The sequence below is a fragment of the Onychomys torridus genome, chromosome 3 (genome assembly GCF_903995425.1).
Source record: "Onychomys torridus chromosome 3, mOncTor1.1, whole genome shotgun sequence".
NCBI lineage: Eukaryota > Metazoa > Chordata > Mammalia > Rodentia > Cricetidae > Onychomys > Onychomys torridus.
This window is the reverse complement of record NC_050445.1, coordinates 63532948-63605036: the sequence shown is the minus strand read 5'-3', so window position 1 is coordinate 63605036 and position 72089 is coordinate 63532948. Positions and strand designations below refer to the sequence as shown.

The 72089-nt window shown below is 40.3% G+C and overlaps 1 protein-coding gene across 1 annotated transcript; it reads left to right on the top strand.

Annotated features, from left to right (window-relative positions):
* The first annotated feature begins 21653 nt into the window (after window positions 1-21653).
* On the top strand, window positions 21654-56709 carry Col1a2 (collagen type I alpha 2 chain). Its single transcript, XM_036182353.1, has 51 exons — window positions 21654-22018; window positions 24385-24395; window positions 25671-25706; window positions 26785-26895; window positions 28042-28095; window positions 30958-31002; window positions 31164-31217; window positions 31315-31368; window positions 31652-31705; window positions 32052-32105; window positions 32567-32620; window positions 34142-34186; window positions 34454-34507; window positions 34661-34705; window positions 34993-35046; window positions 35511-35609; window positions 35748-35792; window positions 35902-36000; window positions 36363-36416; window positions 36536-36643; window positions 36980-37033; window positions 37144-37242; window positions 38181-38234; window positions 38696-38794; window positions 39285-39338; window positions 39806-39859; window positions 40253-40306; window positions 40564-40617; window positions 41579-41623; window positions 42739-42837; window positions 43892-43999; window positions 44629-44682; window positions 45952-46005; window positions 46750-46803; window positions 46900-46953; window positions 47035-47142; window positions 47496-47549; window positions 48273-48326; window positions 49263-49424; window positions 50256-50363; window positions 51028-51135; window positions 51494-51547; window positions 51635-51742; window positions 51869-51922; window positions 52271-52378; window positions 52877-52930; window positions 53053-53160; window positions 53485-53743; window positions 54383-54567; window positions 55233-55475; window positions 56240-56709. Exons 1-51 carry the CDS (start codon window positions 21949-21951, stop codon window positions 56384-56386), a joined length of 4104 nt encoding a protein of 1367 aa, XP_036038246.1. The 5' UTR covers window positions 21654-21948; the 3' UTR covers window positions 56387-56709.
* Window positions 56710-72089: the final 15380 nt, after the last annotated feature.

Here is a 72089-nt window from a genome sequence, read left to right as displayed (position 1 = left end):
TTTCAAGGGCAGAAACTGATCAGCAACTCTTCTCTTTTTCTGCAGGTGTGCACTGAAGACAAGAAGCTGTCTAAACCTGTGTTCTTTTCCTTTGACAACCTGAGTGAAATGGATGCCTTTTGACCAGGACTAACCCAGAAGTTCAATCTCCATTTCTGTGTTGCCAATTACAAGAGTCCAATCAATGGGATGTTAGAGTAATACTGTAAAGAAAATACAGCCCTGCATCATACATGTATATATACGGCCGAAAGAAACTTTAAATAATTTGAAATCACTAGCAATGCATAGTGACCTGGTTGTCTTGGGTGGCAAGGTTATTGGCCCCTTCAGCAGGCAATAATAAGGCTTACAGTTCTCAGAAGAATGGATGACACTTCCACACGACACGGGAACCTGAAATGGCTGAGAGTTTCTGAAGAAGGAGTTAGTCCCGGAAGTCAGTCCATCACCTCTAAAAGATATGGCTTACTAAACAGCTCTGGGTTGAAAGTGAAGTCTCTTCAGGTTGTTGGTTTTGCTGAAGTTCCTAGTAGAGGTGGGCCCTTTTGCCAAAATGGTGTCTTCAGCCAAAGGAATCTAGCATCTTTGTTTCTAGAATTACAGTAAAGCCCAGAATTGAATCCCAGATAAAAGGGTTTTTTAGTGTCCTGAATGTCACCCATTCCACTCTCCATGCTATTTTGGGGGATCATCTGAGGAGAATGTGAGCCCATGTTGAACCCTCATACTCAGTACTTCAAAGTTTAATCTTACTTGAAGGTAGGGTTTCCAAAGACCTCATAAATTTCACATTGGGTGATTTGGATGGGCAATAATAGTGTCTTTGTAAAACAAGGAAGCTTGTGTACAGACTGATGTGAGTGGGGGCTGTGAAGATAATGGGGGACACAGAAGATGGATGCCCTGTCCAGTTTGAGAGCCCAAGAATAGCCCTACCCTCCCCCACCAACCCCCAGTAGACTGCCCAGGGAAAGAATAGCTGTACTTAGAAGTACAGTAAGAACACCTGGAACTTAGAAGTCCACCCTCTACAAGGGTGGGACCATGCATTTGTCTTGTTTAAGCCTCCAGATCTATGATACTTGGTTAGGGCAGCCCTAGCAAGCTGACATACTCCATAAGTTAGTTTCAAGGAAGATGGGGTAGGTGGTGGCCTGGATGAGCTTTATCTATACCAAATACTACAAAGCAGGGGATTGAATCCTGGATTCACTGCATCTCTAAATACAAAGCCCAGGCTGTATGCTTCTACTCTGTGATTCCTCTGCCCAAGTCTCCCAAAGCAGCATACAGCATATTTTAACTATAGACAAATAGGAACATTTTATGAAGAAAACTTAAGTCTTGCTTGTCCATGTTTCTCTGGTACCCCTCTTCCCCCAGTATATTCTTCTCTGTGGCTGTGCATACTAGCTGCACCCCTTTTAGGTAGAATAGCTATCCATATGGATGAGGTCAGCCGCGGGGGGGGGGGGGGGGGTGTTCTGAGACATTGTGGAGAAGAAACGACATGGTGAATGGTGCTCAATATAAATTGTTAGTAGCAATCCAAAACAGGATGAGAAGAAGGGAAAGGGGGAAGTTGAGAGGTGACAATTACTGTAACAACTGAATCAAGTGAAATGACCTAGTAGCCAGTGGGATTACTGGCCCAGAGCTTCATAAGCATGAGTTAGAATCAGAACCCACTGGAAGATGTGAAAACACAGGTCATTGAGGCTAACCCTGAAATCTCATTTTGATGTTTCTTAGATAAGGTTCAGAATGTGTAAGAATACCACCTTGATGATAAACAACCACACAAAGTTCTGTCTTATTGGGGGATTTTTATTAACCAGAAATTGAGGCCTCAGATCCAAACCCCAAGGCAAAGACCATGAACCAGTGTCCTCATATATGGCTACCATCTTTACTTCAAAGTCTAAGTGACATCTGTCTTGTTCCTCCTATTGAGAAGCACCAATTTATAATTTGCAAAGCCTCTCAACTTGATTTTTAAAAGCATTGACAAATTCACAAATGATGTTTCTGCTTGTCACTCTGTATGTAGGCTGAATAAACATTACTCCTAATCCACAGATGATGCAGGCAGTGCTAAGAGGGGGTCTTACCCTTCTCTCAGATCTGTTCTTGCCAGGATTTTAGTAATTTACCAAAAGATTAATAACCTAGCAGCAGAAGCTACCACTTAACTCACAGAATAGGAGAAATCCGACACTGATCGTTACATTCACACAACCAGTTTAAAGCAAGGCACCACACAGAGTCAGTTAAACACAGCTGATCAACACTAACAGACTGTTCTCCATGATAAATGATGGGTTCTTTTTGAATATCTATCTGATGGGAGTGATCAAACATGCTTCTTTTCCTGTGTTCTTCGAATTCTCCTTATACACAGTAGCCTCACACCACACACTTAGCAAATAGTTCCTTACAAAATGAGAGGAAAAGACGTTTCTCTTTTCTGATTTCCTTCAAGTTCATGGCAAGAAAAGTCCTAAGAACTGGAGTTTCTATTAAATTGAGAAGACAGATGTGTCATGGGGAAAGAATTCTGTTCAACAATAGCAGCAGTGCCACATAGCTGAGCAGCTGGAACCCTGCCTGGCCAGAGCTCCTCAGACCTTCCTTTCAAAAAGAAGCCAGCGTGGCTCAGAAGGCTCCTCCCAGGGGAAGCTGGTGCTCAGCCTCCAGCCCAGGACATTTCTTGCATGTGTCTGAAAACTTTATGATCTCCCTTCATCCCCTCCCTGCCTTCGTCCCCAACTCCTCTTCCTGTATCTCCTCCTTCCCTCCTTCTCCCCCGCTTCACCAGAGAAGCAAGTCGGCTCCACTCATGTTATCCATGGCCATTTAATTATGTTACTCAAATGATACTCTTACACTATCTTCAGGAGGCAGGGGAGGAGATGGAGAAGGGAGGAGGTGAGGAGAGCAGGAGGTGCAGTGAGGGGCAGAGGAGAAAGGGGAGAGCAGGGGAGGGGAGAGCAGGGGAGGGCAGAGCAGGAGAGGGGGAGCAGAAGAGGGGGAGCAGGAGAGGGGGAGCAGGAGAGGGGAGAGCAGGGGAGGGGAAAGTAGAGGAGAGCAGGGGAGGGGGAGAAGGAGAGGGGAGAGCAGGGGAGGGGGAGAAGGAGAGGGAAGAGCAGGGGAGGGGGAGAAGGAGAGGGGGGAGCAGGGGAGGGGGAGAAGGAGAGGGGAGAGCAGGGGAGGGGAAAGTAGAGGAGAGCAGAGCAGGGGAGGGGAAGCAGGGGAGGGGGAGAAGGAGAGGGGAGAGCAGGGGAGGGGGAGAAGGAGAGGGGAGAGCAGGGGAGGGGGAGAGGAGAGGGAAGAGCAAGCAGGATTCGCCATTCTAGCCTCTCTCCCACAGTACTATTTAAAGCACTGTTTCCGACCTGGAGAAATGTCATCTATAGTTGCTCAGTGTGTTTAGTTAAGGACCTCGTGAATCTTGTGGATTTCTCCACAACCTAAGTGGTTATTATGCTGACCCCAGGGTGTGCCGTTTGCTGAACACTTCATCTTTGTGTTCCTGTTTATTTGTAGCAAGCAAGTTCAGTTCTGTAAGACACTGATTAGAGGGGCAATGGAAGCTGTTATCTACTGTGAGTTGTGTACAGCAAAAGGCTGCCCAGTACTGTTCACACAATGGAATGTGTGGACCTTCCCAGCTTGCAGGTGATTTTTGGTCTCGGGTCTTCAGTTCTACCTCAGTCTCTTTGTAAGGCCACCACTACTCACCTTACATACTTCCTTTCAGAAAACAACACACAAATGGCTCTTCTGCAAGACTGCAAAGGAGCTGCTGCTGCTCTTCTTAACTCCTATGTTTAGCTATCCCAAAGCTGCTGCCTTTGTTTACACCAGATTTCAACTTTGCAAGGAATCTTAGTAAGCGGAGGGAGGCAGCGGGGGATGGGGATGGGGGTGAGTTACTTTGTACAACTCCGAGCTGAGTGTGAGGGAGATGCTGTACTTTCTTACAGCTGTTACAAATCTAGAGACAGTCTTGTGTAACTCTTTCTTGTCCGGCACCTTCCAGATAAAAGCTAGGCACTCACTTGGTTCTGTAAAGATTTTCTCATGAAAACATACACGCAGCATAATTCTGTGCAAATAATGTGTGAAAGTGATTAGTACAGTGTGTCATTGTCTGTGTATGTGTCTTGGCTTATCACAATTAAGTGTGAGAACACAGAAGCAACATTACTGTAGTTGGCCCTCACCATCTACATGACCGCACTACCTGCTTCCTTGGAGAGAACGCAACCATCTTCTCAAGAACTGTAAGGAAAGAAAACAAGATTCTAAAAAGCAGAAAGAAGTAGCCTAGGTTTGGACCTGCTTTGGCCAAAGCCTAGACTCTTTTTAAAAGCCCTTCCCTGAAGGGTTAAGTGTGGAGCACCTTCCAGGAAATGACAAATGGCCCCTCAGCCAAAGTTCTATCCACTCCCCTGCCCCCATTCCCAGTCTTTCAGACATCAAATACTTAGAAATTGTTTGGTTTGAAATGATTCCTGAGATACAGACTCACAGACCACATTCTTTTTACCCTCCTCCCCCAGCCTAGAACAGAGGGGGTGGGGGAAGAGGGAGAGGGGGGTGGGGGTGGGGACTAGCTTGAAATTCTAAAGATAGAGTCTCACAAAATTGTCCACGATGCTTGCCGTTGCTTGCCGGAGAGAGGTGGGTAGGGAGAGAACAGAGCAGTGGTAGTGAGAGAGGCAACGGAGAAAAAGGGGGGGAGAGAGAGAAGACAAAGCTGTATCAAGCAATGGCTCAAAACAGTCTGTTTCAATTAGAGATAGTTGTCTCTTTGTTTCTTTGCATCTTGAATTCTTGCTAAAGCTTTCATTTAATGATTTTCTACTCCAACAATTAGTTTCATTTTATCCCCACAGAGTTTTGTGAAGTGTGGTCCTTAGGTATCCATAAATCAGGAAGTCGATCCGGAAGCCCTTTTCATCCTGCACATGCTTGGAGCCCACCCTTAAAAATCCTCATTGTGGGAGCCAAGAGATAGGGCTCAGAACTTAAGAGCACTTGCTGCTCTTACGAAGACCCAGGTTCAGTTCCCAGAATCCACACAATGGAACATGGACATCCAGAACTCCAGTTTCAGAGGGTCTGACACACTCTTTTTAGCCTTGTGGACACCATGAACACACATGTTACACAAACATACCTGCAAAACAGCCCTCCTACACATGAAATAAAATAAATAAACATATTCCCCAAAAATAATGCATTCTTTAAGTCTATTTTGGAGTCATGGGAAGTAACAGGAAGTAATATCCCTCTAGTAAGGTTAATGCAGAGCTGGATTTTGCACTTTATAAACACATACCCACACACATCCCTACCCTTAATGACATCATCAGAGAAGAACATTTAATCCTGAGAGTTCTGCTTATAGGCCTTAGAGAGGTAGCTCAATGGTAGAAGACTTGCTTAGCATGGAAGATGCCCTGACTTCAATCTCTGGCACAAGAAATATCAAAGAAACAAATAAGCAAGTAGTTGGTTTGTAAGTCTATTGTAGAGATGTTCTAGTTTTACTTTTATTGCTAAACTTGTGGAAACAATGATCCTAGTGCTCCTGCTTCCGGAGCCCACAGGCTATCACAGAAGATGTAATCTGGCTTCCTTCGAATGACCCCCCTTCTCTCAATAGTCAATAAGTCAATGACATCCTAATGTTTGTAATCTCAAGTTCTTTGTTCTGCTTCAGCATATAACGCTGACGCTCTTTTCTATCTTGAAACCTCCTCCTTTGGATCATGGAAACCTACTATCCCTATCCCTGTTCCTCTCTCTCTCTCTTCTCAAAAATCCCCATCTACCTTCTGTTACAAAAATCCTCCTCAAATTTATCTTTAACTAATTTTAAATTCATCTTCACAAAGTCTGTTCTAGACTATTCAATTCCACAGCTTCAAAGAGAATTTCCTCCCTAGCAATCTCCAGGCCTCTATCTCTCTCCTCCCACCTCCTTTCCAGATCCCATCCCTCTTCCTTTACTACTTGCAAGATTCCTTAGGTGTCTTCCCACACCTCCAGAGCAGCATGTCCTAAGGGAATTTGGTCTTCCCTACAATCACACTGCTCCTTTGATGTTTCCTAATCCTAAGAATGGTGGCCATGGAGAGCCAAGTGACCATGTCATCTCTGGTTCATACTGCTGGCCTTCACTATGATACCCGAAGATGAGAATGCTTCCATACAAATACCAGTCTTTATCTTTCTATTCCAACTGCCAGATTAAAAAATGGTACTATCTCTCAAAAATGAGGGAAATGGTTTTTGAAAACTAGAGAATCCACTGAGGGATTTAAAATGTGCGGTGTGAACCTTGACTAATCCTTGAGTGTTAGGATGTCATCTGGTGGAAAGGTACAAACAGCTGCAGCTCGAGATGAAGTACGGGTGAACATGATGAAAATTCATCTGAGTACAGTCAAGTGTGTTTATTCATCATCAAAGGGCACTCCTTAATGAAACATGCCTCCAGGCAATCGCACCATATTACCTGTCTTTTCCAGTATGGGTGTCCTTATCACAGGATGAAATGGAAGGGATGGTATCTAACTTCCCCGATAGGACATAAGTCTTGCCATATTCACTTTCCCCTCTTAAAGATTATCTCTGCATGCTAAAGGTGGGGGAGCTCACATTTGTCTCGGAGCCAAACACAGGCATTTCAGTCAACAGCTGAACCTGGCCTTCTAGTTAGCCTTTGCATTAGACCTGTAAACATGGCATCTTGGAGACTTCCTCCCAGACCAGCTGCCAGATGATCCCCAGTGACCATAGTCAATGCAGGGTAAAGCAAAATAATGGTCCATCTAAGCCCTACTTGAATTCCAGGGCCATAAACCAAAAGATATAATGATGCTGCTTTTGAAAGCCCCATTATTTCCTCCACAGCAATAAACAATACAAAGCACTTTGTTTAGTAGAAAATAAGGTTAGATACATATGCCGGTTCTAATTTTTACAGATACTCTCTACAATGTCAAGCAAAGGGACTCTTCTTGCTGGTGGAAGTTTTTGAGCAAAAGAATTATAACTATAACATAGTTTGGCAGAAATGCATAAAGTGGATAGATGAATGATGAGGCCATGGTAATTTGATTTGGAAGACATAGGGCATCAAGTTGGCTCCTTGCTGTTATTGACAAAATTGTCAAGGATATCCCAGAGGAACATTGTCATCACTAAATGGATAATGTATAGGACATGCTTTGAAAGATCATTCTAAACACTATGTAAAGTAAATTCTTGTCAAACATCAAAGCAATAATAGAAATGGCGAGAGTAGCTAGGATGTTGGAGTGCCAGTTTTTGTGTGGTGCAGTGCATTCCTACCACGGAGTGCCAGTCTGCTCCAGATGGAGCCTTATTTTCTGCAACTTTCCATAACACAGTTTCTACTCTAGCTATGGTAACTGTGGATGAAGGCTTTGTTGCCATGCAGGGCCTTTGCCTCTTTCTGCCTCTTCCTCCTCATTCTTCTCTGCCATCCCCTTCCTAGTCATCATTAATACTTAGCTGGAGTTTTGCTTTTCTTGTAAACTTTCCCTTGACTTTTGTGACTTCAATTGGTTGATCTTTCATTAGGACAGCCACTGTACATTTCAGTTTCTTGTTTGTCCTTTTGGTAACCCTTTACTCTGATCACTTTTGAATACCTGATACATTATAATGTCTTAATAATTTTTTTCTTTCCTATTTAGTAACAATAGAGCCAGCAACATAACAAGGGTGAAACAAGAATTCATAAATGGAAACAAAATGACTTTATAATTGGAACTAAGACTGTAGAAGAGCTAGAAGTGAGGTTTCACATGTGTACATCTAGAAAAAGATTAATGCATTACAAGACCCAGAAAAAATAACAAGGACTATGAACATTATGAAAGAATTTTGGAAAGTTAAGGTGTGAATATGTCAAATCAAGAAAGTGGTATAAAGCCCAAACAATAGTATACAGAGATAATTATATATATAAGGCCAACACTGATGACCTGCATTCCAGCCATGGGAAATTACACGCAAGCATTTCAAACAAAATACAACCAACAGACAAGATAACTCATTAGTTTTTTCAAACTCCCATATTTTCTTTTCCACTAGGATTCTTTATTTCAAAAATGTTACTACAAGGCAGAAACCCAGAAGTCAATTGTAATCCATTCTCTGTTCTGATTCTCACATCCCAAGGCTCGCCAATTTTCTTCATCAGTTCCCACTCTGCAAGCCAGGAAGAGGACCTTCACTATGGACCAACTCCGCTGGCACTTTGATCTTACATTTCTCAGAAACAACAATAGAAAAAAGTATCTGTTGTTTTAAGCTACCTGGTGTGTGGTCTATTGTTTTAGCAGGCTAACTGAGATGCCACCAAGTTTGTCCTTTCCTTATAGACCCTCTTGGTGTGCCATGCCTGTGTCACATGTCCCATGCTGCCCTGCATGCTTGCTGAAAGACAGTTCATCAGCATTTACTGCCCAGGCTGCTTAATGTCTGTCTGCTGTTTATTTGATTGTTTGTTTGATAGACTTATAAGATCGTGAGGGCAGGAACCTTCTGACTAGATTCTCAGTGCTTGCCACAACATCTGAGACATAGAAAGCATAAAAGGCACACTTAATGAAGAAATGAAGAAATAACGTGATTGTACCATATTACTGTGCTTGTTAATTTTCTTGCTTATTTCCTGGAATGCAAACCCAGCAGATTCTGGCCTATCAAGACTTGGCCTCATCCCTTGGGGAATGACCTTAATATTCTCTGGCCAAGTTAGACATCTCATTTCTGTTTTCCCATGCAAAGATCTTTAATACTAATCTCTACCCATTGTTTATTTGTTACATTGTCACACTTAACTATGAACAACTCTAAGGCAGTTCACATCAACATATCCCCTGTTCTACTGGTGCCTATATTTAGATACATGCTTTGCTAGGGAGGAGAAAGAATGATTCATTGGAACACTAGGTACATATCTATTCTTCTTCTAATGAAGCTATCCTGACTATTCAGCACTTCTAGGTTTTTGTTACCATATCCAATAGGTTTATAAACATATAAAAATCAACATTTTTGTTTTTAAAAGAACAGAAAATAAAAGTATAAATATCATCTTTTGCATTGGGGATTTGTTTTTAATGAGTTGTGGCAACCACTCTGCCCCTTCCTTACTATTCCCTCCATAAACTTGTTGCCCATTCTTTTATTTATTTATTTATTTACTATGTGTGCTGCGGATCTGAGTTCAGGTTACACTACACTTTACCAATGGAGCTATTTCCAGAGCCTCCTCCTATTCCTTTTTTTAAAAAAACGAGTTAGATATTTGAGAATTCTTAATATTCTTCAAGAAACCATCTGAAACATTAAATAAAATTTAAGTGATATTGCACTATTTGATTTTAAACAAATTTTTGAATTCTGTAATCCTACTTATTACTGGCATCATTTGCCTTTACTTTATGACAATATCTTGGGAATGAAGGCTATAAAAGGAAAAAGATTCAAGTTCCAAGACCTGGCGAACCTGCCTATTTCAGACCTCTGCCGCTGGCTGGTCACATGACATTGGCAGAACCACTTAAGTCTCAAGAATAACTCAAGAATATGCCTCACATAAAGTGTAGCAATCGCGACCATAAAAATAGAGAAAATGGTTTCTTAACTCACTTCACTCTCTCTGGCTCCTGCCATAGGCCTCCATTGTTGCTGGGGCTTTATCCAGATACTTTCTCAGTTTGAAGAACACTGTATACTACCAGAGGGAATCATAGAGTGTCCTCCTTGACTCAGTGTGCTTTCACTTGTCTTTCTCATAGGCCTGAGTGCTTCCTATAATAATAAAAGGAGAGATGCGTTCAACTGAAACTCCAAAATGATTTTTGTTATGTGAATTAACTATCTTAAAGTATAGTTAACTCCTTTAATATGTAAAATTCTGTGTCCTCTAATACATTCACAGTGCTGCACTACCATAACCACCACCTAGAGCCAGAATATTTTATCGTCCTCAAAAGAGGTCTCATGTGCATTAAGCAATCATTCCCCATTGTCCTCCTTCCCCTGGTTCCTGTCCACCATTAATGGTTTCTATCTCTGTGGATTTATTTATTCTGTATATTTCATGTAAGTATGTCATTAGCTACCTTACCTTTGTAACTAATTTTCATCATTTGCCATATTTTCAAAAGTTTGGTTCATTGTATAGTATGTATTTATTTCATTCTTTCCAAGGATTCCATAAGACTCTCTTTTATGAATACACTACATTTAGTTTATCCACCTATCAATAAACAGAAGTTCTTCCCATCTTTGTCTATTGTGACTAGACTATGGACATGGCAACATTTTAAAAATTAGGATTATTTATGTTGATATCCTCAAAGCTTAGGTAATGGATTAATCAAACGTCTATTAAAAGTGGGGATCTAAATTAATGCTTTGACAAATGTTCAAAGACAAACTCATAAATAGAAATATACAAACCCTGATTCTCTTCCTGTCTTTTTTATCCTATGTAATAATACCAACACCCAAGTCAAAAACCTCATCCTATCACCCCTACTCAACCAATCACCAAGTCCTATCAATTCTAACTCCTTAGCATGTGTCCCATTTGTCCTCTTTTCTCTATCTCCTCTGCTGAGCTTTAGGCTAGTTTCCCACTATTTCCAGTGTCCTTGTTAGCATTAACTGTCAGCTTGCCATAGCCCAAATCTTCTGAAAAAGGAATCTGAACTGAGTAGCTGTATTTATCAGGTTGGTATGTGGTCATGTCTGTGAGGGATTGTTTTGCTTGTTAATTGGTGTAGACAGACCCAATTTACTGTAGGAAGTACCATCTCTAAGTAGGTGATTCTAAACTATATAAGAGAGTAAATTTGAGGGACCCAGAAAATGATTCAGCATGCAACCATAATTTCTGCCTCAAGATTCGGCTTTGGGTTCTTGCTTTGATTACCTTCATTGTTAAACTGACCTGGAAGCATAACCCAAATACACCCTTTCCTCCCAAAGTTGTTTTTGGTCACAGCAAAAGAAAAGTAACAAGACTGGACAATGGTTACACAGCCTTTGATCCCAGGACTTGGGAGACAGAAGCAGGTGGATCTCTGAGTTAAGAGGCCAGCCTGGTCTACAGAGCTAGTTCCAGGACAAGGAGGGCTACATAGAGAGATGCTGTCTCAAAAAAACAAAAAAGGGGGGCTGGAGAGATGGCTCAGCAGTTAAGAACATTGGCTGCTCTTTCCTAGGACCTAAGTTCAATTCCCGGCACCCACATGGCAGCACAACTGTCTATAACTCCTGTTTCAGGGAATCCAACACCCTCACACACCCATACATACACCAGAATACCAATGTACAGAAATACAAATAAATAAATTATAAGAGAGGGAGGGGGAGGGAAGAGAGATAACTAGACTACCTGGCCTGCAAGATGATAGTTCCTTACTAAGTAAATGCTTCCTTCCCATAGAAGAAAACCACCTTAAGCAGAGGGCCACTGTTCTCATGGGAGATCATTGTAACAGTAGTACTAAGAAAAGAGCAGTGGGCTCTTCCCACTGCATCTTTGTTCCTTAAAAAAACACAAATCAGATAGTAGCAGTCTCCTGCATAAAATCCTCCAGTGGTCTTCCAGGGACTCGACACTGAAGGAGGATTCCTGAATAGGCCACAAGATGCCCTTCCTGATTTCTCTCTATCCCACTGACCGCCTGATTTTCCAAATGCTCTTTAATTAGGCCTCAGTTTCTAATTCTAAATATCTATTGTCTCTGATCTCTCAAAAAAAAAAAAAAATGTCACATGAGTGTCAACGATGACTCCAAACCTGCTAGATCATACAGACATGGTGGAGAATGAAACAGGAAAGGTCTCAGCCCTCAGGAGTCTTGATGGACTTCATTGTATCGATGCTGACACGGATGGAGAGAACTCTTTGTGTGGCGGCCATCCTATGTATTGAAGGATGATGAGCAGTGACCCGGCTTTTACCCTAAATGCCAGGAGTACACACTCCTACTCTTGGTTATGACCATCAAAAATGTCTCCAAAGATTGCCAAAAGCTTCCCGTGGAACAAGATCACCGTAAGCTGAGAGCCACTGTTCTAGAGGGAGATCTTTACAACAGTGGTTATTAAGTGAGCCTTACGGTAGACAGCATCTCCTTCCACACACATTGTATCATCTCCCTAGAAAGGTTTTCCTTCTGCCCCTGGAAGTCTTCCAACACTCACTTCCAATATTTCCTCTTCCTAGCAGTTTCCTCAACATCCCCAACACCATCAGTTACTTCTCACTCTCTTTTCCTCCTTATGAATGCCTTTGAGCCTGATGATACATTGCTCACTGGATAAATACAAAGTCTCTGTGTTTTAAAAGAGGAATGCATTGCTTTCTTGGCTTAGGTAAATTAATCCGTCCCCATTAGTGAATTACCTTCACTTTAGATTTTAGGGAACAAGGGATTTCAGTAAATGCAAATTTAGTTTTTGTGTGCTTTCTCCAAGCCACAAGAAATTTCACTCCAGTATATAAGAATTATGAGTCACTCCTGTTGGGGATAATTAGGAAAAAGGAAATTGGGTGTTGGGAATAAAAACACAGAGTAAAGCAGATGGCACTGTAGGAGGAAGGGGGTTTGGCCTCCAGGCTTTAGGAAATAAGGGAATCAGAGGAGACGGAGACCAGGACCTTAAAATGGCACTCCCACAGCTGCGAGGAAGGAGGGAAGTGGTATTTGTGTAAGAAGGACCTGATGGCGTGAGCTTTGGGGACTTATCTGTGGGACCGAGTGTGCAGGAGTTAACAATTCCGAATCAAGCAATCAGAAATACATTGCACACTTGGGGAAGAGGGGGGTAGATCCTGCCAAGATGTTTTCACATGGATACGGTCTTCAGCACAACAAAGCAAATGTATGGGCATTTGGTTGAAATGGCGGGGAAGAAAGACCCAGAGAAATATGTATTGAGTGAGAAATGGTAACTGGGAAGCACATGCCCCACAACCATTGTTAGTAATTAAAGACGTGAAGGATGGCAGTGATGCTTTCTTTGGTGTGCTGTCTGTCCTGAACATTCTATCTCAGAGAGAAAACAAGAAAAAATTATAAGGGTTTGCATTTAATCTCTTCCTAATTTTATGTGCCTCCTAAAATCTTAAGTACCTTGATCTGAAAAAAGATTTTCCTTATCCTCGAAATTGGAGAAAATCTATTGTGCTAGTGACATTCTCCTGAGATTGGAAATTCTATCTTATCCCTCTGTCTCCACATCCACACCTGCCACACAATAAGACCTCCACGGTTATTTGTTGAACATACAGTTCAAACAAGATGGGGGGGTGGGGGGACAGGGAGATTCTGAGAGAAGAGTGGAGATTGGGATCAGGGACAACAGAAACCACCAGCTGCAGCTAGCTGCTGCAGTTAGAAGCAGGGAACGAACGCATAGAGACAATACACCAGGACTGTCATCACAGGGGTCCTGCAAGGAGAGCTGCAGGTGTTAGAACATGTGCTGGAGCAGAGAACCCTGGGGAGGTGCTGTAGGTGACCCAGGCAGGGACATCCACAACAGCCAGGGCCACAAACATGCAGTCATGACATCGAAGCCTGAGGGACAGGTTGGCAGAGTTGCCAAGAGCATGTGTCAGGCCCAGTATTACAGACTGTGTCTTTCACAGACTATAATAACATGGTTGAAAGAACAGACAAAAGAAGGGAGTGATTGGTTTTATCAGACATAGAGGAACCAGGCACATCACCAAAAACAAAAAAAGACCCCCCCAACACACACACACACACACACACACACACACACACACACACACACACACACCTTTTTCAAGGTTCTGAAGTGCTAGTTTTATTCAAGTATTGAAACATGGCATAGAAATAACAGATTAAAGTCATATGTCTGTGATATATCACCTGAGCCCCTGAGGGCATCTTGTAGAGTAATGAATGGGTGAGTTTGTAGTTAATCAGGAGTCTTCCTTACCTTTTCAGATCTCCTTAAGGAGTTCTGATATCCAGGGTCCGTGGTGGGCTGTAATGTGAGGTACTGTACCAGGAGTAAGACAAAAGGTATGTGGAATTGCTGAGGCAATAGCACCAGCTTCAGTTTTTGTTCCCATCAGTCAGCCTGCTTGAAGAGAGGAAGTATGTCTTTAGGCATCCATTTTCCCATGTAAGCCTTGTTATCCAAATGATAACATGAATTGACGGAAAGTGTCTTCTTTTGACATTACAAAAACTGCCAGTAAGGAACAACCAGTAACATTTCCAGATATTCCGCTTATAATCAATATAACCAAAGAAAATCAAGAATAGAATCAAGAGGTGGGAGAGGAGTGGAGAAGAAAAAAACATTATCCAAGAGCAGAGAGTTTCAACTAAGATGCATCAGCATGGTGGCTGTAATTATGTATTTATTTATATTTTATAGTGTGCTATATATTTCAGCATGCCTGAAAGAGAAGACTTGAAATGTTTTACATGTGAGTGCATAGTGTCTATGTACTAATGTGTGTGTGCAGATGTATGTGTGTGTAAAACCATGGTGAGAGCAGAGAACAACCTGTTCTTTAGGTACCAAACAACATTTTTTTTTTGGAGACAGGGTCTCTCATTGACCTGGAACTGGCCAAGTAGACTAAGTTGGCTGGCCAGTGAGCTTCAGGGAGGTACCTCTCTGCCACCCAGCACGGGGATTACAAACTTGTGACACCATCCCCTGAGTTTTGTATGTGAGTTCTAGAGATCAAATTCTTTCTTCATTTTTGCAAGGCAAACACTATATAGACCGAACCATCACCTCAGTCTCTTATATGTTTTTATCATTAAGAAATGCTACAAATGAGTTGATGGCTATGTTAACTAACCTGCTTTGATCATTTCATGGTAAACACATATATTGAAACATACTGTAAACATCACATGTCGTTATTACATACAGTGTGGGGCATGCTGGGAAACCTAGGACCTCAGACATACTTAGCACATATATTTAGATTTTCAATTTTTTTTGAAGTTTTAGAAACAATTTTTTTAAACAAGCATGAAGTAAATCAATAAATTTAAAAAAATGAGAACAACTAGGTGTGGAGGGGATTAGGGGAGTTATAGGAACAGAGAAAAGTTACCGCCCTCTTTACTGGCCACCTCCATTCTTTCTTGGACTGTTCAGATCTACTCTCCACGATGCTATCGAAGTGATTTGTCTTGATCCAAGTATAAATGTAAAGTCATTCTTCAGTACTAGCAGTTCACAACATGTTGTCTGATCATAATCACCTGCTGGCTTTGTTAGAGCATAGATTACTGATGACCCAGAGTTCCTCATTTGCTGGGTCTGACACGGCCATGGACATTCGTGTTTTAACAAATTCTAAGGTGATGTCAGTAACACTGGTCCAGGGACCACACTTGAAGAATCATAGTAGTAGAGAGAGGCTTTATCTTTCACAGGACTCATTTTTCTCCTTACAAAAGAATAGATATTCTTCAGGTGGTTGCGGGGGTTGAATATTTCAAAACATCCTATGCAAATGTTCAGTGCTATTTTAGTTTAAAGGAAAGGGCCAAAGACTGAGTGCGATAAGAGGTCAGCCGTTTGGTTAACACGTCTACCATGCACTGGCTAGTCTCTTGCCCTCTCCTGATTTTTCATTTATAAAATGTATCAATTTGTGTAGTCACCACTATTGAATGACCTCTGCATTTACAGACCCTTGTTAGAAACATAACAGGAACAAGTCTTAGCTATATATCCTCTATCTACAGTGATCCGGAAGATGTTGGAGTTACCCTCCAACCTTCAAGCATCTATTCTTCATACATTTGTCTTAATAAAATAAAAGGTAAATAGCATGTTAGGAAATAATTAGATGCTACTTTTTAGAACTAGCTTGACTGGATATATATATATATATATATATATATATATATATATATATATATATGTGTGTGTGTGTGTGTATACACATATATAGTGTGTGAGTTAAATACTAAAAACATCACTGACAGAAAACAGCTAGTATTTATATTTAACTCTATATTCTCCAGTTGTGCCCTGTCAAGTCATTTTTTATTATTGGATAAATGTTAGTTGAATATTTTTAACATAGAGGACATTTTGCTAGATCTAAGAATCAGTGAGTGAATTAAATGGGCAATTTTGTATAATAAAAGAAGCCAAGCAATGAATAATTTATCCTTTCAATTAATCAGTCCAGCAGGCTTGTGGTGGAGAATAGGTACTACCTATTAGAAGCATGAAGAACCTGAGGTGTGCAGTGCTGCGGGGAGCTGGCCCGTCCTGGTCTATCAAGGAAGCTTGAGTCTCAGCACTTTTCCTCCTAAAATTGGAAATAACAAAACATACTCCACCAAGATTTAGATCATGATTGTTGATGGTTTCAGATCATTTAAATTTCCTACCACCGCACAGCACTTAGCATACAACATAATAGGCAGTTGTGTTGTTCATTATTAACTGGAATTTTAGATTTTAACAAGCTCATTGGTACTATCGTTTAATTTGCTAGTTATTTTCAATAAAATGTGATTATAAGAATACTAAATGTGTGATAGCACATGAAATGAAATCCTTATAACTCTTTTCCTATATATAATATATTAACCACAGAATATATATCTTCACTCATTCATGATTGAATCAATCAATTATTAACATTTAGACTCTTTCTTGCAACTGCAATAAAAGTCTCATTTTTCCCCAGACACTTGAAAAGAATTTTAAAATTAAGAGTCTGGAAATCAAGCCAACCAAAGTTCTTGTAAGTCAGAGAGGACATCCAGAATGCATCAGCATTCTGGGACTCTTCAATTGAAGAATGGCCCAGGAACTGGCTGAAGAAAGACAATCAGTATCTTCTCAAAAAAGAGGTGGGCCTAATTGAAAATTAAAATTTGTGAGTCCCAGTGCATCCTTCTGAGTTATGAGGCTGAGTATAGTCAATAACAAGACACTGCAAAACAATAATTTCCATATCATCTGTAGACAAGCACACTCAGACATCAGCGTAAATAAAGAAGTAGTGTCTACTCCATATTTCTAAGCTTGAAAAATGAGGCACTGCAAATGAAACTGGAATCTATAAGAGGTGAGATAAATTTTCTGTCTACTTATTTGAAAGAGATTTCATGAGAAACACTTGATTATTCATTCAGTACCAACTTGGAAAAAAATCTATATGCACTTAAATGTCTCATGCCTCAACACCAGAAAGCAAATGAGATTGTGCAAAGAAGCTGAAGGTTTCCCTGGAAGACTTTAAAGTGGGGTTTAGCATCAGAATTACACAGCTACTCCCGGTGATCTTATTCTACATGAGGATGATCCCCTTGCATTTTAACCCAACATTACCCTTAGACTACACCTGGCCCCCTCCAGCCACTGATGTAACTAAAATTCTATAGCATGTGGCTTATTGCCTCACTTCTCTCTCACTCCCTTTCTCCACCCTAAATTCCATTCCAGGAAAGCTCCTTCACCAATATCCTACAAGATGATGGTTTATATATTTTCGTAACCTTGATCTGGCCTCTCAGACAAATAGGAAACTTTTTCTCTTTTCCACCCCACCAATCTGTACCCTGTAACCTCTGTGACAGCAACATCCTGGGTTTCCTCCACCCAATGCAGTGCAGGCACGTCTTCCTCTTTATTCCTTTCCTTCAGTGTTGGAGCTTGGCATCTTTTTCCCCACTATTCTCCAATTTCCATATGCAAATACAATCTACAGGATTTCCTACCATGATGTCAGGAAGCTGATGACTCCTTGACCTATAAATCAAGACCAACATGAAATGTGTACTTCAGACATATCTGTAAGACCTAGCCATTTGCATAGTCCATAGCTGGATGAGTCTGTATATGAACTGACCTGTTTGTCCTCTTTTCCCTCACCCTAATCATCCTCTTCTCAAATGTTCCCAATTAAATGGACCCTCACTTCAGCACTTTCCATAGCCAGAAACCTGCTGGTGGTTCTTGCATCTGCCTCCCTCCACCTCCATTTCCACAATCAAACGTCAGAGCAGTTTGTCCTTCCACCTTTCAAGTATTCCTGTAGTTCAATATCTACTCTCAATTCTAACAGCACTACCAAGTCCAGGCTCCTCCAATTTCCTTCAAATTACTCCTCACTGGTTTCCCATCTCTACTTCGTTCTCTTAATCATCCCTCCAGCATGCAGCCAAAGTCCTTGCTTTTAAAACATTCTTTGATGGCATACTTTCTCCACTCAAAATCATCCATCCGTATGCTCTCACAAGACTTAGGAAAACATGGCAACCAAACAGCTTGAAGGTCCATTTTAACATGGCAGCTGTGAAATCTGCCATCCTTAGTCCTAACTCCTTCCTCTCCTCTCACTTTCAGCCCTCACAGCCTCATCATGCAGAATAAAATGCCTCAGACGGCCAACATCTGCAGAGCCTCTGTAGCCTCTCCTTTTGTTTTCAGGCAGGACCTTGCTATGTATCCCAGACTGGCCTTGAATGTGTGACCCTCTTACCTTCGCCTTCAAGTCCTAAGATCATAGGGGTTAACTTCCATGCTGGTTCTCTATCCTCCTTATAAAATGTCTTTATATGGAGGCTTGATAAGATATTACAGCCCCAGAGAAGCCTAACTTGATTCTACCACCCAGATCTGGAGCTCCCATAAACTCAGAACTATTATTCCCTGCATGTTTTCTGTCCTCCAGCAGACCCATAAGCCCTCTGAGGGCAGTGTCTGGCCATTCCTTTTCTAGTGCTTCCAACTTGTCCAGTGTCTAGCACAATCCTAGGCACTGCTTGAGTAAATGCACCTCCAGTTCTACTTAGATATTCAATGAAAAGTGAACATACTTGACATGATATACACCAGGAATCTCCAGGCCTTCCAAATAAATGTAACAGCAGGAGGAAGGCAGCCATTAGGCCTACTCAGCTCCCACCAGTTGCTGAAAGCTTGGGACAGCTTTTCTCTCCTCTGAAAATGATACAGGGATATGAATACAGGTATCAGTGGTCTAGCAGCAAAGTCATGGAAGACTCTGATGATGCCCTGCTCCTTTCCCCACGTACTCCTTCTTGCTTTCTTCCCTCTCCCTACATACTATCTGGACCTGGACAGTCAGTTCAGTTCAGCTGTTTGCCTCAGCTCTTCCAGTGCCCTCAGCCCCACCCCCAACTGCCAACTATAACAACAAAGAACTGACTTAAAAGATTTGTTATTTTAATGCACAAAATATTTAGACAATATCTAAAGGCAAGCATTAGAGAATGTTAGATAGAGTACCTCCTTTTAGACAAAGACTTCATGAACTATAATCTGTCCCCAAAAGATGATCACTAAGAGGAAGACCATCCAAATTATCCACAAAATGGCTGGAATTCTAGCCTGTCACACACACACATGAGAGAGAGAAAGAGAGACAGAGACAAAGACAGACAGAGACAAACAGAGACACAGACGGGTGGGGGCTGGAGAGGTGGAGGGAGAGACAGACTGCTTTTTCCTCACTCTGGCTGCTCTGTCTAGGGCTTTCCACCAAGTGCTGACACGGCCTGCCACATCAGCAGGGAGGGAGCCCTGCAGCATTTGGTATTTGCATCAGTTTCCAGGAATGCTTTACAAGTTATCAGCTCACTCTCCGGCCCTGGGTGGAGGTATTTATATACTTGTGTTTGAAACTTGGTTTCTCTAATTCTCAAAAATCCACCTAAGACCTTTTTCTTTCTTTCCTTTATTTTTTTTCTAAAAAGGAAAATATAATCAAACTTTCAAAGGATCTACTCTTGAGACTATTTTGACAATCACAGAAAACCACAGAGCAAAATGGAGTGTTTAAGGTCTTCGGTAGCTATTGGAAAGCAAGCAATTCGGCCAAGAATTACTTTGGGGTCCCAAAGAAAGTTACCCAATAACCTCCTTGAAGGACATTTAAGGAGTTTCCTTCATAAACCTATTTTCTTACCTGAGTCTTTTGTTCAGAATTAGTATCTGACTTTTAGGAACAGAAGACAGAGACACAAGTGACGGCATGTAGAAACAAGCCAACACACTGGCAAAGATGATAACTTGTGCTTCTGATTAATGCAGAAAAAATCAGATGTGGGGTTTGGAAGTCTTCTTTCCTTGGTATCCTTTCAGAAATCTTTCACTCCACATTATTTCAGAAATGCATCCCAACTTGTCTCTCAAATCAGTGTTTTTAATTGGATTAAAATAACTTTATTGAAATTTTTAATTCTTCTTTTCTTCTATTTCTAACATCTTTTTTTTTTTTTTTTTTAATTTAGAAAGAGAAGCCCGTTAGCTTTGCCCAGCCCCTCTGGTTTATAGCAGCTGCTGGAGGAGTCAACCTACTTAGGCAGAAATTCTTCCTCACCAGGAAGCAGAAAAGGAGTGGGTAGAGGAGAAAGGAGAAGGTTTCCGAGGAGCCCACCCATTTCTGCTTCATGGAGATAAATTTGGCCTAAAGATGCTGTTTAGGGCATGACTTCTGGGACAGAATGAGACTCTGAACAGGTCTCTGCTGCCTCATGAGGGATGCTTGACAGGCCAAACGCAGTCGGTGGGCCCCAGGAGCTTGGAAGACATTCTAAGAGGCTTGAGGAAGGAACACTGAGCTTGTCAGAGCCCCCATCCTGGACACCCAAGGTTCCCTACTCCAGTGCTTCAGGATCAAAGTCTCATCCCAGTGTGGAGGAGTAGAGCTCATGTATAAAGTCCAGGGAGGTGGGAGGGGAGTCTCGGGAGAGTTAACATCTGTTCTGGAGAGGGCAGTGGGGATGTTAAGGAAAAGGCTGTGTATACCCTAGGTACCAAATAAAAAAGTTTTAGCACTCATTCCCACAATTTCTCCTAAACAGAAAGAGGACAGGTGTGAGGATGAAGGCAGAAAGGTGTGTGAAAGAGGTCGTGACTGGGCAGCAAGGTCAAGGGGGGAGGGCTGAGTTTTCACTGATGTGTTCTGGTCCAGGCTCAGAGTCTGGCTGGTAATCCTGCAAAAGGTCTGTGGACAGGGCAGGAACTTGGAAGGGAAGGACTTCCCGGAGAGTTGACCAAACCAAATCCTCTGGAGGGAAATGTCCACTGGTGCCTGCTCCCCTCCATCAACAGGAGAGAGAGAGAGAGAGAGAGAGAGAGAGAGAGAGAGAGAGAGAGAGAGAGAGAGAAGCAGGCCTCAAGGCTGGAGAAAAGCTGGGGCGGGGGCAGGGTGGAGTCAGCCCGGGAGGGCAGCTCAGCTCTAGTTCGCGCCACGCTGTCGCCCTCCTTCCCTCTCGCCCAGCCCCCTCCAGGGTGCAGATGGCCACAGGGCACAAGGTGAGGCAGGACTGGACAGCTCCTGCTTTTTCATCTTAGGTCTCCAGGTCCCTTGACACCTGCCCCGCTGCCCAGAGATCTGCAAAGTGCCCACGTAGGTGTCCTAAAGTGGTTCCAAACTTGGCAAGAGCCGGAGAGGGCGGGTGGATGGGGAGGGCGGAGGTATGCAGACAGAGTCAGACTTTCCCCTCGAAAGCCTCAAAAGTGTCCACGTCCTCAAAAAGAATGGAACCAATTTAAGAAGCCCCGTGGCCACGTCCCTCCCCGCTCGGCTCCCTCCCCTGCGCCCCCACAGTCTCCTCCCAGTACTGTGGCCGGGGCCCCTGGCCCCAGCCCTCCCATTGGTGGAGACGTTTTTGGAGGCACCCACCGATCGGAGAAACTTTTGCCATATAAATAGAGCAGGTCTGGGCTTTATTATTTTAGCACCACGGCAGCAGGAGGTTTCGGCTAAGTTGGAGGGACCAGTCACGATTGCATGCCTGCGCTCGCCAGGTGATACCTCCGCTGGTGACCCAGGGGCTCTGCGACACAAGGAGTCTGCATGTCTAAGTGGTAGACATGCTCAGCTTTGTGGATACGCGGATTCTGTTGCTGCTTGCAGTAACTTCGTGCCTAGCAACATGCCAATGTAAGTGTCTTCTGCTTGTTGGGGGGAGATGAAGGAGAGAGGCTAGGTAGATGGGCACCCTGATCTGTCAAGGGGAAACTTCTCCCATTGCCATATACAGCTTGTGAGGATGCTCTCTGGCCTGTGGGGAAACGCCCGGGCGAAGAGAAACAAGGAAAGTACTTTAAAAGAATGGAAACATAGAAGGCTTGACTGCTGCCAAGAGTTGGGAAAGTTTTCCCTTAAAACCAGACAGCTGGCCTGGATCTTCAGGTTGTTGACGCTCACAAAGAGGCAAAGAATTTTGCCTCAAGATAAGACAAACACTCCTGACAGAGTGAAAGAATCAGAGGACTCCACACTTCAGTCCCCAGAACTGTGCTCATGGCCACCTTGTAAACCTTGAGGCCTAGTTTAGAAAGCCCTTTAATGTAACAATACAAAACTCACCCGTCTCCATTTTCTTGTGGGCGTCAGAGTTGATCTGGATGACGTTGATGGAGACAATGATGAAAAGGCGCCCCCTGGAGGGATAAGGTGAAAGTACAGGGACCGGGCCTTACGCTAATGGACTTTCCATTTAAAGACTCCCTTGGTCCATAGAGTGATTTACACTTCTGGGCCATATGTGGAGGTCTCAGTCAGAGTATCTGGAGAAGTGGGGTGTCTAGGCTTCTACTTTTGTCTTTTGATTAGTTAAATTAGCTTCCCAATTCATTGCATGCTCATAGAAATGGTAATTTTTAGCTAAAATCAACTCTGTTTAGTTAGCCCTCAACATGTTCCCACCAGTACTCAGACATGAAAACAGCAGATTTGGGAAATAACAACCTTGGCCTGAGATTCGAGAGCCTGGAATTCTTCCCATAAGTATCTTACTCATTTGCCGTGTGGCTTCAAACAAACCAACTGGGCCTTTTTCTAAAATGTGAGATGGAAATTAAATGTGCCAACTTCAAGATCAAAATCAGTCGGGTTTCATCTTGAAAATGGCTGCCTAATTTAATTAGACAAAGCTGTTAGCTTGATGAGGGTTGAGAGGTGTGTAACCACACCCAGCACTTCAAAAGCTAGCCCCACCCACATGCCACGTGTCTACCGTTGCCTGACTTCTGATGCATGTATGTTCCCTCCATCTGCTTTCATATACCCACCGAGGATACGAAGGAGGAATTGCATTGAACACGTTAATGTTACAAGTTAGTTTTATATGAAAACAGAGAGTAGAGGAGTGGACTCCCACAGAAAAATATAATAGACCTTGGGAAGGTGGAGATGTGATTGTCAACATACCTTCTAATCAACATCCAACCACTGTGTGGAAAAAAAGGTTGCCCAACACACATTGTTCAAAATGGTTCATAACTGAGTAATTAAAAAGCAAATCTCCAAAAGCCGTAAGGCTGTAAGGCTTCTGTTTATCAGTTCAAGCAAACTGTTCTTCCTCTGATGGACACAATAAACTAAACATATCACTTATCTAATTTAACAGTAATTCTCATCAATTGCCCATAAATGTTAATGTTGGAGGCAGTGTACCCTCCCAAACGGTGACCATTGCAACAGATGTTCTCATTCCAAATGACATACTTCTTGACCACCAAACTCAAGCAATTTTTAGGGGTGAATCATCCTGGAGCAAGTCCAACCTCAATTATAGACCACATTAATCTATAATTATTATACTGTAGGAAGGTAAATGTCTTATAGCAATTGTAGCAAGAAGGTATTTTTTTCATTGTTTTTCAAGATCTTTTCAAGTTTTCTCTTTATACAAAATGATCTTAACAAACTCGATGCACGTTAATCAAATGACCTTACCTAGTTTAAGTGAGCTACTTAAAGCAAAGATCAGATTCCTGAATCAATGTGCTTTCACGTATGCAAATTATACCTTTGGGGGAAAGGACTAAGTCACTTCAATGTTTTATGAAGAACCAACTCTGCTTTAGGGTGCATACTCTCCTAAGTGTTCTTGGATTCTTATGTATTTAAGGTGATCTAAGCCATGAATTATCTCCTCATCAATCAATTGGTGTGAGAGACAGTGATTCATCTATACCACTTCCCCCATAATTGCTGAGCATTAGAAATATCCTCTAGACACATTAATATTTCACAGCATTTATAAAACAGTAAATAATTAACCATTTAATTCAAAATATATTTACATATTAAAACTGTAAAAAAAAAAATCACCCTGCTGCTCCCTGGTATGTTTTTGAACTGAATAATTCTGAAGTCATTAGGATATTCTTGAGAAGAAATAGAAGGAGTATTTTAATCAGGTAATTCAATCTTATAAACCTGTGTATCATTTGTTAATTACTGCTACTGATAATGAAATGATATCACAACTATTTCTTATTTTCTTCTTTCCTCTACAGCTTTACGAGCGGTGAGTAAAACTATTTTCAGAAAAATATGATGCTCATACTTTGATTGTCTTGATCACAGACAGTAGTTAGTATATTTTCTAGGGAGGGACATTGGACAGTTTGGCTTCCCAAGGAAATTGTGAAGGGGTATAGTTGTCCAAATCTTTCTGGCTTCTACTGAAATACCCACCCCATTTTCCAAAGTGGGTGGCGCTACTAAGTAAGGCTGGTCTCATAAAATACCCATAGGGAGCAGAGAGTAATTGGGCCAGTTGAAGCTTGGGTTTCAGCATCAGCTACTCTGAGCACAAGATCTCACTAAGCTAAAGAGTTTCTTTCTTTCTTTTTTTGTAATTTCTTTGGATTTATTTGCAAAGAATTAGGAATAAATTTTTAGCTCATGAATTAAAATTGCAATATAATTATAAGTGTATATGTATATATCTGGTTTTGTAGATTACATTTTGTTTATTTGTAAAATTTTAAATTTTATTTCAAAAATGTTAGATTAAGATAATAGAAAGAGAATGATGTAGTGACATCTATAGATATATTTGTATATAATATCAAAATATTAATCACCTTTAATCTATGTGTATATATATATAATTCTTCCCATAAAAGTCATTTACCTTCTCTAGGGATCTGCGAGAAAGATAAGAATCTAATGTGTCTCCATAAATACCTGATATTACCAGAATGATTTACATTTGAATATGAATTATAGAAATAAAATACTTTAAGATTTTACCCATACAAATATGTATTCACTAAACTATAAAATAAAATAGTGCTAATGTTTGATGTAATAAAGTTTTGTTATCTTCCAGAAGCATCTCTAATTATATTTATGTTATATAAATTGATGATTTACCTACTACTACTAAATATTTGTTTATAGTCTGATGGGAGAATGAATATTATATTAATTATTAATAGTAAATCAAAGTTTATTTTAAATATCTGACTCTGTAAGTGTGCAGTAAAAAAATAAAACAACATGGTTGTTTTATCTATAACAATCATTTTACTAAAAATGCAATGGATAATATTGATTTGACCACTAGCCTCTACACCATTGTAGCCTCTAGTCCTCTAGTTTGGAAAAAAAATTACATACCGTTTTAACAAAAACAATGCACTGTCATCTATTGTTTTATACCAGGTCTTTTGACTGTTGTTTAATAAGATTTTAGTGAGATCAGTTTGAACAACTAATTATTTTCAAAGTAAGTTTGCCGGTTCACCGTAAATTACGTAGACATGTGTCCTTTCGCTGCTTTGTCTTCCTTCAGGGCCCCACTGGAGTTAGAGGACCACGTGGAGAAAGGGTATGTAATTTTTGAACCATTAAAGGGCTTTGACCCATATTTGAATAGCTATATATTAGAAGCAACAGAAGACTGACAATGTGTAAGAATATTATGTATTCAGATAATTATACCACCTTTTAAGTAGATAATGTCCTACAGAAGAAGTAAATGAACATTATTATATATAATCAATATCCTTTTTCAGTCAAGATTACCCTTTCATGAAAAGAAACACTATTATAGGCAGCCCAATTCTTTGTAAGCCTATCTTTCTTATTTTAATTTGACCTGCCCAATAGATGTATAATGAAAATGTATCCCCTACCACATAAATCTCTTTGTAACATGCTTTGTTTCTCTTGAAAAAAAAAAAAAAGATCTTTGTATAGATTGGAATTAATTGTGAAGCAGTCAGCAGCAACATGTTTGTCTGTCTCTATTCATACATGTACAAGCCAAGCTGCTATTCTATTTGCTAATTCTTTTCTACATTTCTTTGATATGTGTCACTACATGGTTTTGCATGGTTTGTATTATAAAACATTTTTACCAATACACAAATAACAGTATCTTGTATCTGTCATGAAATGTGGACTTACACACATTCTACTCAATATATTAGTTGTATAATTATATTAGTTAATTATCCTAACAACATGAATAGTGTTAAAACAGTGTTCCTATCCTGTGATAAAATGATCTAATCAGTTAAGCTACTCTTCACAAATCACATACTGAAACAATTGATCTTCACAAGAGTCAGAACCTAGCATCAACCTACAAAGTGTCTCTTTATACACCGTGAAACATGTGACGTTCACAGAATAAGTTCCATTAATAAATTAATATTCAGTGTCTACTCTGTGTTAGCCACTACTTGTTATCTTCACACATCAATCACTAAATGTCCTTCTAAATTAAACCCATGTTGAATGTCAATCAATGACAGATACAGCATATTATATTTTCACCCATTCACATCGACAAGTCTGAACAACTGACCTTAACATATGTGTTCTTAGGTCTCTTTTCACACACTATACAGGTTTTGACAGGGCGATTCTAACCCTGCCCTAATTCCCTTGTTTTATGACAGGGTCCAGCAGGTCCCCGAGGCAGAGATGGTGCAGACGGTCCCGATGGCCCCCCTGGCCCCCCTGGTCCCCCGGGGCCCCCTGGTCTCCCTGGTATTTTTGGTCTTACTGGGGTAAGGTTTCTTAAGTAGTTTTTAAAACTTATTTCTGACTTTAGTGTCTTGCTCTGTTAGAAAAATGTTAATTGTGAAATTTATTTTTAGCAGCCAAGGAAAAAATCTTCTACTTGGAAATTCATATATTTTATCTCATTTCTTTAGTTTCTTCACTCAAGGTTCTGCTTTGCCTGTCCTCTTTTTGAGGCCTTGTCAATTACAGGCTGGGTCTTTGTGTTCACTGAAGTTAGCTGCAGCCACCAGCACCATTATTTAATTTGGGGATTTAATATCTTTTATCAGTAAGGCACAAATGAGAGGTGTTGCATTATTAAAGAGTTTGATTAGACTGAATTACATAAGTGAAGCCTCTGATCTTAAGCAATTTCACAAACAACTGCCCAACGCTCTTTATTCTCCGTGGCTTGGAGTCTGCTGAACCAACATTCAAAGCGGTCTTAGGTTTAATTTGCTTGAAACTAATTTAAGAAAAGTACATTTCCCTTCTTCATTAATATCTTCTTCTAGCTTTATGTCTTTGACAATGGTATGAGTGCCAAATGGCCTCACGGCAGGAAGGAAAACATAGCTGCTTAATTGGTTAGCACTAGGAATCAGAATCCTGATTCTAATACCCAACTGTACGCCGGTAAAATAAGACCTTTCTCTCCCAAAGATCTTATTATGATTGCTTATCTACTGAGTGTATTAAAAAGCACCTTCCTTAATACAGCAAGCACTCCAAGGGAGATCTTTAACAGGGAAGTTATTACTGTGAACTATTTTTTAAAAGCTTAATCTTCTAAGAGGCATTTTAATTTTCCTATAACTTGAAAACTCTTTGTGTCCTTTTCTGAAACTCCAGCCGGAACAAAGAAGTGGCTTAGTGGCTTGTAGACTAAGGCAGCAGCTGCTGGTACAGCCTGTTCCCCTGAACTTTGCTTCAGTTGTGGGGGTTCTGGGGGACTGTAAAGGTTTAGGAAGCCATCCCTCCTCACCCTAGAGATGGGTGACATCGAGGAAACTCAGTACTGAGTTCTAAGTCATGTCTACCTAAAACATGGCTCTCTTTTAATGCTACCAGGAAATTTATTAAAAGCAGAATGGAAAATAGAAGTGTATGACCATTGACATATATACTTGTGTGTGTGTTTTTCCCTCCAGAACTTTGGTGCTCAGTATTCTGACAAAGGAGTTTCATCTGGCCCTGGACCAATGGTATGCTTGTGTCTTTTTATCCTAGAAGGGGAAAAAAGCTTGTATAGCAACTTGATGTTGGACTCCACAGTGATAGTTAATACTCCATAATTAGATCAAATGCAAACAACTTCCTTTTCTACACCTAGACATCAAAATTCAAGTCAAGGTTAGGAGTTTCAATTTTCTCTACAAACATGCCTCATAAAAAGGTCAGCTTTGTATGTCTAAGAAACAATCTTTGGACATATTACCATAGCTCAGGCAGATTAGTTCAATCAAAAGATGAACATGTACACGTTTTTCTGGATCTTTCCACATTCTTTAAACCGTGTAGCAGCAGTACCGAGAAGCAGGGACTGACTATGCTCCGGGAACCTGTTGGGAAGGTCCAACAAGTTCTGTTTCAACCCTTTCGTCTTGTGACTGGAGAGTCTGAGCCTTTTTACCCAAAATCACTCAGGTAGTTAAGGACAGACTGAACTTGTAGGCAAGCTGCTTGAGAGACAACATATGGCTCCTATAGTTAGTCCTTGAATAGAACACGTCCTTCATCACAAGTATTTAAGAGGTGCCCCCAACAGGTTCAGAACTACACTATTCTTAATTTACTACTGAATTGATTTACTCAGCCAGCAGCAAATGGCCTCACCCCCTGGCTCACCCTCAAGGACTCAATGATATAAGGAGTGTTTCTTTTTTTTTCCGTTCTGATGAAAATTCCTTTTCTTGTCTATTTACTAAAAACCAATATAGAAGAGAATGAGTCGAATGTAGCATTGATGTCATCAGCACACATCCTGTCTTTCTATAATGATTTATGACCTGGCTAACAATTGAAGCTTCTGCCAAACACCACTGAGATGTAATAGGGAAAAAATAGACATAATCATGAGAAATATATAATAATTTATAAGAAAGAATGAAAATGTCCGAGAAATAAAAACATTACGTTGATTAACTACATAGAATTTAATATGCAAGCACACAACTTGGTGATTCTAATTATGTTTTCCAAAGGCATTTATCTGTTAGTTATCATGGTCTTGAAAATGCAGCTTTTACCTGGGCCCTACATCTGTGCTCTATCGTCACAAGATATTCTTCTGAAGCTAATGAGCCGAAAAAAACTAATATAGTATAAGGGCAAGACAATATTTTCTGTAAATTAAAACTCTCACTTGCGAAATAATGTAGCTTTAATTGATGACTTCCAATTTCCTGATTTTCCCGGTAATTTAAAATGTTCATATCTGAAACGAAAAATGTAAGCATTCTTTTGGCTTTGTTTATATTGGACATTTGAAATGAGTTGTTTCTGCTAATGCTGAACATTACTCAGCTGTAAAGTAGAACCCATTTCTCAAGAAGAGGCAAAGTGGGAAATAGAGCAGAAGAAGATGTCATTTTGTTTTAAAAATTAAAATGGTGGACAAAAGCTGGGAGAAATCAAAATGGAATACAGATTCTCTTGTCTTTAAAGCCTCTTTCTGGCAAGAATCAAGCAAAATATTTCCCTTTAAAGTATCAGTGAAATATAATTTAAGTTTGTACATCTACACACTTCCATAGACATATGCAATCAACAGACATGTGTTTAACAAATAGAGATGATAGGCAGCAATAAAGTGTTAAAATAATTTTCCATGTTGGAAAATCAATAACTACAAAATCCCATAGGGTCCTTTTCTGAATTAATCATAGTTCATCTTACAGCCTCCACAAAATAAAATATCCTTTATGCAAATGAAGTTGTTGCAAATACAGGGAAAGATGAATAAATACAATTAAAAATTCATGATGTCAAAGAAAATTATACTTAATGGATACCTAAAAATATTTTTATTGAAAAGAGACAGCTTCTTTTTAACACTGAAGCAATTCTAAAACAAAATAAATAATTTTCATAATTAAAATAATGTGCTTCTTTAAATAAAATATGTATTGTCTCACTATAGTCATTTAATAAAGTGGATAAGCTCACTGCAGAGTCCTCGTGGTTGATATATTATAAACAAATTACTCAAAATTTGTGCAGGAGGTATTTTCAGCTGTATGAGGAATGGGTCCTACAGTTAGATGATACAATACAATACACAGGCATTGATTACTACAGAGGCAAAAGAAAACCACATTTAGCTCAAAAGCTCATAATATTCTGTTTTACTTTACATTTGTGTTCCTGAGAAAAAGGAAAACGAGCTACTGTCACTTGTGTTATGTTTTCAATATCCTATGATAGATTCTTCCAATAGGCTGCCCCAATAATAATTGATTTTTTCCTTCATCCCTCATTACATCCACTTTTGCTTGACGTTTTCATCAGTCACCAACAGCCCTGAAAGGAGCTTTACGGTTGTAATAAACCTCCTTTTAATCATTAAGAAGGACTTTTGATCCTTTTCAATTTATGCCCCTGTGGCAATAGAAGTATCAATTTCTTAACTAAGTATGACATGGAGAGATGACATAGGATGAAGGGAACTAACTGAAATGATTTGTCAGCCATTATATCTTCTGTTCTGGTGCAAAGATCAATTCACCTCACTGCCCCGAACACTCTCTGGATGCCCAGTTCCTCACAGCTTGAAGAATTATGACTTCCCCCATACAATTCTCATTGAGTCCTGAAGATTTGGTTGTTAAAAAAAGAAGTGAAGGACAAGAAAGGGTGCGGACAAAGGAAATTTGGGCTCTTAAATGCTTCCTTGGGAGGGAGAAAAAACTATGAAATAACACTAGGATGTTTTTGCTCATCTGTCCATCAAAACCAGCCAGCAGCTCAGCAGTATTGTTTCTAAATCTAGTTTTCCCAGTTCAGCTAAAGCTACTCCAAACAAGGACCTGAGTTCTCAGTGCTAACGATGTGTTTTCTCTTGGCAGGGCTTAATGGGACCCAGAGGCCCTCCTGGTGCTGTTGGAGCCCCTGTAAGTACCAAAATCTTACATAAAATATAAGGGTAAGCATTACTCTCATGAGATAGGGATGCTGCTCAATGACAAAGTACTTGTCTATCATGTGCAATCATCTGAGCTTGATTTCCTAACTTGCAAATAAATAAATAAATGTTCCTTCTCCCCTACCTTAGGGCCCTCAAGGTTTCCAAGGACCTGCTGGTGAGCCTGGCGAACCTGGTCAAACGGTGAGAACATTCTCTCCCTGTGTGGGAAAAAAAAATGTCTTTGCCGGGAGGTTTGTGAACACAATCTTCACCTCACAATGCATCTCCATTTCCTTAGGGTCCTGCAGGTTCTCGTGGTCCAGCTGGTCCTCCTGGCAAGGCTGGTGAGGATGTAAGTGTTTATTCTCAAGCTCTTCCAAAACAACTTTTAAATACTCCCATCTCAACAGAAGCATGTAAATCCAAATTAAGTTCCATGCTGAAGGCTCAATATACTTAATATGAGCCTTCCCATATGGGAAATATTACTTTAATGAAATACTAATTAACTTGCTTGTACTTGAGAGATATGATTGTTAATTAAACATGTATTTGAGCCCACAGTCTTAGGTGTACCTTTCTCTCCTCACGGTTTGCCAAGTAAAGGCTGACCCTATGCTGCTTTCACGTTTTAGGGTCACCCTGGGAAACCTGGACGACCCGGCGAGAGAGGAGTTGTTGGACCACAGGTGAGGTCATTGACAACAAATATGTAGTCCAGAGTCAGTTATAAGGGAACATGCATCTGCTGATGGCACAGATGCCACTCAACTTGTGGCATGGATTAAAGGCAAGGGAAAGAACCAAGGAAAGAATGCAGGCATTTTATTTATGCCAGTCAATCAGACTTTGAAAAGCTAAATTACGTTTTCTATGGATGCCGCCATCTTTGTGACTCCATGCTTACAACACATCAGCCTTTGATTCCAAACTTGAGCTTTGAGGAGAGAATTGATTTGGAAAGAGGAAAGCATTGTCTTTTAACTTCTAAGAAAAACCTTATTCACTTGGTTCTGAATTGTCTTTTTTTCCCAGGGTGCTCGTGGCTTCCCTGGAACTCCTGGGCTTCCTGGCTTCAAAGGCATTCGGGTGAGCACAGTCTCTTCTAAAGAAGAAAATAATGCTGATGGTTGTGGGGTGGGGGTGGAGTGGGGGTGGGAAGGACTCCGTTGTATTTACATTCCTGGGAACAGAGCCTAGTTTCCACATCTCTGAATTTTGAAACTGCTAGAAATTAAAGCAGAGCCAAAACCTGAGATTAATGCAGAAAAACTGTGTAAATTATGAATTATTTTTAAGTAGTTAGAAATATCTGAAAACCATAAAATGGTTAGGATGATAAGGATGTAGGGAAGCTTTCCAGCATCCTTCCCCGCTTACCTGCATGCAGCTGAAGTGACTGGCCCAGGGTAGTGGAACCAGCTCACTTGAGCTGCGACATTGGACTCTGTTCTAGTTTAGCAGCCACAGGATCTGTCCAGGAGACATACTAATTGCAAAGATGGAAATTACAGCATGACAGCATTTAAAAAGTGCCCATTGTCTTTCAGGGACACAATGGTCTGGATGGATTGAAGGGACAGCCTGGTGCACAGGGTGTGAAGGTAAATACTGAGTTTGGGACACTGTTTGTAAGCAGTTCCTTTAAATCTGTCATGACTATCAAAAAGGCTACTGATGTTACTGATAACAACCCGCATTTCAAAAAGTACCTTGTCTCCTCATCTATCCTCCAAATCCCTCAAGGGTAGAACACCGAGATCCTATGACAAAAGACCAATTACTAATACTTATTTAACTTAATGTTTATTTAAGTAACCAAATGAAAATTAGTGTTACTGTCTTCTTCCCCCATCTCCTTCCCTCCTCTTGCAATGTCACTCGATCTCTGTAGCCAAAACAAAGGTAAATAAACATATAATCAAGTATTAGAGCAGACTGTGCTACTTTAAAGTGTAAACCCTCCCTTGCCTTGCACTAATTAGGTATGTACATTCATGTCACAATACATTTTTCAACCTCTTTCCTCTGATTTATCTGTGCACACTCAAAAAAATTTTAATTAGGTAATTAAAGTCCCAGAAGTGTTATCTCTTGGCTTAGCCTCTTCTCTGACAGCGTTTCCAACCATAAAATGTTCTCTTTCCTATTAAGGAGATAATGTGATATTAAAGTGAATACCAATGTAATTACAAATTAATGAGTAACGAATGCTAGCGGGCCAGAGACGAACATGAACATGGAGAATCTGGTCTAGCTTCCCAGCTGCCACACAAGTGGATAAGGTCAAACCCATTCTCCCACGAGCCCGGTGCTATAGCTCAGACCACTAATCACAGCAAGGTGAAATGTTAGAGCTGAAAGGTATGTTGTAGGTGTCCTCATTTTGTGGATAGGGAAAACTGGGGTTAGAGAGAGCTGGTGACTTGCCCAGAGTCATTCGTCTAGTGGTTAGAAAGACAAACTCAAGAAACCCACTCACTCCTACAGAATGTTCTTCCCATGGAATCTTAGACCTACAGCTGGGGAGCAGCTCAGTGGGAGAGCACTTGCTTGGCATGTGCCACGCCTTGGTTTTAGTCCTTAACATCTCTTTCTAAACTAGAATATCTTGAAGAAAAGTTTGTTTTCGTCCCCCCAAATAGGAAACTACCCACCACTGCCTAGCATTCACAATCAGAACCAAATCTGATGACTCTAAAAACTGGTATGGTGCTTAGACTCTCCATCTATCTTAATGAAAATGATAACGCTGAGCATTCTAATGTCATTCAAATATCTTTGAAGAAGATAAATTTGGTTGTACAGAAAGAAAGAAAATGTATCCTTTGTCTTCTCTTTTTAAATAATATTCCTAATCTCTGGAGCTGGTTCCAAATGTATAGAATGTAAAGAGAAAATTGGAGAGGAGTACAAATAATTACAACCTTTTGCATATTCAAATAGAGCTCTTATATTTTTTTTAAAAAATCATGTGTCTGAGATCATTGAGAAACAATCTATATGTATAAAAAGATGTTTTAAAATGTATAAAAGGCTCAAACTAACATAATTGGGTAAAAATTGCACAATCTAAAAAATGGTATATATAATGAACACAGACTCAATTTTTCTTCTGCATGTAGGGTGAACCTGGTGCCCCTGGTGAAAACGGAACTCCAGGTCAAGCAGTGAGTATTGACCAGTTCATTGGAAACCCAAATGTGCACTCTTTGGATCTTGAAATGTCTTTCAAGTTTTTACTAATTACCATTTCCCTTGGCATTGTATCCTTGATATTTTTCTTACATCCCTCCGCATATTCAGCTTTTACCTGGTGTTAGAACAAGACTTGTATTTTTACTGAATTGTTGTATGTGTTAGAAACTGAGCAAAGTTACATGCTGCCTGTGACTTTTTAAGATTCTGGATTTTCCTAACAATATTTCTGCTTCTAGGGAGCCCGTGGGCTTCCTGGAGAGAGAGGAAGAGTCGGAGCCCCTGGTCCAGCTGTAAGTGGTCCAGATTTTTTCTTATTTTTAAATCTTCTTACAACACTGACTAATGTCAGTTGCTTCACACACACACACACACACACACACACACACACACACACACACACACACACACACACCCGCCTGACTGTCTCTTTACTTCCTTCATAGGGTGCCCGTGGGAGTGATGGCAGTGTTGGTCCTGTTGGCCCTGCGGTAAGTTCTGACACTGGAGTGTTGAAAGGCTTGAAAGTGTGGGGCTGGAGCTATCTTCCCTAACTTTTATGAAGTGATATAATTTTGAACACTTTTGCCAAATGTTCCTTGAGGTCTTTGGAAGTCTCCGTTTATAAGTAGCAGAAGCTATTTCAAATTCCTGGAGCTACTGAATGATGCCTAAAGTAAAACTCATCCTATGTTTGGAAACCTCGAAGTCTCTCCTTAACAGAATTTCCTGCTTGTTTTCCTCATCGACTTCAGGGAAATTTCTGCTTCAATTTCAGGGTCCCATTGGATCTGCTGGCCCTCCTGGTTTTCCAGGTGCTCCTGGTCCCAAGGTAAAAACACTGATTGCTGTCACCACCTTGATAGATTCTTTAGCATAATGTGAAATATCAGTATTGTTTGCAGGAAGAGAGAAAATTCCATAGCATCAGCCTAGCCCTCTAAATGGGTACAAAAGGGTTTTCTCAGTCTAAGTTTGCAACACATTTCTCTGTACTTGCACACTGTGTATAGACAGAGCAGCAACCTAGCAACTGACAGAATGTGCTTCCCAAGTAAGGGGGGCCTGAGTAGAAACCACTCACATAGAGACCAAGTCACAGCTGAGGGAGGTAATGCCAGAAAGTCAGAGCTAAGCTTGCAAATTAGAAAGTCAACCCTAAACTTGGTGATAATACACCAGCCAAGCTAAGTGGTTGCTATCCTGAAGAAATTCCCTCAAATTGGGTGCTGAAATAACAGAGGTGTGCTGTTTTGTTATTGACTGCTAATCTTCTGCTGTTACTTCAATTCTTAGGGTGAACTTGGGCCTGTTGGTAACCCTGGCCCTTCTGGTCCTGCTGGTCCCCGTGGTGAAGTGGGTCTTCCAGGTCTTTCTGGCCCCGTTGGACCTCCTGTAAGTAGCCATTGACATTAACATCGTTGAGTAGAAAGACTGAAGGTGGGCTCAAAAAAGGTAAGAAATGCTCTAATTCAGTGATTTTTTTTTTTTTTTTTTGGTTTCCTTTTCCTTTTCCCCCTCACCTCCCTGCAGGGCAACCCTGGAGCAAATGGCCTCACTGGCGCTAAGGGTGCTGCTGTAAGTACAGCTGGGGAGTTGACCTTTGCTGCTCTGGGTTAGAAGCACTTACCTACTGCTGCCTCTGCAGCCTGCTTCCTCCTGATGGATGCTGGTTTTTCCCCCACAGGGCCTCCCTGGTGTTGCTGGGGCTCCTGGTCTCCCTGGTCCCCGTGGCATTCCTGGCCCCGTTGGTGCTGCTGGTGCTACTGGTGCCAGAGGACTTGTTGTAAGTGGTCACCACTAGGAAGTTTGTAGCCTGAGATACTAGCTTTAGTACTTTATATGTTTCTTGACTTTTTTTTTGTCTTCCTTCTGTAACGTTTTACAAAAGTTTGTATTTCTTGTATAGCTGCATTGTGTCTCTGCATAGTCCCTCTGCACACACTCTCTGTCACCTTCCTTCTGCTAGCTTAGAAGCTTGTAAAAAGATAGATGAGGTCAACACCATGTGTGAATCTTAACCATTCAATACCATTTTCCTACGTATGGATTTTTTAGATGACTTTAGCTTAAACGTCCCAAGAGACTTGTCTGCTGGAGACTGTTGACACACTTCTGTCATTGACCACTGTTTCTCTCGGATCTTAGGGTGAACCCGGTCCAGCTGGCTCCAAAGGAGAGACTGGTAACAAGGGCGAGCCTGTAAGTGGTTTCATAATCACAATTTTGTTCATTGATCCTTAGTTTTCAAACCAATTTCAGTTGCTAGATATGACATAAAAACATTTTTGTACTCTTCTTATTCTTTTTTTATTAAATAGGGTTCTGCTGGAGCCCAGGGTCCTCCTGGTCCTAGTGGTGAAGAAGGAAAGAGAGGGTCCCCTGGTGAACCTGGATCTGCAGGCCCTGGAGGGCCTCCAGGGCTGAGAGTAAGTACTCCAGACACAGCAAGTCCGTCATGCCTCCCCTTGGCTGGGAATTGGTCAGAATTTCTGTGTGTATTTCCTAAACGAAAGAGCATCTGCCTTCCATCTGTTTTATGAAATTAGTGACTCTCAGTCTAGTATGTTATTAAATTGGTCTGGAAACAATGTTGACCTATTTTTGCCAGATGCTCATCTGTGCATTCCTTTGGCATTTGGGTAAGACGCCTTGGCTTGGTGTGCAGTGATATCTTCTTCATAGAAGAAATCATGCCCTGTGTTCATAAACTCTACCCTGTGGGGCTCAAAGGTTTCTCTCATGCCCCACGTCCTTTCCCACAGGGCAGCCCTGGTTCTCGTGGTCTTCCTGGAGCTGATGGCAGAGCTGGTGTGATGGTAAGTTGTCCTTTACTCATTTACCAGGAAGGACCTTGACAGTGTGGTGCAGGTGATGTCCTCCGCATTACATTATCAGCCCCCTTATTCAGCCCCTCTCCTATTAACAGGGCCCTCCTGGCAATCGTGGTTCAAGTGGTCCTGCTGGAGTCCGAGGTCCTAATGGAGATGCTGGTCGCCCTGGGGAGCCTGGTCTCATGGGTCCCAGAGTAAGTTTCAGATAAATCCTCATAAAGTTCTGTCTGGAATCGGTGCCTTCTTTAAAGGGCTTCTTAACACTGATGGTAACAACAAAAACATCTTAAAGTAAGCTTATTAGTAGACCTGTTGATACTTACTTTTTTATTTTATTTTATCAAAGCCCCATAGAAGTTTCTGTGTGTTTGGCTAGTTCAAAGGTGTCCTGTGTATTACCTGAATCAGTGACTATGAAGGTTTTGGAAAACTAGATCTAATTTAAAATATTCAAATTAGTTTGGTTCTCTTATCAGCACATATCTTTTATCTTAATTTGTGACTTTTCTATAAGGTATTCATGAAATGTATTAAGGTTATACATTATTAGTTTATTAGATTCATAAGTGAAACCATTTTTCCAGCCATCATAAAATGCAATAATGTATTCAGCATCATATCAGCTATAGAAGAGTGACCTTTTGATCCAGATATACTCAAATCCATAGCAATGGAATCATTTTTTTTTTGCTCCATTATCTCTTATGGGTGAATATCAACTGTAATTTCATACCATAAGCAAGTAATAGGGAACATCAAATATAGTAATAAAAAATCCACCTTAGAAATTATTTACCGAAAGTATTAGTTGTTTTTTTTTTTTTTCTTCCTATCATGGAGTGAATAGTATGGTACATTTTGCCCATACTGTATGTCGCTTAACAGTTTCTTCTGATACCCATAAATAGATCAGTTGCACAGAAATAAAATGCAAAGGAAGACACAAAAAAAAAATAGAAGAAAGATTTCAGAGTTCTTTTCATACTTTCCAGCAAGGCTAACATTGATAATGATTCACTCTTGGCAACAGACAAGAAATGAGGAGATAGTGCTGTGTGAGATTTCAATTAATTTGAGCCTTGAGTGTGGGAGTTGAAGTACCAATATGAAAGGACCCTCGTTCATTTTACAGGGTCTTCCGGGGTCTCCTGGAAATGTTGGCCCAGCTGGTAAAGAAGGGCCTGTGGTGAGTACTGCTCATTTTCCATCACATTTTCAAGAACACTTATTGAAACCTCATCGAGTCTATTCTTGTGCCTTATTTATCCATGAATACATTGAAAATAAATATCAGCCACCTCTACATCAGCTGGGAACAGAAGGTAATAGATTCTAATTAAGGAGTCTAAATGGATGCAGGCCCAAAAGCAGAGAAGGGATAAGGAACCATGACTGGAGAAATTGAAGCAGATGACAGGGGGATAGGAAGGGAAGGAAGGGGCAAATTGCATACATATGAGATTGAACTGCCTGTCTCTGCACTGACATCCTATTAAGAACAAGGAAATGGAGTCATAATTTATTGACACCTTATAGGGGAAGTTTCGTGCATTCAGCAAACTACCCTGTTCCATTATGTGAAAACATCCTAAGCTTGGTAGCAGGAAACCTTAGGGATGATAAGTAGACTTTAAACTCTGGTTTCAGGGTCTCCCTGGTATTGACGGCAGACCTGGCCCAATTGGCCCCGCTGGAGCAAGAGGTGAAGCTGGCAACATTGGATTCCCTGGACCCAAAGGCCCGTCTGTAAGGACCACGACTTCCCCTCCCTCAATACCTCTTTACCACATCTCAGCCACAGTCTCACATTTCTCTCCTGGTCCTCAGAAGTTTACCTCAAGGCAGATCCTTCCAACACAAGAAAGCTGTAGAGCACTCATTCCATGAAAGCATTACCTACACTGTGGCCTCATACCCTGCTAGAAACCTACCTGAGTTGCACACTTCCACAAACAGAGTCCTTTTTGTACAGAGCTTCACAGTGTTGAAGCATGCCTTGGATAATAAATCCAAAACAGAGAAATGTCAGAAAAATACACAAACATTTCAAAATTGTCAGGGAAAATTGGACGTATAATCTTTTCATGTTCTGCTCACTGCACCATCATTTTCCTCTTGCCTTCTATCCCTCCAACCCCTCCACTGTATCTGCCCCTGACTTGGTCCCCTCTTAAGACATGGCCTCTTTTTCGTATATATATAAAATCATATATGTGTGTATGTAATTTTTTAATAGGGTGATCCTGGCAAAGCTGGTGATAAAGGTCATCCTGGTCTTGCTGGTGCTCGGGTAGGTAGTAACTTCTACAGAGAAATCACTCCCAAAATGTGCTTTGTTTGAGGCTGCCTTCTGCTATCATTGTTACTTTCCAAAGTGGCAACCTAAAAGTCCTTTTACCATGCGCAAATGTCTTTATGTTTAACTACATGGAACAGGCAGTGAACTATAACAGATCAGAGCATGTTCTTCAAAGACACAGATGCATCCGGTCTTTCTTGTGTTCATATTAGAATTCGGAGGTTATGAACATGTGCTGATATTCTCTGTTCTTTGTAAACTACCTCCTATCTGTGGACCTCTCTTAAACTACAACAAAAAAGTCAATGGGCACCATTTAGAACTTGGTGAAACTTACAATGGGTTGCTTTAATCCTAAAAATGATAAATTTGTCTTGAGGAATTAGCTTTCAAAGTGCTTTGAAGTATATTAAGCTGCCTGACTTGTGTGTAACCAGCGGCCTTTCTGTTTTATTTAGGGTGCTCCAGGTCCTGATGGAAACAATGGTGCTCAGGGACCTCCTGGACCCCAGGTGTGTACTTCTCCCTACTCCTTTCTAAAGCAAAGTAAGCCTTGTCCTTCAGAGCAGCTATTCTTTCCATAGTTAAGGCAGCAATTGACATCAGAGCTATCTCTTCCATCACTGACATCAATGCTATCTAACTTTGTTTTATGGGACTATTTTTTCTTGAAATTAACTCTGGCTTCCTGCGTATGTTGTAACTAACGATGTAATAGGATACTTTGATTAAAAATAAAACATCATAATCATTATAGTTATGCTAATATGCATAGACCATTAAGTAGTTTTTCCTTCACATAACTGGACTCACGAATTTGGCTTTAGACTCACAACACCAACACATTTTTATGATGCCAATAGGGCAGGCATTAACATCAATGCTATCTCTTCTGTCACTTTCAGGGTGTCCAGGGTGGCAAAGGTGAACAGGGTCCTGCTGGTCCTCCAGGCTTCCAGGTGAGTCAACAAACATGCCAGACTCTGACTTCAACCTCACTGTTCCATCTAATTCACTATAACATCACCACCACCAACCACCACCACCCAGAATATGGCTTCCTCAAGCAAAAGCCATGGTTATTCAAAGCAAACTTTTCTGGAGTAATTTAACAAGACATAATAGTGTTCATGTTCATGATGTTATTCCCTTCATAAGCCAAATTATTAGCATTAATATGGCCATAAGATTGAGATTTTCATGTCTCTTCATTTAGGGTCTGCCTGGTCCCTCAGGTACTGCTGGAGAAGCTGGCAAACCAGGAGAAAGGGTGAGTCAACAAGGAGATGATGGCTTGATCAAATCTCAGCATTGCCTTCTTTTTAAAGTCCCTTTTGCCATGCAATTACAATATAAAAAATTTATATTTTGCACACTAATTATAGCAGTCTACATTGTTGGTGTTGAACAAGGGAATGAAACAACTTATTTATATTTTGTTCAAATTGCCTTGTTTTATGTATTGACAGAAACATCACAATATGAAAGCAAAACCTATTGACTATTCCATGTAATAGCCTTACTTTTTGTGTGTTCTTTGCTATATTAAAATACAAATTATTTCTTTCTCCATAGTGAAAACGTAAATGCACCGATTTTCCATCAAACCAGAGCCTGAAAAAATTGCTTTTAATGTTTTTCTTGGCATTCAAACATTACACTGCTATCCACAATCAGAGCATGAGTTCCGAGTCATTTTCTCTAATTGTGATGGATGCGCCTCAATTTAGTTACATTCTGTGGCCTGGTCTCCTTTGTCAACAGTGGGCCACATTAGAGAGACAGCTGGTCAGTAATAAAAGAGATTCACATGGGTATACAATTAACTAGGTAATGTACAGAATATGATAATTTCTATTAAGAAGGCAGTCCGTTATATAGCTAAAATGTGCAATGCCTGGCTGTGTTTGTTACTACTTATCACATTATCAAAGGCGACAGCCTGCTTTGTCGCTTTTTAAAAAGATAGTAGGCTGAATAATGGGAAAGGAGTTTTCTGATAGCACATCTGGCTTGGACACATCTTTGATAGCAACACCAATCTCTTTTTGTGTTTTCTATAGAGCCAAAGGTTTTGTTATACAATCTAGCCTATAAACCAAGCGTTTATGTGAATAGAGCCCATATAGCTTTATTTTGTAATTCAGAATATTTTGGATACTTTAGCCACAAGTGACTGTATGGACCACACACAGATTTCATGATTTACTTACTGTCCTGTTTTTACCTAGGGTCTTCAAGGTGAATTTGGTCTCCCTGGTCCTGCTGGCCCAAGAGTAAGTGTTACTTGCTTAAATTTCATTAACTTTTGACAACATGTTTTTTAAAAGAAGTAGTGCTTGTCCCTAATACCACTGATGACTTTCCTTAAAGCACATTCCTAACCTCTTCTGTAGATACCATTGGGCTTCTAAATTAATAGTAAAAATTTCTCATTAGTTGCTGGTATTTCCTATTCAATGACCTTATGGTTACAAGAAACATAAATGAACAAATATATGTGCTATAATAAACTACTTAGACAAATGTGATGCACTTATTACAGCTGCTGATTTTGAGCAAAGAAAAGTAATACCTAAGATCTCAGGTGAATATTTATAGGATGTGTAGGTGTTGGGAGTCTAAAGCTAAATTCATGAGTCCAGTTTTATGAAGGAAAAACTACTTGTCTATGCATATTAGCATAACTAGAATGATTGAATAATTTTTTTAACAAAATTATCCCATTGTGTTGTTAGTTACCACATACCTAGGAAGCCGGAAGTTAATGAAAAAAAATAGTACCATAGAACAAAGTTAGAGCAAGGTCCTTTGATGTAATTGCAATGTGAAACTATGGGATAAATATTCAGGACTAGAAAATGTTTTGTTGTGGTGATGTTTATTTTGCAAAGTCAGAGCAATATTCAGCTAAGTAGACACAAATGAACACCCATATACATATATGACCTCTGTTGAATACCCTGTTACATCATTACTACACAAGATTGTCGAGGAGGCAGTAATATGAAAACATAATCTTATCTGTTTATGGAATGGCCATTCAACTAAAACTCCATGACCTTCCCTTTTTACTACTAAGCATGACTGACATCTGATTTTGCCTGTGAATGTAGCACAGAAAAGACCATCCCCTTAAAAGTAAATGGATTCCAAAAGTTGACTATAACATTTCCAAAGCAACAAACTGTGGAATCGCAGTCCCAGAACATCAGAGTATATGATATCTTAAAGATTAGCTCACGCCTTCCCTTTATTATAGGAGGAGAAAAACAAGAAGTGAAAAAAAGTGTTAATTTGCTAAAATGTGGCAGAACTCAACCAAAAACTCTGAGCAAATAAGAATGTATCAGGAAGGGCCTGCGGATGATTTCTGATTGCTGTCTTACAGGGAGAACGGGGTCCCCCAGGTGAGAGTGGAGCTGCTGGTCCTTCTGGTCCTGTTGGAAGCCGTGGTCCCTCTGGTGCCCCAGGGCCTGATGGAAACAAGGTAAAGCTATAATCTACAGATAGATGGAATGGGCCCATATGCTCAAGAATAAGTAGATCCAACAAAAGAGTGATTGTTTTTGAAAGCTTTTGTTTTTTCCAGTTGTGTGGTGATTTCCACCTATTAACAATATGATTCCAGTTAACATTATTTATTCCAAAAGGAAACTAGAAGTCAGCAAATTACACTGCTTATGCTTTTGTTTAAATCTAGAGCCATCCTTTACTTTTCTAGAAAACAGTTTTTGGTTTATCAACATCCAACCCCGTACAGTAAAATTGCTAAAAGAAATAGTCTAAAATTTATAATGATTTAAGTTTTTACCCCAAAGGCACAAGTCCACAAGTTTATGTTCCAAAGCAAATTTCTAGTTTAAGTTTTTAAAAGATAAGATCACAAATCTCTGAAAACCAGGCAACTTGTATGTCTCCCAGTTCTTACCTTCAAGGGGGGGATGTAAAGAGTAGTTTCAAAAAGCTATTTCGTTATGTGGAGGGTATAGAGGGGCAACAACGTGAGAGGGAGAAGAAGAAAGGGCCATGGTGACATCCAGTGGTGCTTTCAAAGGGATCTATTCATCTCAGTAGCTAGCCAACAGGTTTTATGTGTAGAGAATTGTGAAGCTTAATATAAAAATGAAACCCACAGTCCCACTCTTATGGAGACAATCATCTCTCAGTTGATGAGGTCTCTTTCCATGCCACTTGCCTGGGCTAAGAGACTTATCATTGAAAAGGTTGTGTGCAAACAGTTTTCAATCTCTCCTTTCCATTGTCCTGTCTTCTTCTTCTCCTTGTCTGTCTTCCTTAAGAGGACAAGATGCAGGCTGTAGAAGAATACCAGCCACCCACTCTCTGCCCTCTTCTCTTTAGTCACCGTGTCGTTAATAGCGGCCCTGTCCCACACTTCCTCCTTTCAATGGCTCTCCTTTGTGACTCTACACAGCCAAGAATGCCAGCTATTAAATGTTTAAATTGGAATTCTTCAAGAGTTTGGGTCTTGGCTTTCTTCTTTTGCTACTGAAATAATTGATTTCGCATGGTTTTGATTCCAGGGTGAAGCTGGTGCGGTTGGTGCTCCAGGCACTGCTGGGGCCTCTGGTCCTGGTGGCCTTCCGGGAGAGAGAGGTGCTGCTGGTGTACCTGGAGGCAAGGGAGAAAAGGTACTGCTTTTGGACCTTAATACATAGTGTCCATGAACTCCAAGGAAGAACGCTGTGCAGGGATGCCAAGTTGTTCACCATCCTTATAGGTGGTCCTGTAGCATCTTGACATCTGTGGGCATTCCCCTCTGCCACCTAGCACCCACTCATGTCTAAGCTCTAATCTGGCAAAATTCCTTGCTACCGTGGAATTTCACGCAAACAGATGGTGTTGAGTAATACATGAGGCTCATTTTAATGCCACTAACAATAATGCCTCATCCTGCCCTAATTAATGGAGGAAGCTATATTAAACAGCTGTCAGCCGTGCTATGGCATTCGTTATGTTGTGAGAGTGACCAGGTACCTCACCCACTGCCATGTTGCCTTGTCAGTTACTCTAGCCTCATCAATTTGAAACTTGCTTCATTATGAATTGGAGGGATATTTATTTTATAATCTTCAACAATAATCTGAAAGGGCGCTTAAAAGATGAGTTTCATACTGTTTTCCCCATTCAATGTTCTATAGGGTGGTAGGAAATTGAAAAGCACTAAAAGTCTTAAATGATGGCAGACATAGAAACGTCTGTAAAAGCTCTTACAGTTCATCTCCAAAGCAAAAATGTGGCCCTTGCTTTGTACTTTCAGGGTGAAACCGGTCTCAGAGGTGAAATCGGAAATCCTGGCAGAGATGGTGCTCGTGTGAGTAGAATTTTGTTTTTAACATTTGTTTGTTCTTAAATTCTGTTTTTATGTTTTACTCAGTTTGAATTTGGCAAATTTCCAAGGTAGAACTATAAGATAATTCAATTTTAGTAAGCTTGCAAGCCATTACTTCTTAAGTCACTAATAATATCATTTTACATACTCCAAAAGAAAATTTAAACATGATATGCCTTGAAAATCACATCCTGACTTCCTTTCTACTGTCTTTCCCATTCATTATGCTAACTCCAAGCTGTACACCAAAAGCTATAGGTTCAGAAGAACACTGATTGCTTGTTTTAAGTGATAATAAGGCTTTTAGAGAAGCAACAATTCTCTTACATTTTAAAAAGCCACAACCCCCAACCATGCCCTACGCTTCACTTGTCTGCCCTGAGATTTGATCTAAGGGCAGTTTCAGAGAGTAGCTGTGACTACCATCAGTGTCACAGATGACCCTGAGGAAGTCTAATTATCTCCCTGAGCTGCCAGCACTGTGGCACTTCCTCCTCAGTCACCTCTTCCTCCAAGGTGATAACCCACTGTAACACATTCCTGGTCTTCTTTGTCTTGAGTCACACAGTTCCTGCAGTTCCAAATAAGGCTACTTACTTGCTCTGCTCCAGGGAATGTCATAAGAGTGACAGAGTTCAGAGCTCCCAAATCCTGCTCCTCTCTGGCCTTTCACATTTCCGTGGCCTTTGTCAGCTCTTTCCTCAGCTGTTCTGTAGGCCTTGCTTCCTGAGCTAACTTCTGGGGGACCATGATAAACAGCACCAACATGAATCCAGAGCGTTCTTTTTCTGTTATTATTAGAAATGTGTGAGTGTGTGTGTGTGTGTGTGTGTGTGTGTGTGTGTGTGTGTGTGTGAGAGAGAGAGAGAGAGAGACAGAGACAGAGAGAGAGAGACAGAGAGAGAGAGAGAGAGAGAGAGAGAGAGAGAGAGAGAGAGAGAGAGAGAGAGAGAGAGAGGGACTGTGCCTATTGAGTGGATATGTGCCTGTATAATAGCTAAATGTGGAGATCAGAGGACAAGTGATGAGTGTTACTTGTCTCCTTCTTATGTGGGTCCCATGGATCAAAGTCGGGTCATCCGGCCTCACTTCAAATACCTACTGAATCATCTTGCTGGGCCTTGGGAGCTTTCTTGATGTCCTACCATAGTGTGCAATGCAGGTGTTTGACACTTCATGAGGAGAAGGGCAGAGTTCAGTATGGATGCTGTGTGTTGTTTTCAGTAAGACTTGCTTCCTTTTTCTTTCTAGGGTGCTCCTGGTGCTGTAGGTGCCCCTGGTCCTGGTGGAGCCACAGGGGACCGGGTAAGCATGCATTTGAACTTAGTTGTATACATTTTCCCTGAGCTGTACTTCTCTGAGCTGATAGAACTATCTAAAATCCCCTGCTTGCCCTAGTCCCAAAGAGCCTCAGCTATTCATTTTTATAGCTGAGTCTAAAGAACACTTATTAAAAAAAAATAAAAATAAAAAAAAAAAACCTAGCTGGTGTGAGAGAGCAGCAAGAAACAAATGTTGCTGTTTGGTGCTTGCTTCCCAGGCTTATGGGTATGCCAGCTGTCTGATCTATACCATAATCCCTATCATTTGTTTTAAAGACTTTCCCTGTTGCCCATTAACAATATCCTAATGCACTAAGCCTTCTCAAAGCCTTCAATTGTAAAAAGGAAAAAAATCAATAAAATACATAGTGTACCCATTTCACATCGAACAGTCCATTTAAAATAGACCTTATTTATTGTATTGCGAAGATTGCAGCAAATAGATCAGTCCTGTGCCCATCTAAAAATTAAAATGTCCTCCTCCTGGTATTATGGGGACTGATTTATAGTGTTTCGGCAAATGAACAACCAATACCACTCCACCTTTTAAAATGAATCCAGCCTTAAGCAGAGGAAGAATTCAACTCATTTTATTCTCTAAAATGTGCATTAGTCTCTTCCAAGGTAACTGCAAACTCTAAAATGGCCTGTCTGCTGCTCTTCTCTCCTCTCATCATCTATGTGAAGTACATTAAACAACTAATCTCTGGCCTTTGGTCCATTACAGGGTGAAGCCGGTGCTGCTGGTCCTTCTGGCCCAGCTGGTCCTCGGGGTAGCCCTGTAAGTAGAAATCAGAGCTTTCTGGATACTCAGATTTCATGGTTTACACACATTCATGAAACTGAAACTGTAACAACATCTTTCCCTTCCTCCTAGGGTGAACGTGGTGAGGTTGGTCCTGCTGGCCCCAATGGATTTGCTGGACCTGCTGTGAGTATCACTTACAGCAGATTAATCTGACAACATCACAGTGAATCAGAAGGCTGGTGCTCACCGCTCTTCTTCCAACAGGGTGCTGCTGGCCAACCTGGTGCTAAAGGAGAGAAGGGAACCAAAGGGCCTAAGGGTGAAAATGGCATCGTTGGGCCTACTGGGCCTGTTGGAGCTGCTGGACCATCTGTAAGTTAAATTCTCTGCTGTCCAACATACTCCAGCATTTTTATAATCCAATACATGCCCATGAGGTGCCTACTGCCTACTAAGCATTCCAGATAAAAGACATTATTTTTAAAACTTCACATTTAAACATCACTTGAAAGTTTTGTAAATATCTTGTTTCCATTCTTAGTAATCTATAGTTAATACTAAGAAAAGAACATTTATTTCATGTGACATAGATAATTGTGTTTTGGTTCTAAATTTTCTTCAAGGATGGAGGAAATAGATGAGAATGATCTCTCTGAAAACAAGAACAACATTTGTATGAGTTACTTGTTTTATGATTTCATGCCACCTTTTTTCCTTGCATTTAGGGTCCAAATGGCCCACCTGGTCCTATTGGAAGTCGTGGTGATGGAGGGCCCCCGGTGAGTATTTAGAATTGACTCATCACTCTTCTTTCTTATCTACATACTACTGACAATTTGAAAGTTTGAAGATCTTGATAAATCTGAGCTGTAATAAGGGGATGCTTGAGAACCATGTTCATTCTAGTCAGAAAAAGTATGAAGTTAAACAGTACTGAGATCAAAGTCAGCTACAAGGGCATTAACTCAATTCCCAAAGCAACTTAGGCCTGCAGATGTTGCTACTGTCTCACTCAAAGGAATGAGCACAAGCTCAGGTAGTTTAATTGGGAAATAAATAATTTATTTCCTAACTTTTATCCTTTTGTTAATGTCTCACTTCTTCTGACTGACCCTCCCCATCCTTGTCCTGGCTTGTTTCTATACTTCTGTCTATAAACAACACTGCTTTTTCTAGTATCCTTTCCCTTCCACCCAGCCAAGTGGTCAATAGACATTCATGTTTTATAATGAAAATATCTTCTGCTCTCCCCTATCACCATCAGATAACCTGTTAGCATTTCAACAAGTATCATCAACCTTAACGTAAACTATGGGCATTACAACTATTTGCATATTGATAAACCAGGACTCTAGTTAAGAGGCCCCCTACCTGAAGCTAAGTGCTTCCTCTTCTGTGGTCCATCTCTAGTCCCATGATGATTTTCCAAAGAGAAAATGTTTATCTTATCCTAATTCTTGGAGGTGATTTGACCGTGGACTTTTAATGTGCTTGGTTCTTAGGGTATGACTGGCTTCCCTGGTGCTGCTGGACGGACTGGTCCCCCTGGACCCAGTGTAAGTACATTATTCCAAATACATATCTTCATTTACACTTACTATAAGACCTGACCTCTAGTAGGAAATTAGAGAAAACTATCAAAACAAATTATTAATATTTGCTAGTACTTTCCTGATTTAAAATTATCTTTGATGAATGATGAAGGCAAAATCATTGCAAATTATACTTTAAAATATCAATTTTAGTAGCTGCTGTTCATGTAAATGCCTGCGCCCTTTGGAATGCATGATTTCTTTTTAAAAGAAAAAAAACAGAATCTTTGGTCCCATCTCTGATATTTCTGTATCTAATTACCCTTTATCCCTACCATTCTGCCTCCATTCTCAAGCTGTAATTGTTCCTGAATTTAAAGGTGGTTTGGCCTCTAATGTAATTCTCATTCAGTCCCTCCTGTCAGGACTCAAGAGAATTTAATTAATTATCAAGGATTAAGTATTCCAGTTAAGGTTTCAGGGGGAAAAATATAGCAAAGATGTTGATTTCTTGGAATCTTTTACAGATTCATAACAGAAAAATCCTCACTCCTTGTAGGCATTTAATTAAACCTAGTCAAGAGCATATGCATTTCCTCAGTTATGAACAGAATGCCAGGGTTGGCTTTGCTTAAGAAGAAATGAGCAGAGTCTGCAGGAATCCAAAATCCCCTTCATTGACATCTAAGACTTAAATCTTTCCTTGGTTCTGATTCCAATATACGAGGGTACCAGTGATATAACATTCATTGCCTTCATCACTGCTGACTCTGCCTCATCAATTTGTTTTGTTACAGACAAGAATTGCTTCTACCTATGAGAGTCTTAAAATTTCCAAAAATGGCTGGGATATTATTTTTCTGAGTGACATTGTTTGATTCCTAATATCTAGGAGCTGCGCAGCTCTGCTCCAGGTCTGTCACAAATAGAAAATAAATAACTTTGTATATTTGATCACAGGGCATTACTGGCCCTCCTGGCCCCCCTGGTGCTGCTGGTAAAGAAGGGATCCGTGGTCCTCGTGGTGACCAAGGTCCAGTTGGTCGAACTGGAGAAACAGGTGCATCTGGCCCCCCTGGATTTACTGGTGAAAAGGGTCCCTCTGGAGAACCCGGTACTGCAGTAAGTGATTTCAAACTCCCTTTTCTCAATACTTAAGTTGAGTTTGAATAAAGCTCCTTTACAAATCCTCAAGTGGAATATATCTATTAGTGAGTAATGCAGGCTCTCAAGTTGAGCTCGGTTGAGCCCGGAAATCTGTCCAGCACACAATAAGGTGTCATGGTGTTAGCAGATGCCCTGAAAGTACAAAATAAGAATGACAGAGGATGAGGAAATACAGCTTCACTACATCAGCCTTTTCTCCTCTCAGGGGACCCAAGAATTAGAAAAGAATCCCATTGTTGTGGCCATCCTTCTATCGATTAATCAAACTTTATAAGCTGCTGATTTAAACATTCCTGGTTTAGAGTCACTGCTGCTCTGCAAGGTGCCCATGTCAGACCTTAGAAGTCAAGGTCAAAATGTGCTTTCCTGCATAGAGTCTATAAAAATTAAAGCCAGCCAGCAGTGGTGCATGCCTTTAACCCCAGCCCTCAGGAGGCAGAGGCAGGGGGATCTCTATGAGTTTGTGGCCAGCCTGGTCTACAGAACAAGATCCAGGACAGGCACCAAAACTACACAGAGAAACCCTGTCTTAAAAAAAAATCTGTGAATGGCTCCCTTACTCTCAACTACACACACACACACACACACACACACACACACACACACACACACACACACACCAAAATGTAAACTTATGGTGATTTTCAGAGAAAAGACATCCATGGAGTCACTGGCCTGTTCCTAAACACAGGATCCTTCCTTTTCACAATCCTTGAGCTAATCTGTATTAGGTGATAGAGTCATAACAGTAATAATCAACAGGGTTTTTTTTTTCCTCTCATCTAGGGACCACCTGGCACCGCAGGTCCTCAGGGTTTTCTTGGTCCTCCTGGTATCCTGGGTCTCCCTGGCTCTAGAGGTGAACGTGGTCTGCCAGGTATTGCCGGTGCTCTGGTGAGTGTTTGACACCATTCTAGTTCTCATTAACACAATAAAAGATTTTAAAAGCTGCCACTTCAAATGTGACAGATTGATCACTGAATAATTCCACTTAAGAATTTTATTCATGGCATTTCCTTTATACAGATCACATGTCACTTATCTAGGAAGCTTTAATACCACCTTACTTAGACACACACCATAAAGACATGGCTTAACATTATGCAGAATGATTTTTGTTCTTTCTACACGCTTAAAAACGATATAAGTTCTAATTGCATTTATCCCTCTGCAATGTGAAAGGCTGGCATCGTTTATCCGGCAAGAAGAATGAGACTCTGAAAGTCCATGAATCATTCCATTTAACCCTATACATGACAGCAGCTAGGAGCCATCTTTTATCCAGAAACTATCAATTACATGAATTAATTTTATTTGGGATGTTGGATGCCATCAGACCACCACCCCCCTTGTACACAGCCACATCGACACAAATGACCCCCTAGGTGTAGAGACAGGGCAAGTATGATGCCCGTGGTGCTCACTACCATATTGTGGCCCATCTACATTCAATTTACCTTCTCTCTTAACTAGAATTCCCTGGGAGTTGCTTTGGGAGGGTGAGGTTAGCATTCTCTCTTATGATAGTGATGTTATTTTATCTTCTCTGCTACTCTAGGGTGAACCTGGTCCTCTGGGCATCGCCGGCCCTCCTGGGGCTCGTGGTCCCCCTGGTGCTGTGGGTAGCCCTGGAGTTAATGGTGCTCCTGGTGAAGCTGGTCGTGATGTGAGTGCAACACTTGGTTTGTAAATAAAACCAAGCTGAAATTCATTGTGTGTTAACTTCTAGTTGAGATGAGGCTTCATGCCCTAAGTTTCTAAACTGGATAATCTACTTCTCCAGATAGATTTTTCTTGGAGTAAAACTATGGGCATTACTTGGGTTTGAAAATGACATTTAACTAGCATAGTTTAAATTGGGGCCCACATATTTACAATACTTCTAAAACCTGAACTGGGAGGTTCTTGCTCCTATTTTTTTTAACTATCTGAACACTGGGAATAAAGCAGAGTAGAAGAGACAGTGAGGCTAATGGACCACAGAACCTCACCAGGAGTCTTCATTTGCCTGGTTTTCTTCATAGGGTAACCCTGGCAGCGATGGTGCTCCAGGTCGTGATGGTCAACCTGGACACAAGGTCTGTGTGCTTTTTCATCTTTCTCTAATTTGAGAGTGATTAACATACTGACAGATTAATGCTAAGCTTCACTTTTGCCTCTGGTAGGGAGAGCGGGGTTACCCTGGCAACATTGGTCCTACTGGTGCTGCAGGTGCGCCTGGTCCTCACGGTTCTGTGGGTCCTGCTGGAAAACATGGAAACCGTGGTGAACCTGTAAGTATGTAAATGTTGTTACCCTTGTGGACTTCTCTCTGACTCCACATTTAGAGGCTGTGGAGCCATCAGGAGAAAGATCTTGGGCCTAGCTGATGAGTTCTGTTTTTCTTTTCTAATTCACAGGGTCCTGTTGGTTCTGTTGGTCCTGTTGGTGCTGTTGGTCCAAGAGGTCCTAGTGTATGTACATGGTGATAATTAACATTTAAGAATTAAGAAGAATAATTCCAAACTATCTGCTTAGACAATTGATGATATACAGGCTAGACTTTGGTATTTGAATCCATGCTGAGAAATGATTCAGATGATTTTATTTATCTTAAGTCTATTCTGCTTGTTTGTATTAGTTAGTCATAAGGATGTAGCCCTTTATGCACTGCTCAGTTAAATGAGATGGCCAGAGAACATGGCAGCCCAGTTAGACCTTTGCATGCCTTAATTTTCCTTTGTAAATGAATTAAACACCATTTGAAGAGAAGTGTTATTGTTTTGAAGGGGTAGAACCCATCTCTCTTTCTTTCTTTACAGGGTCCTCAAGGCATTCGAGGTGATAAGGGAGAACCTGGAGACAAAGGGCCCAGAGGTCTCCCTGGCTTAAAGGGACACAATGGATTACAGGGTCTTCCTGGTCTTTCTGTAAGCACAATCTGACCATCTTTCCTGAGTTCTAACATGAATGAATGACCCTCAGCTCAGAAGGCCCCTTCTCAGATACCCACTGTTACCATCCTAAAACACTCTGGCTCACATAGCCATTCCAGTTCTCTAGCTAACTCCACCTCTCTCCAAGAGGAGAGAGGATGCTATTTCATAACCCAACACAAAGAGGTAAGGGTTAAAGGAGAAAGAAACATACATCTATTAAAATCTCCTGGCAACTATGTCCTTCAACCCCACTTAAAATAAATATAATTAGAGGGATGACTAATACTTCACTGTTGAAATAGCTTGTGGAAAAAAATAATTGAACATAATAGATATAATGGGAGAAAAGAGCCCACTTTACATTTTCAATTTTCTCAATCTAGAGTCCATTGAAACTAAAGTTTTCCATTCAATTTGAGAAAAAAAAAAAAAAACTATCTACTGATATGTGTTCTGAAAGTATGATTTTTCTCTGTTCTCTTTTTAAAGGGCCTACATGGTGATCAAGGTTCTCCTGGCCCCGTGGGTCCCGCTGGTCCCAGGGTAAGTAAACTAAAGTTAAAATTCATCTCTTGAACTAAAGAATTGTCCAGGCAATGAGCCCTGGGCTACTGTCACCGTGGAGTTTTCCTCATTGACAAGCACTTGGTACCCTTCTTTTGTAGGGTCCTGCTGGTCCTTCTGGCCCTGCTGGCAAAGATGGTCGATCTGGACATCCTGGACCAGTTGGGCCTGCTGGCGTTCGTGGCTCTCAGGGTAGCCAAGGTCCCTCTGTAAGTATGATTTGGAGAAATAACTTAGGGCATCCCCTGACCAAAGGAATGTTTTCTTCAGACTGTACGGTGGAGATTTTGATAGCTCATGGGAGTAGCTCCACCTCAGCTGCTCTTTGAGAAGTTTGTAAACTGTCTGTATGTGATGGGGTTTTTCAATCCATCTATGTGTCCCTGAGATCAAGGTGTTTATTTTCATAAGCTTGTTTCTATTTCTCATTATTAGAAGGTGTTTTTATATGAAGTGCATGTTAGAGCTTCCTGTCCTGGCTGCTTCTGCTGCTATCACTAGTTCAACCCCCTCTCCCACTCCTCCTTTCACAGGGTCCTCCTGGTCCCCCAGGTCCTCCTGGTCCTCCTGGTGTCAGCGGAGGTGGCTATGACTTTGGTTTTGATGGAGACTTCTACAGGGCTGACCAGCCTCGTTCCCAGCCTTCACTCCGACCCAAGGACTATGAAGTTGATGCAACTCTGAAATCTCTCAATAACCAGATTGAGACCCTTCTCACTCCTGAAGGCTCTAGAAAGAACCCTGCCCGCACATGCCGGGACTTAAGACTCAGCCACCCGGAGTGGAACAGCGGTGGGTCAAAATAGTCAAACCACACTGATCCCCCACACAGCTGAGCTCCCAAAAAATCAGTTTCCGTTGGTGTTTACAATGAAAGTGTATTTGAGATTAAAAAAAAAATCTATACTGTCAAAAATCATACCTGGTTAATTAAGCATCATTTTCTTCCCCAGGCCACACCCACCCTTAAGTTTGTTGAGTTACTCATTTATTTCCTTGCAGTTCTAGGGATTAAAAAGAAGGCCTTGGGGCTGGAGGGATAGCTCAGCCATTAAAGGCTAGGCTCACAACCAAAAAATAAATAAAAAGAAGGTCTTAGACATGCTAGGCAAGTGTCTAACACAGGGCTACATTTTGTTTTGAGACAAGGTCTCATTAAGTTGTCTAGGCTGGCCTTGAATTCACTCTAGGCCCAGTAGGCCTTTAAGGTTTGATCCCCCTGCCTCAGCTGGTGAAAACATTCTGATTGGATATTTCATGAAGGAAAGGGAATTCTTAAATGTAGTCCCCTTCTTCCCATTAAATGTGGAATGGGTGATGTAACAACACCATCAAAATGTTTTTAAGGGAATCAGTATGAATGACAAATTATTATTAGAATCTACATTTTGGAGTAAGAAGTTTACCTGCTGTGTTTTCTTTTCTGAAAAGATTACTACTGGATTGACCCTAACCAAGGATGCACTATGGATGCCATCAAAGTGTACTGTGATTTCTCTACTGGTGAAACCTGCATCCAGGCCCAACCTGTAAACATCCCAGCCAAGAACTCATATAGCAGTGCCCAGGCGAACAAGCACATCTGGTTAGGAGAAACTATCAATGGTGGCAGCCAGGTACGAAATTCTCCAAATACTCCTCCTTCTAATATGATTTTCTTGGGGTCATTTGCTTTTTAATTATTTGTGCTTTAATCCTTTACCCACATGGGCTTATTCAAAGAAACTGCACTTTTTACAGGTCCAATTCTATCCTAGACTGCACATTCAAACAATAGACACATCCATCTAATTCAACGTTATTATTCAAATTTGACTTAATGGGTAATCATTGGAGAAATGGCTAGTGTCATTTCATGTAAAGGTGCCCTGGCCAGCAGATACCCCCCAGCTATGCATATGTATTTCAGAACGTGAGCAGCTTTTCTGAATTTTTAATCAAACTTTTCCACCAATGTTACTTAATGACACTGAAATTCAGTACACCACGGAAAACAGAATGAGATCTGACTCCGTCTCACAGTCGCTAATTCTAATGAAGGGACATTCACAGGAATGCATAACTGAGTCAGGTGCTCTTTTCTGATGACCTTGCCCTCACCAGGTAGATCTTATGACCCTAAGGCAAATGAAGATTTAACAAGTGCATTGAGTGTCTTTAAAAAGCGCCCTTTCCTAGGTTCCAGCTATGACTCCATTATTTTGCTTTATACAAGTCTTTCTTTATTGAGTTTTAATACAAGTCTTCCACTCAACTGGAGTTCTTACCTTCTTCTCTGTAGTTTGAATACAACATGGAAGGGGTAACCTCCAAGGAAATGGCAACTCAACTTGCCTTCATGCGCCTGCTAGCCAACCGTGCATCTCAAAACATCACCTACCACTGCAAGAACAGCATTGCATACCTGGATGAGGAAACTGGCCGCTTGGATAAGGCTGTGGTTCTACAGGGTTCCAACGACGTCGAACTGGTTGCTGAGGGCAACAGCAGGTTCACCTACACTGTCCTTGTAGACGGCTGCTCCGTAAGTAATGAGAAAATATAGGGAGAGCATTTATTTTAGTAAATGAGGTGAAGGGGTCCAGGTTTGACTATTAAATGAACAGATGAATGAGAGACTTAGCTTTACTGGCCTTTCTTTTATAAGCACATTTAAATTCATCCAACGATTCTCTGATAAATACAGAACTTATTATTAGATACTGCCTTCTGAGCAGCTCTGATATACTGAGCTGACTCCTATGTCCACATAGTCATTGCTTTGCCTTCAACGTTTAGAGATTAGCATATACCAGAATTCAAAGTTTCTTGAAATTTAAAAGGCTTCTATTACACCTTAGAGTATGGCCTACATTCAATTTTTTTGTAGAATATTTCCTTTATAAAGAAAAGTATGTAGCCTATTTTATATAATATGCTGTAAGTAGAATAAAATTTTAGATGTAAAATTACTATATACCTACCTAGCTCTCTTTACACACACACACACACACACACACACACACACACCCTTGAAAATAATATTATAGAAATGTCACTAGAATGTGTGTCCAAAATTGAACACTGATCATTTGAAACTGATCCTAAGTGGGAACCCTCCCCTGAAATACACCCTTGACACTATAATGATGTCAACAGTGACATTGTTAATCAGGGGCACACATCCTCAGAAAAGTGTGTGGACCTGCCGAACAGCGGCTCTCCTACACTCTGATACTTAGATGTAAGTCAGAGGCAGAGGTAATGCCACCTTATGCATTCTCTTCCTTCTCCATTTTTTTTTAACAGAAAAAGACAAATGAGTGGGGCAAGACAATCATTGAATACAAAACAAATAAGCCATCTCGCCTGCCCTTCCTGGACATTGCACCTTTGGACATCGGTGGCACTGGTCAAGAATTCAGTGTGGACGTTGGCCCAGTCTGTTTCAAATGAGTGAACTCAACCTAAATTAAACAACCAAAAAACCCTGAAAATCTTTCTCTTTGCCATTTCTTCCCCTTTTTAACTAAAAGCTGAATCCTTCCATGTCTTCTTGCACCTACATCTTAAACTGTGGGCAAAAGAGAAGGGCTGGTCAGAGCAGTGTGCAATATGATCCAATTAAGTCCCCTCCCTTGGCCCTTCTCCAAAATATTTGCAATTGTGGTTTTGGTTTTGGTTTTGGTTTTTAATCTGACACCTGTTATGGAAATTGTCAACCTTTGTAAGAAAACCAAAATAAAAAATTGAAAAATAAAATTAAAAAAAACCATGAACATTTGCAAGTCTTGGCTTCTATCTTCCACAGAGGGAAGTTTAAAACCCAAACTTCCAAAGGTTTAAACTACCTCATGACACTTTCCTGTGAGTGTAGACCACCTCAGTGGGAATCGACCCAGACAGACATGGACAGAGGTACTAGTTTTGTTCTGCTTGTGATACAAAGGTGCTAATAGTATTGCATATACTTGAAGAATGTCAACGGTGCTAGAAGAGTTACAGAAGAAGTATTCTTCCATCTTGAGGTGTATTGTGTGGGTTTTTAAAATTTAACTTAGCAGTCCTATATCCCATCTTATTCCCAACTAAAGGTACGCAGATCATTTGCCCAACACTTTCTCTCTTTAGATTCAGCTCTTATTCTCTGACAGTCTCATTTGATTCTTTTTCATAGTTGCAAAGAAGTCTTGTTTCTTGGACAAGCAGAAAAATTAAATTGTACCTATTTTGTATATGTGAGATGTTTAAATAAATTGTGAAAATGAAATAAAGCATGTTTGGTTTTCCAAAAGAAAATAATATTGAGTAAAATTCCTTGCTTCGATTATCTTTGCAATGTGAATGTAGATCTCTACCAGCCATTAGATCAAGGGTACCTCATGAGGAAGAAATTATACAAAATGGTAGACAGAGCAGAGAACAAGGAAGGACTCGGGAGACCTGAGCTCCAGTTTCTGCTGTGTTCCTTGGAGCTGCATGACCTTCAGCCTTTGTGCCTGTGTTTCTGCTTCTAGACTGATAACACGGGGAACATTTCTTTTCTGCACTGTAATGCATTTGTCTTATGTGAAATATATGGTACCTAAGCAACAGGATATTGTTTATCTCTGTTTTCATAAGCAAAGATCCATAGAAACCTTTGGTTTATTATCCACCAAGCATTTTGTAACCGTGGTTGAAAGTTGGTCTATGCACAATTAATATTATTAACTAAAACAGTTTCAAATATTCAGTAAAAATGCCACACACTTAAATATGATGCAACTGAGTACAATGCCTATTAAGAGATGATGTGTGTGCTGTCAATCATCATAGACAGTTGTGGATAATAGTACCAAGAACACCTACCTGCCAAATCAAGTTCATTTCCCTCCCCTGCACCTTTCAGTGACATCTTTAACACACTTAAACATAGTAATGTGTCAAGTAAAATGTTAAGATTCATTTAGTACTTATTCCCTGTTGCAGAATGTAATTGTTATTGTAATATTTGCCACCTGTTATAAGTCATCTCAAGATTCAATTAGTTTAAAAGCAAAAGACTGAATATGAGGAAAATTTTAACATTAACTCTAAAAAGTTAGCAAGGTCTACTATCCAAATGGGAACATCAAACTGAGGCCTTTCACCCACAAGAATCTGAGCACTGGGATGCCACCTAAGGTACAGGTGTACATTCGTCATCTACCAAGTCCAGGTTTTCTAAGGAGTCAGTGCTTGTACTTACCCTGTAAACTTTGGATTCTGTGCTAAGTAGAAAACCATTCCCTAAGGTCTCTACATGCCCTTGATGTCTCTAACATACTATGACTGACAAGAATGAGTCAATACACTCGATCACACAATATAAAGAAAACTATAAAGCCCCTGTCATCCAAATACTAGGACTCTCTTAAATTAGCAATTGAAATAGCAAGGGCAAAGGTGCATGATAAAATTGTTAGAAGTCTCTGTATTGAATATAATTATGGCTTCTGTTTGTGATCTGAGGAAGAAAACCAGTATTTCATGAGTGCCAACTGTGGCTCAAAGACCGTACTAGAATAATCACATCTGAGCATCCTCTGCCAACAATGTACAAGCTTGTGGCCTCTGAGTAAACACTCTGTCACCAATGCATCACAACATAAAAGGAGGAAACAAATAGATAACACCATAGACAATGATGAGAAAATGTTATATTCAAGATAATGATACAATAAGTAGTTGAAGTTTGGATATCCTAATAACAATTATGAGGATGTCTAAACAAAAGAAAACCTGCTTTAAAAAGCCTGTCTTTACAGATATACTAAACATGTTTGAAAAAACTCTCAGGACAGTCATGGCTTTTAATTCCTAAATTTTCCAAATTTGCTATAATACAGTCTTATGACCTGTATCATGTATAACAAACTATCTCAAAAGAAATTAGTAGTCAACAAACCATAGCAATCTTGATAGAAGAGTGGTCATCTCTAGGAATGAAGTGCCCACCTTTGCACTCAGCTTCTGGAGAGAACAAGGAGTGCTTGCCTGGTCTCTGGCATGTGCCAGTCCCTTTGAGAAACACGACAGCAATGTCCTCAAGGCCTGTACAGCCCAGTTGCTAAGATGTATTTCAGCATGGATGGATGGATAGTATTTTAGACAAGGTGCCATTTGAGGATAACAGGATAATTTATTAACACCATTAATAAATTAGAGGGTCTCTTAAGAGAACAATCTCAGTCTCAAAGAAAACAGAGATATTTGGACAACTGGTCTCTTTTGCAGATTTCATTCACCTACGAGTACTTACCAACTCAATTGGTCCACATAGTTTGGACTAAGAAAACAGCCATAGAGTTATGTCCTGAAGATTTGACCTTTCCTTGATCAATTCTTTCTTCCAGGCTAATCATCAGCTCTAACAGATTCTTCGCATGACTTTTTCTGACCCTTTGCCAAATGAAGGTTAGCCACCTCTAGCTCATGTAAATGTGTGAGAGAAGAGGATGGCACATGAGAGGGGGGTCCTGGGAGGGGATATTAATCAAGTCATTTAAAATTCTAAAATCAATATACTTAATGTACTGGCAAATAGTAGATGTCTGAGCAATGCTGGATGCAGTCATTATCTATAATGCTGAAAGACTTTTTTTAATGCTGTTCTACCTATTATCACTGAAGAAGAACTTCAGAAATTGTATTACAGATAAGAAAAGTTGGAAATGTCAATCTGGGTCAGAACAACAATCCATCTAGACAAGCGGTTCTCACCCTTCCTAATGCTGTGACCCTTTAATACAGTTCTTCATGTTGTGGTGACCCCAACCATAAAATTATTTTTGTTGCTATTTCATTACCGTAATTTTGCTACTGTTATGAATCATGATGTAAATATCTGTGTTTTCCTATGGTCTTAGGTGACCCCTGGAAAGGGGTCATTCAATCCCCAAAGGGTCACAACCCACAAGTTGAGAACTGCTGATCTAGGGGAAAGCTTTGCCTGTGACTGTGACACCAGAAAAAAAAAATTGGGAGAAAATGGTTGGCACATCTCTTGAAACCAGCCTTAAAACTCCTGTTTAATAACCCAAGTATAAATCTTCTTTGTATATAGATGTATCTAAACCATTCCAGAGCCCTCTTTCTGTTTTGAAATATTTTGTTATTACAGTACTAATAGGAAAGAGCTAATGTTGAGTTCCTAGCTTGGCTCCCTGACCCTCTGATAATGTAACTAAAATATGTTTTTAGCCCTGTGGCTGGACTGGCTAGGGACCTTTCAACAATTCTGTACCATCAGGGGGCGCCAGTAACTGCAGCAATGATGGGACCTGTAGACAGCCCCAAAGACTGGCTTATTCCTGCAGGTCAGGAAAATGAGCAGGTAATTTGTTGTCAAGAACCTAGATTTACTAGCTTGGAAGCCTTTGGGAAGCCTCTTTAGTTAGGAGAAGATGGGGTTAACATTCTGGCTTTTGGAGGCCTGGAGAGGTGACTCAGAGGTTGAGAGCACTGGATGCTAGAGGTCCTGAATTCAATTCCCAGCAACAATATGGTGTCTCACAACCATCTGTAATTAGTTCTGATACCCTCTTCTGGCATGCAGACAGAACATTGTATACATAATAAACAAACAAACACTCTGGCTTTTGGCACTTCCATTGGCACATCTACTCTACCCGTGTCACAGAACCCTGGGAAACTCAGTAAGCACTCATGGAGGTACTGTGTAAAGTGCAGGTGACGCCACTTGACTTCCAGTCACTCACATGAGCATCTTCAATTAATTTCTTACTCCTGGACCTCCAATTTAGGGAGAGTCTTGAATTCAAACTCGATTAGCACTGTTCCTTTACTCAGAACCATGTGGCTTCCAGTGTCTTACACAGATTGCATTTCTTCGCCTAAGGTCAAGGTCTGAGGTAGTCAACCAGCACCATCCAAATTAGGGTTTCCCTTTTGCCCTTCACTTCCCTGGAGTGAGATCTTTGTTCTGAACCCAGACAGGCCTGATCAAACCAGCCTCAGACTCTGTCACATAAAAATAAACCTATCTCTAGAACCTCTGTAAATAGAAGTGAATAATGGTCAAACATTATTATATCCCTTTTAGGTAAAATAAAAATTTGTTCAATATTTAACTTTAAACAAACATATTTAATCTACAAAAGACTGCAATGTTGTAATAACCATGCTGGTAGTTTATGCCTGACACAAGGAGGAGGAAGAGGAGGAGGAGGAGAAGAAAGAAAGAAAGAAAGAAAGAAAGAAAGAAAGAAAGAAAGAAAGAAAGAAAGAAAGAAAGAAAGAAAGAAAGAAAGAAAGAAAGAAAGGAGAGGAAGGAGGGAAAAAAAGAAGCAAGAACACCAAGGGCATTCTGGTTTTTATAAAACAAAAATTGCTTCCCAGGGATGTTCAAATATCTAGTAACCTAGTCTCCTCATCCTACTGCTCCTAAACAATGCTATTATTATGAGTCCATGATAAAAAGGCAGTTTGGGCCAGAATTAATGATCTTGATGGAATCTAGAAAGATAAATTTCAAACTGAAAGTCACCAAGTATTAAATTCATAAATACAAAATGTGTCTTATCGTTGAAGTGAGGGCTGTTTTCTAGTGTAGTGTTTCTCATGGTGACCAGCCTCTTAATTAACTATTAAGAAGGTGAAAAGAAAACAGAAGCAATGTTTTTCGAATGGACTCTGTTAACGGGAGGCAAGAAAGAATCACGGACAAAGACACTACTGAGTTGAGGGACTTTACCCACAGGACAGCACTTCAAGTCCACTGCTCCCCCTGCTGGCTGGATCATAGAATACCCCAATGCACACCATTTGAATGGAAACTTGGTTCCTACAAGGGAAACAAAAGTTTTCTTCAGTACCTGTCCCAGATGCACCTCCTTTGTCCAGTTTCCCTTTCTGGTCTACTTCCATTTCCTTCCCCTTCTAACTCTTTCCTACCCCCTCTTTCAATAGCCTTCTCTATCTATGGTCAGTATTTCTCCCATGGAACTGATAAGCAGTCACAAAGGGTAAGGCCCAAGGATAACAGCCTTCTAGGTATAGAGCTGACCAACTCTGCAGAAGTTGCCCCAAGTTGTGGTGAATTGAAGTGAGCAACCAGCCTCTGAAGATTTAAACAAGGGAAAGGGATCTGGGATGTGGGGGTAAGCTGCAAAGGTTATTCTGAAGAGGAAAGAATGTTGAAAAACAAAACAAAACCAAGGGCTTGAGACAGAGCCGTCTGCATTTTCTTCTTCTCTGTGAAATTCATCTGTAAAGAGCCGGCATGCAGATGCACACAGTGAGGATAAGACAGAGCACCACAGAGCTGCTTGTCAGGTTGGTAAAGACTAGGTACTCCACCATCAGTACCACTGTGCCATCAGCCCCACAAGAGCTGAATCTTCCCCTAAAGACCTTCAATTCCACCATCAAAACTAGTAATCACCTTTCCATGGGTACCATCCTCTCAGGTCATAGTGAGACGAAGTGATAACATGTCTGAATTTCAATTACACATCAATTTCTCCAACTACAGAGACCTGCTAATTCCTAAGACCTCCCAAATCTGCTAAGTTCTGTGCCAACGTCTAATAAAAGTATACTTGACTTTTATTAACAGTTTCAAATATTAAGTATATAAAAATATACTAGCCATCCCTTCTTCACAATTAAAAAAAATTTAAGTGAAATTTCTGAGAGAAAGAGGGACTTGTTGTGAACTGACTGCTGCTACGTCCCATTGGGCACATTCAGTTTTGAAAAGAAGGTTCCCGAATGTAGACACAGCTTTCTTGCATACTGGGGACTAGCTTGCACACAGTGAACTATAACTCACATGTCTGCCAGAAGATGGGCACTTAAGCTTTACAATTTGATTTTTTTCTAAAACTGTGGCAGAGGAGATACTAACTCAAGTGTTATCAGCACAAGAAATAATCATAATTATTAAACTCCTGTCCTCAGGGAACTCTCTTGGCATATATGAATTTACTCAAGGGCTTTAAATACCATTAAATCACCTATAATCGCTGGTGCTTTGCATGGCTATATGGGTAATGTTATAAATGTATCCACTTCAAAGAAACATAGATGATTTGATTATAATTATTTCCATCATGCTTTTTCGATCACTGATTATAGATCTAACTTTCCCTTATAATACAGAGGTCTGGAATAATTTCTAAACTGTTATCAATGTAACTAAATTAAAATGTCCATTTGCTATTTGGCTCATCACCATAAGATTTATTCCTAATCAAATGAACCTTCAAAAAAAAAAAAAAAAAAAAGAGCTGCCTCAGATAATAGCTACAAAATTTATTATTTTACAAGTTTCTCCAGATTTCTCACAATGAATATTTACTCTCAGTTACTGCTTAAAGTGATATATTAAAAATTTAAGGTCCACATGCTTTCTTAGATTTTCCTTCAGCTAAGATATCACAATAACAGCCACCTGAACACTATAAATTATAAGAGGAACCTCAATTCTTCTGCCTGGAGCAGGAGAGGGCTATCTATCACAAACGGTGCTAACTCCACTAAATCCTTTGAAGCTTTGAAGAGAGAAAGGCAAATTGATGCCCAAAAGGTGTGCTTTCTCACCAATGCACAAATCAAACTATGTGCTTTGTAGGATTTGCAGGGTAACCGGATCTTTCTCCATTCTCACCGCTGTGAGGAATTTGCAACTTGAGACTAATTCAGTAAAATAGATTGATAGATTTGGGGGGTGGTTAAAAAATCTCTAGTCTCTTTTTCAGGTTAGAAAAAATGCAAATGGTTTCCTGCCCTATATCACAAATATTATGATTTAATTGATCCAAAATGTTGTTTTTAAAAGCCCCTTTGTCAGTTATAATTTGCAAGCTATCTTGACAAAATTAGTCTGATGCCACAGGGCTCTGGAATTGTCCTTCAACTCAGCGGCAAAGTCAGACATCTGCAGATATGCCTTTTCCTACAGCAGTATGGAATATTTGCAACACTTTTCCAGACCCCACCAAATACTGTCCAAACCAGAATTTCTGGAGTGAGCCCAGGGTACCTGCATTGTTAATTAATGTACCAAGGTAATTCTCACGTACTATCAAAGGCTGGGATCCATGCTGGCATGTTGTTGTCCCCAGGTTCTTAAATGATCCTGTGTCACTCTCCCCAAAACACTTAGGACTGCTCTCAAATTGTGGACTCTCTAAGCGGCTTTTAAAAAGGAGATGGAACAGCTCATTGAACATGTGAGCAATTAATTTTGGAACAGTTGCAGTATTACAAATGTGATTACTTATTGCAAACCCAATTAATCCAGTCAGGAGGAATGTTAATTACAAAGGAGTATGAAAATTAGCATGAGTGCATGACTAAGTGCCTGAATTTAAGCTTATTACATTGTCTGTCTGGTGATTTGCTTTCAGAGTTCTTCTTTGGGAAGTCTCATGTATATTCGTGCGCGTGAACGATAAGGTAACATTAGCCCTCACTTCAGGCTTGATTAAGTCATCTTGGGAAAATCCAAATTAGGAAACTCACAGCTTTAGAGATGGCTACCTTGGCAGTTTTTAAAGAATTACTGAAATTTACATCCAAGGATGTGTTCATTTACATCAAATATTTAGAATTAACATTTTTTATTCACATAATGGTCTTGAAAATACATGGCTAGCTAATAGCTATTTGGAATTAGCATAATCATCCTTATCTTGATCTACTTGTAACACACCACTCAGTAATAAGACCTCAGGAAAAGGCATGACTCCTATCTCCCTCCCAAATCCAAAGGTCCCTTCTTTTCACTTAAAACCCCTGAAATGGCTAAAATCAACTCACAAAATGACTCCAAGAAATGAGGAAAAGCCCGGAGATAGCCAAGAAAATGACTTACAAAGCAAGTCAGGGCTTAATTGATTTTTTTTAATGAAATGAAACAAAGCTCAAAACAGTAATCTCATTTCTTGTATGAGCAATGAAATACCAATCAAAATGAATCCAGATATAATAGAAAGCAATTGGGAAGGCCGCCAAGCTCCCATGAAACCAGCCCACCAATGGAAACAGACAAATTTCCTAAGTCTGTGTGTTGGTGACCATCCCTTTCAGGTATGAGTGTAGATCAAGAGGAAAAGTTTAACCAAGTTGAATCATTTAAGGTTGGGAGAGGAGAATGGCAGCGGATAGAGGGGCCACTGATGAGAAGAAGGTGTACCAGTAGCAGCACTCTACAGGTGACTCCACACCGAAGTCCCTGAGTGGCATTAGGCTTGGGTTATGTCTTAAACTATAGACTAGTTTGGAATCATTCCATGAATTTTCCTGTCTGCTGAGGTGAGAAAAGGCTCCCCGATGTTGAATAAAACAAAGATAGTTTTAAAGTAAATGGAATATCCACTACAAGGAAATATTCAAGCAAGTAGAAACAAGAACCGACCTTTGAAATGGTTGCAAAGATAAAAACACCCGGAGAAAGAGCATTTTTTCAGAGATAATTCTCCCTGGGTGTTTGTCATTCCTTCATTTACTGCAAGCAGGGGCAGCACTGACGACATTTGTCCCTCACTATCTGCTCAAAGATGTTTAGATAATGATAGAGAAAAGCCTTGGGAGACAGAGATAGGGCTCATCTCCAGAGCAAAGGACAGTGACTGTCCAGTTTATCAAAGATAATGTCTCCCTTCAGGAGACACCAGACAGGCCTGCTCAGAGCACATTGTAAAAAGCAGATTCCAAGGTGAGGTGTTACTCAACTGTGGCACGTCCACTTGGGTTACTCAGCATTGTCCCCATGGGACAAGGGGGCTAAGAAGCCTAAAGCAAGCAAAAAGCTCACATTCCTTGTCTTCATGAAATCAAGTCCTTCATCTCTGTGACCCCTGAAGTCGCATGTCTATGCCAGCGTTTATTAAACTGTGGCAGGCTAATATCTTAGTGTTAGAAATCCAGAAAATGTCAGGCCTTTCACAGTTTTTACAAACATTTCCAGGAAGAATTCAGCTCAGAATAAAGCTGCCTCTGCTCTGTATTACTGTCTTTCAAGTTGCCTAGCAACTTGCTGGTCACCATTGATCTGACAATCTGCAGCCACTGACAACCATGTCGAAAAGTGTGACTCAACCATATGCTTCAGGAGATTGCTTGATTTATCTTTGCTGCCTAACAACTAAATACAGACATTAGTGTGTTCAAGGATTTGATGTTGAGCTATTGTTAAGTGAAAGAACTAGTCATGAAAATGACTGTACAGTGGTATGCTCATAGAGTTATTCGAATTGATATCCAAATCCATATCCAACTTTTGCTGAGAATCATTCTGTTTCATCAGGTTTATTGAACTGTAAATAATTGAGACCCACTTGAGGGACTTCAAGTGACAGAACATGCATAGGGAAATGAGCTGAGGACATCCTGCTGAGCCTGGGCCTGGGGCATGGCTGGCTCTCTGCTTCAGGTATGGAATGGAGCTTCAGAGATCTCCTTAGCAGCAACCGGCAACTTTCAGCCCTTTCTTCTACAAGCTCCACCTTTAATCTGGTTCATCTGCCTTCTGTGTATTTGTTCTTTACAATTTGCTATTAGTTGATAATTTACCCCTCTTCTAATTCCTGTGAAGAGGATTCTGTCTCAGCTCACAAAACCCCAAGAGCCCCGAGACTGGTGCCATTTTAAGTAGACATTCCTTCATGAAAGTCCACGGGGTACCAAGCATGGCTACCTGGGCATCAGATGCCATGGGGAAGGTGAGGCTATGAAAGTCCAAGGTGACCTCACTAGTACCAGCTCCATTACAAAAGCCACAATGTTCTAAATAAATGGAAATACCAGTGAATTCAGATGTGTTATGTGTGACTGTCTGCTGCCTCTGTACGCTTCTCACACTCTTCTCAGCTCTTCCTTCTCCTGAAAAATGCACATCTCTCTTCACAGATGTGAACATTCTATCTTCTTATAAAATCTGAAAATACGGACAAGTCAGTAATTTTTTTAAGAGCTTGCAGTAAGGCAGGCACAAAGATTATGGGACAACATGAGAAATGGGAATGTAAAATATAAAAACAGAAATGTACTACTTTAGTAAAATAATAGAGCAAGCCAGGAGAGCAGGGAATCCTTGTAATTCCAGCACTTTGTACAATGAGGCAGGAGGATGGCAGTTCAAGGCCAGCTTGACTTCATTAATGATAGCATTTTAAAAAAGAAAATATGAAAAGGAAGCAGAGAGAATGACAGAGAAGAACAAGGAAAGGAGGAAGAGAGGGAAGGAGGAAGGAAAGGTGGGAAGAAAGGACAGAAAACATCGTTCATATGGCTATCTTTCTTTTAAAGAAAATAGTGCTGACAAGAATTTAGGAAAAAGTGCTTTTGTATACAATTGTTAAAATAAATTTTTTGGAAAGAAAATTATCAGTAAAGAGCCTTTAAAGTGTTTATACTACTAACAGGCTCTATTTCACACCTACACATTTATGTGGGTAAATCTTTGCGTTTCCTAAAGCATTTTGCTCACAGGGCCCAAATGAAGAGTGTGGCATGAAGCAGTGTGACTTCAGCTTTCCTTCGGCTCCTTAGACCAGAGCAGTCCCAGTTGAGGGCCAGCACAGCTGTCCAAGGGCATCCTATACTTGGAAGGCGAGCCGTGCATGTCCACAGAAACAGCATGTGAATCACAGGCATCTTCTACCTTTGGGAAATGCCAAGGCTATTTGTAGCGACAAAGCCAACAAAAAGAGCCAGAACACCCCAGCTCTCAACCCCAACTCCCACCCCAGCAAATACACTCTAAACTGCGACCAAGTACACGTCAAGCACACTAAACAGGTAAAATGATGGCAAAGGATCTGAAAAAAATTAGAAGAAAGCCGAAAGATTATATTTTTTTAATTTACATTTTCTTGCTCTGCTTCCATCAAAGACAAACCCTAATGAGTTGTCATAGGTCACCATTCACCTTCCTATATGTTCCCAGCAATAGAGAAGTAAATGTGTCTCAGTGAATAACTGTGCAACAGCCTCAAGCATGTGTGAAAAATAAGATCTGACCCCAGCATCATGGCTCAGGGCAGCTGTCATGGCTTTATTTATACCAGCCTTTTGGAAATTAGCCAAAGGCCTAATAATAGTGGACTGGTTAAAGTAGATGTGGAGAAGCCATATGATGGATGCCAAGACAGTTATTTTGAATGTTCTCAAAGTATAGTTAATGATGTGGAAAAATTAATAACCATGTTTTAAAATACACAAGTAGAGTACAATAGGACTGTTTCATGTGCAGACGCTCCATTTTCAGACCAGCACACAGTAAGGAAAACATATCTTATCCAGTCAGTCAATGTTACCCTTGAAAATCTCAGGCTAGATCCCAAATGCCAGGACTTCTACATGATTCTCCTGCTTACATTGGACAGCTGCTTTTGTGATGCGTGAGCATCAGAAAACACTTGGTTTGGACTTAGGAATATTACAAATAAATATATTTATATTTATTTATTTATGTGTCTGTGTGTTTCCTATCATATTCACTGGAATAAAATACACATACTATGACATACACAGAAAGTGGAATTGATTTGGAAAATACCAAATTTCTAAGCCCATCTTATGCTTATTCTAGAGCATGCATTCAGTAGCAAAATAAAAGGAGAATTTTTAAATGAAAGTAGAATTTTAAAAATTTATTTAAATCGTCTCTTGTACACAGCATATGTGTGAATGGTGTGTAGTGATTATCTGTATAACTCATTATATGCAATGTAAGTTCAAAACACTGTTTGATGCAGATATGCATAAAAACTCAGAAAGCATATGTACAAAAACATTTATATCCATCATCACTAATGACAATGGATACTGCCAGACAATGAGTTCTTTTATCTTTCTGTAGCCTTCAGAAGCATTAAATGAATATATATTACTTTCATTATAAAGAAAAATGATTGTTTTTAAACAGCATTCACAAAACATTGGTATCTTTAATATTAAGCTTTATTTTATTATAAATGCTTAATACGTAGTTTTTAAGGGACCAATTCTCTATCAAAAGAAAAATGGTATAATTAAAATTTTACTGCTCAACAAAGACAAAATATAAGAACATGTCTGTGGTATAAGGATGTTTTAGTGGGATGATATTATTCTACCTTAGTGAGACAGAGCTTTAGAAAGAATAGAACAGGACACAGGAAAATATCCATTCATGCAACTGGACATTAAAGTGTCCTTGTTGAGGCTAAAAAAAATTGAATCTGGGTGTAGGTTATGTAATAGACCTGTGGAGACTATAGAAAACTGCTTCGGGGGCCTTTCTAGGCTTCCCTACCCTTGAGGTGCTTCCCTTAAATACCATTAAGACATGCATCACTGCAGTACTTTTGCTTCCATTCATAAAAGATACATAGATGCATTCATATAAGGGGACATCTCTTGCTGAAACACGTAAGTCACCCCAGTAGGTCCATTTCCATGACTGAAGAGAACAAATGCTCATATGAAAAGGTTTTAAAGGATGGGTCAGTTAAAATTCTCCCTTGATTGTGAAAAATTACTAGTGGCAGAGCCATTGTGTCAGATGTGCAACGAAGATTAAATTCTAAGAGTGAGTTTCAAATTATCAGCAGTAAACTGAATTAACAAATTGAGCAAAGACACGGTTCAAGTAGGATTAAAAGGCTCTGCAGAAACCAGCCTGTTTGGAGCCATTAGCAACACAGCTACAAAGAAACAATATCTTATCAGAAAATAGTGGCCGTTGTGGGAAATTAATAGAGACTGCTAGACCCGATCTTGGTGTAGAATTACATGGAAGGGATTAGGAAGTGAGGGGAAGGTAATTAAGTCGAAAGAACAGCCGGAAAGAACTGAACAGCAAAAGATCAGATGGTCCCAAAGTTGAGCCCCTCACCATCTGTTGGCAATCATCAAAATTTATTTGATCTTATTGCATATTTACTCTGCAAAGGAAAAAAAATAAACCTTTTTCTAATGAAAGAATGAATAAGTGAGGTGAAAGGAGAATGTCATTATACCAGAGCTCATTAGTGGAGCAAGGAAAATCTCTCCCATTGCAACAGGACAAATACTATTAATACAACCTAATTGTTTCCGTCTTTGTCCCTGTCCCTGATATCCGCTCCACTAAAAGGTTCTTATGTTTTCCTGGCCTTTTGTGATGACGTCGGAGGGCTCTGTCTGTCATTTTATTGTCATTGTTTATTATGTGTTTGTCTATACAATCTGCCCTTATGAAATTTCTGGGTGACAATGTGTATCCATCAAGAAAGTAGGTCAATCTGCCACTTAGGTTTCCCCCACCTAATTGGCATCAACACCTGTGATCTCATTATCAGCTAAGGGTTTGGTCGCTGCACTATGTGATTTTCTGAGGCAGAAAACTCAATTCTTTCCTTTCCTTCTGGCCCTCATATCCCATCAAATCCCACACTCTCCTGTTTTTCTTACCTTCTTTGTTGTAAATATTTGGTGGCTTCCCTCCCTTCCCCAAGCTCCCAGGTCTTGTTCACCTTTCCTTTCTGGCTTTGATGTTCATAAGGACCCTCACCCTCTCCAGTTCCATCTTCCATTACTCATCCAGAGAAAACACAAAAACACAAATCTGATCTTTCAAACCCCTTTTAAAATAGACAAGATAATCTCAAAAGACTTCTGCATGATAAAACAAAGCAAAACAGCCTTCAGCCCCACCACAGCCCTGCCTACCACCCCTCCCTCACTCCTCTTCCTTCCTCACCTCAGAGTTTACACCCTCCAATCAAACCAGAGCCATTTATAAAGCAACTACTAATAAATAATTAAGTAATTTTTATCACAATCAGCTCCTGACATGCCTCAGGGGTGACTATTCCCATGTGTTCTTAAGCTCTGTGCTGTGCATTAGTATTTAAAAATTAGCTGCTTTGGTTAGAGACAGTGGCTAAGCCTCCCAGGGAAGGCAGAGCAGCCCATGCACCCAGCTGTCACACAGGCTCATCAATATAGAAGTCTTCAGACCACTCAGCCGCATCTCTGTATCTCTGAATACATATTAGTGTTGCCCACTGCTCAAGCCAAGCAGGATACAGCTGCACAGAGAGCTGTAGGTTTCCCTTTATTAAAAATGATTGAGACGCTGTCATTCTTTGTCACATCCCTAGCGACACTTATAACATGCCGGATATTTGAAAGCTTTTATCAGAAAACACTGGCTCCCTGGAGTCAAAGGTGTTACTCAATTTAGTTTTAGAGTGGCTTGAGAGAAATAAGGTTATGTTTCTATTACCACTGCAGTTATATTTGCATCATGGATAGACTATTTAACAGTTCACATAATCAATAACATTATTGCTAAAGCATGAGGTATGTTAATAAGAGACTCTCACATATTCCTTATTGTTTATTTTCTCTATCTTTTTGTTCATGAGAAATTGCAATCTCATGATTAAAAAAACAAATAGATCATGGGATGTCACACAAAGCAGTGGCTCCCTGAACGTGGTATCTATTTCTTGTTGGCGATTTACATATCTCGCCAAGGACCGATACTCATAGCACTCTGTCACCTCCTACCACTCTGAGGAATGTGCAGATTCAAACGTGCAGGAGCAGGTCTGCCTGCCTATTGATTACTGCACTAAACGCCACTAAGAAAGATGTTCACATATCTGGAGTGTTCTACACATGAGATGAAGTGATCATCACTTGTAGAAAGTAAACTGTACTTCCCAATGTTTTCCTTTGTAGAAAAAGCAGACAAAAGCTATTCTGTATGCCATTGCTAGTGCTATGTTTTAACAGCGTAACTGAAACATAACTAACACAACAGACTGCAGGTGTTTAACATATACAATCTTGATAGAGCTATGAATGTTATTATTTCTAAATAGAGTTAGAAATGAGCAAAGAAAACGTCTCTATGTTCAGAGAGGAGAGAGAGAAAGAATGTGTGTAAAGTCATACACTCTGGTTGGCTGTGAGGTGAGATGTGTTTTTCAAATGCTGTCAGGCCTTTTGCAGAGATGTCTTCTTTGTCTTATCAGCTGGCCTGCAGAAGTTATTTTCTCATTTGTTTCATGGGTGATGTTCACATAAGGAAAGTTTCCTTTGCATTTTCCTTAACATTTTTGCTTTGCTTAAACATTCATACATACACTTCTATTTATCTAATTTGTAACTGGTCACATCTGGAAAGTGTTTG

Excerpts from the sequence above, each read along its gene's own strand:
- Col1a2 (XM_036182353.1), top strand. The coding sequence starts at position 21,949 with ATGCTCAGCTTTGTGGATACGCGGATTCTGTTGCTGCTTGCAGTAACT. Across the intron at positions 34,508-34,660 it reads TCGGAGCCCCTGGTCCAGCT|GGTGCCCGTGGGAGTGATGG; the intron begins GTAAGTGGTCCA and ends CTTCCTTCATAG. Across the intron at positions 47,550-48,272 it reads GTGGTGATGGAGGGCCCCCG|GGTATGACTGGCTTCCCTGG; the intron begins GTGAGTATTTAG and ends CTTGGTTCTTAG.